Here is a 67,045-nt window from a genome sequence, read left to right on the forward strand (position 1 = left end):
ATCCCCCTGTCCACGCAACAGTAAATCAAAGATCCATCTCAATGCTTTTCACAATAAGTACCTCCCCAGTCCCTCACTAATAAATCAATGGTCCATTTAAACAAACTGGGAATTGCATTCCACAGTCTGCAGCAGCTTCCCAAAACCAATGACTAATGTTTTATCATCTGCAAATTTGATATCCGAACCAATTCCACATCAGTGATAGATACACCAGACAAAAGGTGTGACTAATACTGAAGCCTGGGGAAAAATCAAAGAATTGCGAAACTTCATCAAATGGGGACATACCAAACCCAAAATGGCAACACTGCTTTCTCCCCACTGAAGGTGCAACACTGCTCAGATTCTCCGGCAATTTCTGTTCAGTTTCTGACCTTGAGGAACTCAACTATTTCAAAACACATGCAGTATTCTTCTTATCATCAGGTTGGTCTACATCACAAACACTTCCTTCTTCTTTATCCTTTAAAGCAAATCAGTCAAGTTCATCCGACACTACCTTCCTTAACAATTCCATGATGACTATCTTGGATGATGACGTGGAGGAGCCGGTGTTGGACTGGAGTGGACAATGTTAAAAACCACATAACACCAGCGTATAGTCCACAGCTTTATTTGGAAGCAATAGCTGCTCCTTCATCAGGTAACAATGTGTGATTTCTTTTCAGCTTCATCTTGGATTGAACTTTCACTCACCGTGTGGTTATTTTATCATCTTCAGAGTTTTACCGAGTCATTTGCTCATTAATGGAAATATAAAAGCAGCTGGTCTCCACTCCTCCTATTTCTGACCTGCACCGTCCAACACAAGGGCAACAATTATTGTCCGTTTTCTTATTCTCTCTGATCTGGGAACTTCATTGTTGCACAAGTTAGTGACCGCTACTGACCACAAGTGGGAATTGCAACCAACCCGCAGAAATACTCAAGAGTCTGTCAGGGTGAATGAAGTCAGCAAACAGATTCTGTCTGTGCACGACACAATCAGATTGGTGTACATTTCGATTCAAAAATAAAATAACCGACCTGATATCATAAGTAATGCTGTGCCCATAAACAATGGACTGCCCAGACAGTTTTCACTTGATATTAGGCTGTATTTCACAAAAACACTGGGAGTAATGTTGAAAGGAGGAAATCTAGAAATAAAATGAAAAACTCAGGATTTCTGTCAAGACGCCAGTTTATTTGAAACGGGTATCGCCCTGACTCCTTAATCTTCTAGGGTCCCTCCTCAATTTCAAAGTGGTGGGAAACCGCCACTGCAGAGGTTTGGCGCCGTTCGTGTGGCTGACTCAAGCTTCTGTGCTTATCGAAGTGTTTCATTCCCACTGCGGAAAGTGGTCTTTTTGGTGTTGAGCGGTTTAAAAGCCGCCGCATGCGATGGCCGGGAATCGAACCGGGTCAACTGTTTGGAAAGGCAGCTATGCTCACCACTATACCACCATCGCAACTGGGACGTGTCCTCCACACATCAGCTAATGTGCAATTCGACCAATAGTTCTTCATTCGAAATTTCAGTCTTCTTGCAAATTTTACGCTGAAATATTGCAATTCACCACTAATAAAAGACTGACTTTTACTCGTTCCATACTTCTCATTATACCTTTTCATTCACACTTTCTCATGCACACAAACCAGCATTTATCATCATCTCAGATAAATCCACAGCTAAAATATCAACAAAATCTCACCGCAACCCGGGATCTGTCACACAATCAAAACTTGTCAACTTCTCACAAACGCTTTTGCCCCAAACATCCATTCTCCTGCTCCTCGGATGCTGTCTGACCTGCTCTGCTTTTCCACCACCACTCTCATCTCCACCAGTGGCAGTACCCACTTTCGCCTTTCTCTTCATACACTTTTCCCACCAACTTTGCTTTTTCTTTCTGATTTACCGCATCTGTACTACTTTCCGCTTTTAACATTTCTGAAGGGTTTTCCACAAACAAAAAGGCAAAAAGAAGGAACTGTTAGACTGAGTACATGCTGCAGTAATTCTGGAGAGGAGGAAACTCCTGGTAACAGTTCACGAAGCAGAAATCTCTCGAGAAATCTGTATTAATCCGCACTTCCATTCTCTTGATCGATTTGTAGTTTTCTCTGTTACATTGTAGAAGAGGGGGAGGGTGGAGTCGCAGCTGGGAGGGAGAGAAACCAGGCTGATTTTCAAAGTTTTAGAATCAGAGTGTCATACAGCATGGAAACAGATCCTTAGGTCCAGCCAGTTTATGCTGACCATTTCCCCAAACACAACTGTAACCACCTGCATGCAATTGAACATTTCCCATTTGCTAGCATTTGGTCATATCTCTCTAAACCTTTCCTATTCGTGAACTTATCCAAGCGTCTTTTCAACGTTGTAACTGTACCTGCGTCCACCACTTTCTCTGACAGTTCATTGCACGCACCAAGCACTCGATGTGTAAAAAAATTGTCCCTCATTTCCTTTTTAAATCCATAATCCCCCTGTCCACGCAACAGTAAATCAAAGATCCATCTCAATGCTTTCACAATAAGTACCTCCCCCAGTCCCTCACTAATAAATCAATGGTCCATTTAAACAAACTGGGAATTGCATTCCACAGTCTGCAGACAGCTTCCCCAAAACCAATGACTAATGTTTTATCATCTGCAAATTTGATATCCGACACCAATTCCACATCAGTGATAGATACACCAGACAAACAGGTGACTAATACTGAAGCCTGGGGAAAAATCAAAGAATTGCGAAACTTCATCAAATGGGGACATACCAAACCCAAAATGGCAACACTGCTTTCTCCCACTGAAGGTGCAACACTGCTCAGATTCTCCGGCAATTTCTGTTCAGTTTCTGAACCTTGAGGAACTCAACTATTTCAAAACACATGCAGTATTCTTCTTATCATCAGGTTGGTCTACATCACAAACACTTCCTTCTTCTTTATCCTTTAAAGCAAATCAGTCAAGTTCATCCGACACTACCTTCCCTTAACAATTCCATGATGACTATCTTGGATGATGACGTGGAGGAGCCGGTGTTGGACTGGAGTGGACAATGTTAAAAACCACATAACACCAGCTTATAGTCCAACAGCTTTATTTGGAAGCAATAGCTGCTCCTTCATCAGGTAACAATGTGTGATTCCTTTTCAGCTTCATCTTGGATTGAACTTTCACTCACCGTGTGGTTATTTCTATCATCTCTCAGAGTTTTACCGAGTCATTTGCTCATTAATGGAAATATAAAAGCAGCTGGTCTCCACTCCTCCTATTTCTGACCTGCACCGTCCAACACAAGGGCAACAATTATTGTCTGTTTTCTTATTCTCTCTGATCTGGAACTTCATTGTTGCACAAGTTAGTGACCGCTACTGACCACAAGTGGGAATTGCAACCAACCCGCAGAAATACTCAAGAGTCTGTCAGGGTGAATGAAGTCAGCAAACAGATTCTGTCTGTGCACGACACAATCAGATTGGTGTACATTTCGATTCAAAAATAAAATAACCGACCTGATATCATAAGTAATGCTGTGCCCATAAACAATGGACTGCCCAGACAGTTTTCACTTGATATTAGGCTGTATTTCACAAAAACACTGGGAGTAATGTTGAAAGGAGGGAAATCTAGAAATAAAATGAAAAACTCAGGATTTCTGTCAAGACGCCAGTTTATTTGAAACGGGTATCGCCCTGACTCCTTAATCTTCTAGGGTCCCTCCTCAATTTCAAAGTGGTGGGAAACCGCACTGCAGAGGTTTGGCGCCGTTCGTGTGGCTGACTCAAGCTTCTGTGCTTATCGAAGTGTTTCATTCCCACTGCGGAAAGTGGTCTTTTTGGTGTTGAGCGGTTTAAAAGCCACCGCATGCGATGGCCGGGAATCGAACCCGGGTCAACTGCTTGGAAGGCAGCTATGCTCACCACTATACCACCATCGCAACTGGGACACGTCCTCCACACATCAGCTAATGTGCAATTCGACCAATAGTTCTTCATTCGAAATTTCAGTCTTCTTGCAAATTTTACGCTGAAATATTGCAATTCACCACTAATAAAAGACTGACTTTTACTCGTTCCATACTTCTCATTATACCTTTTCATTCACACTTTCTCATGCACACAAACCAGCATTTATCATCATCTCAGATAAATCCACAGCTAAAATATCAACAAAATCTCACCGCAACCCGGGATCTGTCACACAATCAAAACTTGTCAACTTCTCACAAACGCTTTTGCCCCAAACATCCATTCTCCTGCTCCTCGGATGCTGTCTGACCTGCTCTGCTTTTCCACCACCACTCTCATCTCCACCAGTGGCAGTACCCACTTTCGCCTTTCTCTTCATACACTTTTCCCACCAACTTTGCTTTTTCTTTCTGATTTACCGCATCTGTACTACTTTCCGCTTTTAACATTTCTGAAGGGTTTTCCACAACAAAAAGGCAAAAAGAAGGAACTGTTAGACTGAGTACATGCTGCAGTAATTCTGGAGAAGAGGAAACTCCTGGTAACAGTTCACGAAGCAGAAATCTCTCGAGAAATCTGTATTAATCCGCACTTCCATTCTCTTGATCGATTTGTAGTTTTCTCTGTTACATTGTAGAAGAGGGGGAGGGTGGAGTCGCAGCTGGGAGGGAGAGAAACCAGGCTGATTTTCAAAGTTTTAGAATCAGAGTGTCATACAGCATGGAAACAGATCCTTAGGTCCAGCCAGTTTATGCTGACCATTTCCCCAAACACAACTGTAACCACCTGCATGCAATTGAACATTTCCCATTTGCTAGCATTTGGTCATATCTCTCTAAACCTTTCCTATTCGTGAACTTATCCAAGCGTCTTTTCAACGTTGTAACTGTACCTGCGTCCACCACTTTCTCTGACAGTTCATTGCACGCACCAAGCACTCGATGTGTAAAAAAATTGTCCCTCATTTCCTTTATAAATCCATAATCCCCCTGTCCACGCAACAGTAAATCAAAGATCCATCTCAATGCTTTTCACAATAAGTACCTCCCCCAGTCCCTCACTAATAAATCAATGGTCCATTTAAACAAACTGGGAATTGCATTCCACAGTCTGCAGACAGCTTCCCCAAAACCAATGACTAATGTTTTATCATCTGCAAATTTGATATCCGACACCAATTCCACATCAGTGATAGATACACCAGACAAACAGGTGACTAATACTGAAGCCTGGGGAAAATCAAAGAATTGCGAAACTTCATCAAATGGGGCATACCAAACCCAAAATGGCAACACTGCTTTCTCCCCACTGAAGGTGCAACACTGCTCAGATTCTCCGGCAATTTCTGTTCAGTTTCTGAACCTTGAGGAACTCAACTATTTCAAAACACATGCAGTATTCTTCTTATCATCAGGTTGGTCTACATCACAAACACTTCCTTCTTCTTTATCCTTTAAAGCAAATCAGTCAAGTTCATCCGACACTATCTTCCCTTAACAATTCCATGATGACTATCTTGGATGATGACGTGGAGGAGCCGGTGTTGGACTGGAGTGGACAATGTTAAAAACCACATAACACCAGCGTATAGTCCAACAGCTTTATTTGGAAGCAATAGCTGCTCCTTCATCAGGTAACAATGTGTGATTCCTTTTCAGCTTCATCTTGGATTGAACTTTCACTCACCGTGTGGTTATTTCTATCATCTCTCAGAGTTTTACCGAGTCATTTGCTCATTAATGGAAATATAAAAGCAGCTGGTCTCCACTCCTCCTATTTCTGACCTGCACCGTCCAACACAAGGGCAACAATTATTGTCTGTTTTCTTATTCTCTCTGATCTGGGAACTTCATTGTTGCACAAGTTAGTGACCGCTACTGACCACAAGTGGGAATTGCAACCAACCCGCAGAAATACTCAAGAGTCTGTCAGGGTGAATGAAGTCAGCAAACAGATTCTGTCTGTGCACGACACAATCAGATTGGTGTACATTTCGATTCAAAAATAAAATAACCGACCTGATATCATAAGTAATGCTGTGCCCATAAACAATGGACTGCCCAGACAGTTTTCACTTGATATTAGGCTGTATTTCACAAAAACACTGCGAGTAATGTTGAAAGGAGGGAAATCTAGAAATAAAATGAAAAACTCAGGATTTCTGTCAAGACGCCAGTTTATTTGAAACGGGTATCGCCCTGACTCCTTAATCTTCTAGGGTCCCTCCTCAATTTCAAAGTGGTGGGAAACCGCACTGCAGAGGTTTGGCGCCGTTCGTGTGGCTGACTCAAGCTTCTGTGCATATCGAAGTGTTTCATTCCCACTGCGGAAAGTGGTCTTTTTGGTGTTGAGCGGTTTAAAAGCCACCGCATGCGATGGCCGGGAATCGAACCCGGGTCAACTGCTTGGAAGGCAGCTATGCTCACCACTATACCACCATCGCAACTGGGACATGTCCTCCACACATCAGCTAATGTGCAATTCGACCAATAGTTCTTCATTCGAAATTTCAGTCTTCTTGCAAATTTTACGCTGAAATATTGCAATTCACCACTAATAAAAGACTGACTTTTACTCGTTCCATACTTCTCATTATACCTTTTCATTCACACTTTCTCATGCACACAAACCAGCATTTATCATCATCTCAGATAAATCCACAGCTAAAATATCAACAAAATCTCACCGCAACCCGGGATCTGTCACACAATCAAAACTTGTCAACTTCTCACAAACGCTTTTGCCCCAAACATCCATTCTCCTGCTCCTCGGATGCTGTCTGACCTGCTCTGCTTTTCCACCACCACTCTCATCTCCACCAGTGGCAGTACCCACTTTCGCCTTTCTCTTCATACACTTTTCCCACCAACTTTGCTTTTTCTTTCTGATTTACCGCATCTGTACTACTTTCCGCTTTTAACATTTCTGAAGGGTTTTCCACAAACAAAAAGGCAAAAAGAAGGAACTGTTAGACTGAGTACATGCTGCAGTAATTCTGGAGAAGAGGAAACTCCTGGTAACAGTTCACGAAGCAGAAATCTCTCGAGAAATCTGTATTAATCCGCACTTCCATTCTCTTGATCGATTTGTAGTTTTCTCTGTTACATTGTAGAAGAGGGGGAGGGTGGAGTCGCAGGCTGATTTTCAAAGTTTTAGAATCAGAGTGTCATACAGCATGGAAACAGATCCTTAGGTCCAGCCAGTTTATGCTGACCATGTCCCCAAACACAACTGTAACCACCTGCATGCAATTGAACATTTCCCATTTGCTAGCATTTGGTCATATCTCTCTAAACCTTTCCTATTCGTGAACTTATCCAAGCGTCTTTTCAACGTTGTAACTGTACCTGCGTCCACCACTTTCTCTGACAGTTCATTGCACGCACCAAGCACTCGATGTGTAAAAAAATTGTCCCTCATTTCCTTTTTAAATCCATAATCCCCCTGTCCACGCAACAGTAAATCAAAGATCCATCTCAATGCTTTTCACAATAAGTACCTCCCCCAGTCCCTCACTAATAAATCAATGGTCCATTTAAACAAACTGGGAATTGCATTCCACAGTCTGCAGACAGCTTCCCCAAAACCAATGACTAATGTTTTATCATCTGCAAATTTGATATCCGACACCAATTCCACATCAGTGATAGATACACCAGACAAACAGGTGACTAATACTGAAGCCTGGGGAAAAATCAAAGAATTGCGAAACTTCATCAAATGGGGACATACCAAACCCAAAATGGCAACACTGCTTTCTCCCCACTGAAGGTGCAACACTGCTCAGATTCTCCGGCAATTTCTGTTCAGTTTCTGAACCTTGAGGAACTCAACTATTTCAAAACACATGCAGTATTCTTCTTATCATCAGGTTGGTCTACATCACAAACACTTCCTTCTTCTTTATCCTTTAAAGCAAATCAGTCAAGTTCATCCGACACTACCTTCCCTTAACAATTCCATGATGACTATCTTGGATGATGACGTGGAGGAGCCGGTGTTGGACTGGAGTGGACAATGTTAAAAACCACATAACACCAGCGTATAGTCCAACAGCTTTATTTGGAAGCAATAGCTGCTCCTTCATCAGGTAACAATGTGTGATTTCTTTTCAGCTTCACCTTGGATTGAACTTTCACTCACCGTGTGGTTATTTCTATCATCTCTCAGAGTTTTACCGAGTCATTTGCTCATTAATGGAAATATAAAAGCAGCTGGTCTCCACTCCTCCTATTTCTGACCTGCACCGTCCAACACAAGGGCAACAATTATTGTCTGTTTTCTTATTCTCTCTGATCTGGGAACTTCATTGTTGCACAAGTTAGTGACCGCTACTGACCACAAGTGGGAATTGCAACCAACCCGCAGAAATACTCAAGAGTCTGTCAGGGTGAATGAAGTCAGCAAACAGATTCTGTCTGTGCACGACACAATCAGATTGGTGTACATTTCGATTCAAAAATAAAATAACCGACCTGATATCATAAGTAATGCTGTGCCCATAAACAATGGACTGCCCAGACAGTTTTCACTTGATATTAGGCTGTATTTCACAAAAACACTGCGAGTAATGTTGAAAGGAGGGAAATCTAGAAATAAAATGAAAAACTCAGGATTTCTGTCAAGACGCCAGTTTATTTGAAACGGGTATCGCCCTGACTCCTTAATCTTCTAGGGTCCCTCCTCAATTTCAAAGTGGTGGGAAACCGCACTGCAGAGGTTTGGCGCCGTTCGTGTGGCTGACTCAAGCTTCTGTGCATATCGAAGTGTTTCATTCCCACTGCGGAAAGTGGTCTTTTTGGTGTTGAGCGGTTTAAAAGCCGCCGCATGCGATGGCCGGGAAACGAACCCGGGTCAACTGCTTGGAAGGCAGCTATGCTCACCACTACACCCCCTTTGCTACACCTTGCAAGTGTTGGAGAAATCCGCTGATGTGCAATTCAAGCAATAGTTGTTGATTCTAAATTTCGTTCTTCTTTTATTAGAAATGTTGCAGTGAAATATTCGAATTGAGAAGTCACAACAGAAAGAGTGTTACTGTGTGGATCGATCTCATTATGCCCCGCCTCACTTTTTAATACACACAAAGCAGTATTTCGGATTTCTCATGATCTGAAATCAATCAATAACAAAAGTACCAAGGAAATCTCAGGGCAACAGTGAAACCATCACACGATTCAAACTTGTGAAGTTCTCAGAAAGGGTCACCCGACCGAAATGTGAACTCTTCATACAGCTTTCCCACCGACTTCGGTTTTGGTTTCTGATTTACAGCATCCGCAATTCTTTCGGGTTTTAAAACTTGGGAAGGCTTTTTGGAAACCAAAACGGCACCAAAAAAACAGGAACTGTTGGACAGACTGAGCAGATGCTGCAGTAATTTTGCAGAGTCGGAAAACCCTCTCGAGAAATGTGCACTAATGCACAGTTGGAATCCGTTGATCGATTTGCAGATTCTTCTTTTGCTTTGTAGAAGAGGGGGAGGGTGGAGTCGCCGCTGGGAGGGAGAGAAACCAGGCTCATTTCCAATATTTTAGAATCAGAGTGTTATACAGCATGGAAACAGATCCTTGGGTCTCACCAGATCACACTGACCATGTTCCCAAACTCAACTTGAACCACCCGCATGTGCTTGAACATTTCCCATTTGCCAGTATTTCGTCATATCCCTCTAGACCTTTCCAACTCATGATTCGAAGGTGCCGGTGTTGGACTGTGGTGGACAACGTTAAAAATCACACTACACCGGGGTATAGTCCAGCAGGTTTCTTTGGAAGTATAACCTTTCCAAACGCTGTCTCTTCATCAGGTGGTTGTGGAGATGAACTATTAGACACAGAATTTATAGCAACAGGATTGCAGGTATCATGGAATGTAATATTAAATATATTTAGATTAAGTCTCTCATCTTTTAGAATGACCATGTTAGTTTCAGTTCTTTCATATGTAAATCCCAGAACTTTTTTAGAAGTTATCTTCTCAAGATATCTTTAACAATAGGTGCCACCTCAGCTCAGATAATGCATTGAAGGTGTGAGGTTAAAGTTTGTCTGGGTCCCAGTGTACAGATTCTTGCATGGATTTATGCAGTTTTTGACCAAAATAAAATATAATTCTGTAAGTACAAATTCACCCCACAAACTTATAGGTGTGTGCGTGCTGGGGAGACCGAGTGTGTGTGTGCAGTGAGAGGTGTGAGTGTCTGTCAGTGAGTGTGTGTGGGTGTATGTGTCTGAGTGTATGGTGTATCAGACTGTGAGAGGGCGCATGCGTGAGTGTGACTGTGGGGAATGTGTGTTTGAGCTTATGAGAGAGAGCTTGCATATGAGAGAGGGCCTGCATGAGTATGGGGTGTGTGTGTGTGTGTGTGTGTGTGAGTGTGAGAGAGAGAGAGAGAGAGTGTAAAGTGCAGTGGGGTCACCTGTAGTGTGACATGAACTCAAGGTTCCTGTTGAGGCCAGCCCCATGGCTACCGAACTTAACCATCAGCTTCTGCTTGGTCACTTTGCGTTGTTGCCTGCGCCAAAGTCCGCCTTGAAGGATGGTCACCCAAATGACCAAGGCTGAATGTCCCAGACTGCTGAAGAGTACTCCGAATGGGAAGGAATCAGTGTGGCCATTCCCAATGTTTTAAATGATCAATAACCATCAGAGCCCTCATCAGAACATAAGTGCGGAACATCTTGGTGCATGGAATCATCAACCTTTCCCTTTCAGATAGATCGATCCAGCTCATAACAACCAGCTGTTCGAAAACAAAACACATCTCCTGTAACAATGTTTACTACTATCAAATATCGCAATTCCATTTTCTGATTTTTCTCATTCTTTCTTGGTAATGTAAACACTTTGTTTTTCATTATGCAAATGTATTTCAATGTGAACTCCTTTATCAATTAGAGGATCATAATTCTGTTTTTCGATATTTCCAGTATTTTTGTTTACCAGTGGAAGCACATTGTTCCTTATTACGGAAATTGATTTCACTTTCAACTCCTTTGTCCAATCACCATTTCATTGTTTAGGTGAACAAATCAACTTCTTATCACTGACTCTTCGCATCAGTGAAGTATTTTTTGTTGTTTGTGGGTTGTGGACAGACCATAACATATAGGAGCAGCTCACTGAGTCTGCTTTGCCATTCAATCATGGCTGATGTGAGACACAAAGCTCACTCACTGCAATAATTTCAGTCCGAGACAAGATCTGAATCAGTAGTGCCCTTTATTTCACACTTGCAAGTGGGTGTGATGTCCACAAGGCAGGGACAAAACACACTGAATTCAACAAATACTCGATATTTATATAATTTGGTTCCTACATATTTTTTCTTATTTCATTGCTTCCCCCCTGTTTACATCCTCCACTCCCTAAGACCGGTACCCATTACTCCTGTTTATCTCGTGTCTTATCCGGTCTTGTCTGTGAAAAAACATGCTCATTCCTGTTCTCAAGGCCATTTGACCTCTTCCTGCTGTGGGCACATCCTGGCCTTACCATTAATTACTCCCTCCATCTGTGCCGCCCCTCTCAGCATCTTATCATTAAGACTCGTTTAATTGGGGTTTGTTCCTGTGTTTCTGTAAAAGTGGGAAACAGATGTTTATACCTACTGTTTATACAGGCATATTGAGTTTAACTGTCTGTCTTCACAGCATCTTATCACGAAGCCCCTTTAATTGGGGTTACCATTGTTGTGTAGTCCCTTTTCTTTCTTGCATACATTTTTAGCTAACACAAAAAAAACAATTATGCATTTCCTCCACATAACTCCCATTCTTGTTGACTCAGCTCCTGGCTAAAACAATTACACACTGATGTGCGTTCAGTTATTTTTTATATAATGTATTAGAATTGCAGAAGCAACATTAATTTACCATATCCCACAGCTGATATGGTTTTTAACCCCATTCTCCTGCCTTCTCTCCATAATCCTCAATCCCCTTACCAATCAAGGTCTTACCTATCTGAGTATTACATACCCTTAATGATTTGGCCTCCATAGCCCTCTGCAGCAGTGAATTCCTCAGATTTACCACCCTCTGGTTGAAGAAATTCCTCATTGTTTCATTTCTAAAGAGTCGTTCCCTTCACTCTGAGGCTGGGCGCCCCAGATCCTAGTCAACAGTGGAAAGGTCTGCTTCACATCCACTCTGTCTAGGCCTCTCAGTATTCAGTAAGTTTCAATGAAATCTTCTCTCATCCTTCTAACCTCCAATCAGTATAGATTCAAAGTTCTCAATCACTTATTTTTATTTCACCTGCAAACTAGCAACAGTGCCCTCAATCCCTTCATCCAGATCATTAATGTATAACATGAACAGTTGTTGTCCCTAAACTGACACATGCGAAATTCAACTAGTAACCAACTGCCACCTGAAAAAGACCCCTATCCCACTCTCTGCCTTCTGCCTCAATGTTGCTGGCAGTATCAGCACTTTTTGCCCATTGTTAATTCTTTTTCAGAATGTGATGCTGAGTCACTAGCTGAGGTGCTGTCGTCCACCTTGTAATATGTCTTGTCTGTGGCATTGTTTTGGTAATTCGGCTCTGCATCTTTTCTAGTTCCTGAAGCGTGAGACCTACAATTAGATGCAGTGTGTTTGTCAGGTCTAAACCAATAATTTGAAAAGATTAACTATACTGTCCTCATTAAAGAATTGTCTCAACATATCCTGTTTTCTTTTAAAATCTGTGAATGCAATTCTTCAAGACTCTCTGTTCCTGAACCACTGCTCAAATTGTATCACAAACTGGCATTTTAAATGTGAAGGGTTCAGCTGCAAATCTGGAATCTATCATTAAATAAGCGTTTGTTAAAGCATATTTAGATGTGATAATGAGGTGGCATTTTAGACCATCCAGGTTCGTTCTGAAGATTCTTTGTCGATCTCCTGTGTGATGCATTCCCACCTGTGCCTTGAACAGAGTCTGTGAATTCTGACTATTCCTCAATGGATATCAAAGTGTTCTCATACAGGATGATAGAATCATGCTGTACTGAAGAGGCCCTTTGGCCCATCAAGTCTGTACTTTCCAAAAATACAGTATTACTTACACCAATCCTACATTACAGCACTAGGCCCACAGCTTTGAATATTATGATGTCTGAATGCTCATCAAAGTGCTTTAAAAAACATTTTGAGGTTTTCCATCTCAAAGACTCTCCCCCGACAGTGAGATCCAGAGTCCCAACTTCCTTTGGTTGAACATGTTTTCGGCAAATCCCCTCTTAAACCTCCTGCCTTTCACTTTAAAGTTATATCTCCTTGTTATTGACCCTTCATCTGAAGTGAACAGCTGCTATGCCCTTCAAAATATTTTATACCTCTTTGAATACGCCCCTCTCTGCTCCGAAGAAAACACGCTGAGCTTATCCAATCTCTCTTCATTGCTGAAATACTCCATCCCAGAACCATCCTGGCGAATCTCCTCTGCAGCCCCTCCAGTGCAATCACATCATCCTTATAATTGCAGTGATGATATAGAAGCAGGATAGAAGATGAAAGCCTGACTAACAGGAAGCAGAGACTCAGAATAAACAGTTCCATTTCAAACTGGTAACTAGTGGAATGCCACAGGGATCAATGCTGTGATCTCAAATATTTACAAATTGCATTAAACTACTGGATTCGGTTGAGCAAATGGGAAGAAAAAGTATAATGTGGCCACAGCATAGTGGTATCTTATTGACAGGAATAATAGAAAGCAGTGGAAGGAGACAGACTGCAGAATTCAGCAGGAGAGGGATCTGGCTGTTGTTGTACATGAATCACAGAAAAAGTAGCATACATGTGCATTAAGTAATTAAGTACTCAAATGTAATATTGACCTTTAATGTTAGGGGGTGAAGCCCTCCCACCGGCTGTGGCCCGATCAGTCAATGTTCTATCTTGGTAACTCAACGTGGAGATTCTGTGCCCTCCCCTTCACTGTTTGATCATGCTGCATTGCCCTTTGAGAAGGGCACTGCTTGTGACTGGCCACTCAGGTGTTTCCTTTCTTCCTGGTGGTGGAATTTAAATAAAGTACAGACTAGTTGTTTTCACTGTGACCAACACCTGCACACACATGACATGGGTGCTGGGGAAAAATAAGCACAATCGCTGTCAGGTGATAGTGTTGGGGAAAAAAACAGAATTGTCAGAGGTTGTGTTCACTCTGACAGTGGCAAAAAAAGGGGGTGATATATAAATGCAGGGTGGTCTTAAGACGGTAACCATCAAAACCATTTGAGAAACATTTAGAGATTAAATATAGAAAGCTATGGGTCAAGTACTGGAAAATGGGATTAGGAATAGACGGATATTAGGTAACTGGCACAAATGTGATTGGGCAATGGTCACTTTTCTGTGCTGTAAAAAGAAATTCCATGACTCCATCTCCCACTTTCTAACTATGAAGTCAATCTCTTTGTCCTTCTCTCTCTCTCTCTCTCTCTCTCTCTAGGTTCCGCCTCCATTCTCTGGATTACACTGAATTCTCAACTAAAGGAACTGTGGACCTTGGAAATCAGAAGAAAAGTAAGAAATTGCTGGAAAGTATCATCATGCCCATGCAGTGATCCTTCTTCTGAACGTTTTCCATGAACACACCCACTTCCCTTATTCCAACCTCAAACCAATCCCTGCCCCATTCCCACTCATCCCACACGGACTCCGGACCACCTTTAAACCAGCAGTGTTCAGACCCGAACAGGACAAACGGTACAGACTACAGATTCAAAAACACCAGCAACAGCTCTCCTTCAAGATCCTCCGCTCCACGCTCGCAGCAATGCGCCGGCACCTAACCTCTCTACAGTCAGCCCTGCCTCAGCTGAGGGCCACACTCTCTCAGAATTGCAAAGGACCCACTCTGTACTACATCCTCAGGAGAATTCATATTCTCAACAAACAGTATTTCAATTCCATTTCAAACATCAAAAACTGTAAGTACAACAAACTTATATCTACCCACCTCCATAACCAGTGCTCCTCAAACATTCCAGCAGATTCCCCGGCCTCAGAAATGACTCAGACGCCATTAACCATCCAGCTGATGCAGCTACCACCCGCACGCTGATTGATGATGTCACTTCCGCCCTCATCATGGCCACTCCCACAATCACTTCCGCCCCTCACAATTCCTCATGCATCACACGTGACACTACTTATGCCCCCACCAGCGCCACTCACCTGCATTCTGCTGACACGCCCCCCACGGATCCCACTGTCACTATCCCCACCCGCCAGAACCCTGAGGGGAACACTACCCCTGCTCATGACTCCACCCCCATTCCCCCACCATCACACCCACTCCAGTTACAGGTTCCGCCCCCACTCCCAGCTCCACACCCACACCAGATCCCAGCTCCCAGCCCTGCTGAGTTTTCACTATCCCCACAAACCTCCCCCTCACTGAGGATGAACGATCAGTCCTCAGCAAAGGACTCCCCTCCGTCCACGCATCAATGAATTTAATCCACGCCATGACGTCGAAAATTCTTCTGTCGCCTCTGCCTCCGAGCTTACTTTCACAAACAGGATTCCCGACCACCTTTCGAGGACCCCTTCGCCCACCTCCAACATACTGCATCCACCTGGACACCCCGCGCTGGCCTATTCCCTGTCCTCGACCTCCTCATTTCCAACTGCCGCCCGGACATTAACCGCCTCAACCTGTCTACCCCCCTCCCCTACTCCAACCTCTCACCCTCACAACGCGCAGCCCTCCAATCCCTCTGCTCCAATCCCAACCTCACTATCAAGCCAGTGGATAAAGGGGGCGCAGTGGTAGTCTGGGACACTGACCTCTACACCGCTGAAGCCAAACGCCAACTCGAGGACACCTCTTCCTACTGCCCCCTCGACAATGACCCAACCCCCCATCACCAAACCATCATCTCCCAGACCATACAGCACCTCATCAACTCAGGAGGTCTGCCACCCACAGCTTCCAAACTCATAGTCCAGGAACCCCGCACTGCCCGGTTCTAACTCCTTCCCAAGATCCACAAGCCTGACCACCCTGGCCGACCCATTGTCTCAGCATGCTCCTGCTCCACTGAACTCATCTCTACCTACCTCGACACTGTCCTATATTCCCTAGTCCAGGAACTCCCCACATACATTCGAGACACCAACCATGCCCTCCACCTCCTCTAAGACTTCCGTTTCCCCAGCCCCCAATGCCTCATCTTCACCATGGATATCCAATCCCTCTACACCTCCATCCGCCATGACCACAGCCTCCAAGCCCTCCGAATTTTCCTCTCCAGATGTCCCCAACAGTACCCTTCCACCACTCTCATTCGTTTGGCCGAACTGGTCCTCACCCTTAATTTCTCCTTCGAATCCTCCCACTTCCTCCAGACCAAAGGCGTAGCCCTGGGTACACGTATGGGCCCCAGTTATGCCTGTCTCTTTGTTGGCTACATAGAACAGTTGATCTTCCGTAATTACACCAGCACCACTCCCCACCTCTTCCTCCGCTACATTGATGACTGCATTAGCGCCACCTCGTGCTCCCGCAAGGAGGTTGAGCAATTCGTCAACTTCACCAACACATTCCACCCTGACCTTAAATTTACCTGGACCATCTCCGACACCTCCCTCCCCTTCCTGGACCTCTCCATCTGCATTAATGACGACCGACTTGACACTGACATTTTTTACAAACCCACCGACTGGAATGTGTTGGTTTTTCACCAACCGTAACAAGGACAGAACGCCCCGGTGCTCACCTTCCACCCTACAAACCTTCGCATAAACCAAATAATCTACCGACGTTTCTGCCACCTCCAAACAGACCCCACCACCAGGGATATATTTCCCTCCCCACCCCTTTCCGCCTTCCGCAAAGACCGGTCCCTCCGTGACTACCTGGTAAGGTCCACGCCTCCCTACAACCCACCCTCCCCTCCTGGCACTTTCCCCTGCCACCGCAGGAACCTTCTACCTCACCTCTATCCAAGGCCCTAAAGGAGCCTTCCACATCCATCAAAGTTCTTCCTGCACATCCACTAATATCATTTATTGTATCCGTTGTTCCCGATGCGGTCTCCGATACATTGGGGAGACTGGGCGTCTCCTACCAGAGCGCTTTAGGGAACATCTCCGAGACACCCGCACCAATCAACCACACCGGCCCGTGGCCCAACATTTCAACTCCTCCTGCCACTCTGCCGAGGACATGGAAGTCCTGGGCCTCCTTCACCGCCGCTCCCTCGCCACCAGATGCCTGGAGGAAGAATGCCTCATCTTCCGCCTCGAAACACTTCAAACTCAGGCATCAATGTGGACTTCAACAGTTTCCTCATTTCCCCTTCCCCCACCTCACCCTAGTTCGAAACTTCCAGCTCAGCACTGTCCCCATGATTGTCCAGGCTTGTCCAACCTGCCTACCTCCTTTTCCACCTATCCACTCCACCGTCTCCTCCCTGACCTATCACCTTCATTCCCCCCCCCCCGCCCATCCATTGTACTCTATGCTACTTTCTCCCCACCCCCACACGCCTCTGGCTTATCTCTCCACGCTTCAGGCTCTCTGCCTTTATTCCTGATGAAGGACTTTTGCCTGAAACGTCGATTTCGCTGCACTTTAGATACTGCCTGAACTGCTGTGCTCTTCCAGCACCACTAATCCATTCCAACAAAGCTGACCAATCGGATCATAAGAACTTCAGTAGACTGGTCCTCTCCAGCCTCCCATTGGCTAGAACCGGAAAAATGACAGCCTCGCGATCGAATCGGACAGACCAGGATCTAAGCCCCGCCCCATAACAATGTAGCCGTTTCATGCACCCGGAAGCTGGTGTTGGCTGCAGTCGGAGGGAAGTTGCTGGTTGGTTTGTGAAGACGGTGAGAAATGGGATTGGTGTTCTTTCTGCTAGTGGAAGATTATAGTGAGGATATGTAGTCATACTGTAGTGTTACTACAAGCACAGATTGTTCCGGGAAGTCCAACTGCAGTTTCCACATGGGGGGAAAAATATAGAAACTCCCGTCTTGAGGAGCATGGAGCTCCTATCACTGAGCAGGCAGTGTGTGACCCAGGGAGAATGGAGATAGAGAGATCAGAGAGTGTGCAGCTCCCAGCAAAGGGACAATTAAGCAGCTACTTTTAAATTGTAACCTCCCTATTTTGTTCTATAAATCTACAATAGTAAGTGGAGTTGGTTCATCTTGATTCCATGTTTTTATTGAGATCTGTAATGAGCTGCCAGAGGAAGTGGTGGAGGCTGGTACAATGAAAAACATTTAAAAGTAATCTGGATGGGTATATGAATAGAAAGGATTTAGAGGGATATAGGTCAAATGCTGGCAAATGGGACCAGATTAATCTGGTCAGCATGGACGAGTTTGATAGAAAGGGTCTGTTTCCGTGGCTATAAATCTCTATGACTCTACGACCTGGCGAAGGTGTGAGATCAGACGTTATGTGACCCTGTGCGGTGGGTGGGAAGTTGGAGCCAGTGAGACCAGACGCACTTAGATGGCAGCAGGGGGAGGTGGGGGGTTGGAGCCAGTGAGATTAGATACTGTGTGACCTGGGAAGCCAATCTCCATCAGATGCCTCATGTGCAGTTTAATGTCTGTCATTGCAGCTGCTAAAGTTGTGCTGATGCAGTATACTGGCATTGCCTCACACTATATAAAAAAAAGGAGAGGACTTACACGGCAAATGGTAGGGCCCTGGGGATTGCTGACAAGCAGAGACCTTGATGTGCATGTACTATACAAAACGCTGGTGCGGCGGTACTTGGAATATTGTGTACAGTTCTGGTCGCCCCATTACAGGAAGGATGTGGAAGCATTGGAAAGGGTGCAGAGGAGATTTACCAGGATGTTGCCTGGTTTGGAGGGATGCTCTTATGAGTAAAGGCTGAGAGACTTGGGTCAGTTCTCATTGGAAAGAAGAAAGCTAAGAGAGGATTTGGTAGAGGCATACAAGATGATCAGAAGATTTGATGGGGTAGATAGTGAAAGTCGTTTTCCTAGGATGATGACACCAGTTTGTACGAGGGGGCATAGCAACAAATTGAGGGGCTTAAGACTGATGTCAGAGACAGGTTCTTTACTCAGAGAGTGATAAGGGTGTGGAATGCCCTGCCTGCCAATGGCTTTTGCCCGAAATGTCGCTTTTACTACTCCACGGATGCCGCCTGAAGTGCTGTGCTTTTCCAGTCCCACTAATCCAGAATGTAGTTAGCTCAGCCACATTAGAGTGATTTAAACAATCCTTGGATAAGCGCATGGATAATGATGGAGTTGAAAATCACACAACACCAGGTCATAGTCCAACAGGTGTAACTGGAAGCACATTAGCTTTCCAATTAAACCTGTTGGATTATGACCTGGTGTTTTGTGATTGTTAACTTTGGACACTCCAGTCCAACACCAGCATCTCCAAATAATGGATAATGATGGGATAGTGTAGGAGGATGGGCTTAACTTAGTTCACAGATCAGCACAACATCGAGGGCTGAAGGGCCTGTTCTGCGTTGTATTGTTCTATGTTCTAAGTTCGTTGAAAATGGAAGACAGAGTGCTGAAGGAAGTGTTTGGAACACTTGCCTTAATTGGTCAGGACCAAAGCCATGTGTGGACTACTGCCTATAATTTAGGTCGCTCTGCTAGAGGAAGAATGTTATTAACTTGGAAGAGTGCAAAAAAGACTTACTGGGATGTTACAAAGATGAGAATATTTGAGTTATAACAACAGGCTGGTTAGGCTGTGATTTCTTTTCCTGGGGTGCAAGGGGTGACCTTATAGAGGTTTATCAAATCATGAAGGGGATGGCTAAGGTTAATAGCAAAGGTCTTTACCCCAGGTTGGTGGTTTCCAAACCTAGAGGGCATAGGTTTAAAAGGGACCTGAGAGGCAACTTTTTCACACAGGATACTGTATGTAGAGGTGGGTACAATTATAACATTTAAAAGACATTTGGACAAGGACATGGTTGGGAAAGGTTTACAAAGATATGGACCAAATGCTGGCAAATTGTAAATGTACAGTTCCCAAGCTAACAGCAATTGTATTGACACAGAGGAAGGTTTAATGGGCAATTTAATGTATTCAAAAACACTCCATTTTTTTTGTTCCAGAGTATTATTATTTGGGAAGGTGTAACACCACCATGGCTAAAGGTTTGAACAGGAGAGAAAATTTGGTAAATTCAAGAGTGGAAATGGATACAGGTACTTGCACAGAATTTTTGACCTGGAAAAAAGCTTCTGATCTCAAACAAGAACTTTACATCGGAAAAGGGAACAGGCTAAGGGCTGAGCAGAATGAGGAGAAAGTGATCACGTAGAATAGGCTTGTCCATTTGGGGACCCAGCAGCCAAAATGAGGCTTAGCAGGGTGTTTTATTCATGTTTTATCAACCTGCTTGAAAATCCTACAACACGCCTTCTGGGGTGACATTCAAACATGAGCCTTGTGACCCAGAAGCAGAGACACTGCCCCCTGTGCCACTAGAGCCCAGGACTAAATTATTTTGACTGCCTCCTGTTTCATTACATGCTGTGCTACTTTCAAATAATGTCTAACCAACTCACCCATGCTATTTAATCGCTCCCTAAAATTTTACACATAATCCAAATATCTGGTCTCTGAACTCAGACTCACCAATTTCTCCTTAATTAATTATCAACTCATGCCCGAAAAGTAATTCAAATAAACTGAATTTACTTGATTCATTAGGTGCATACTTAATTACACAGAGTACAAATGGAATTCCTTTATCCCAATCCTCTGGAGGACCTTGACTATAACCCCTGAACATGGTCTTTAAATTTTGATGCCACCATTCAATGCTTCCTGCAATTCTGGATGGTATGCAGTGGATTTGAATTGTTGTAGAACTACTATTGTTGAATATTTCCTTGAATATCTTTGATGTAAAATTTTACCTTAATCTGATTGTATCTCTGTGGGTAGTCTGTATTTGATTAAAAAAAATTGAGTAGCCCTTCTACAATCTTTTTAGCCATGATACTGTGGCCTCTGGAATTTTAGTAGATACGTCAATTATGGTTAACAAGTATTGATTTCCACTTTTTGTTTAAGGTAGGGGTCCTACACAATCAATTAAAACTCTTGTAAAAGGCTCTTCAAATGCTGCAATGGGTGTTAAAAGTGTTGATTTTATCACTGCCTGAGATTACCCAATTGCCTGAAATGTATGATGTGTCTGGCAAATGCAAGCACATCCTTGTGCAGTCCAGACCAAAATAAAAGTTTGCTTTTTGAACTGAGTTTTTCTTACTCCCAAATGACCTCCTGCTGGTAATTCATTGCTACCAGCAACATTTCCTTTCCATACGATCTGATGAACTTCTGCCCATTTTTCATCTGCTCTCACTTTCTGATAAATGACATCTTGGTGAGGAAATGAACAAGGAGCAGGAGAATCGACGTTTCAGGCATGAGCCCTGCTTCAGGAATAAAGTGGTTGGTTCGGGCTCACGCCCGAAATGTCGATTCTCCTGCTCCTTGGATGCTGCCTGACCTGCTGTGCTTTTCCAGCACCACATGTTCAGCTCTGATCTCCAGCAGCTGCAGTCCTCACTTTCTCCTCTGAGGAAATGAACAGTCTGGGATACACTCAGATTCTTCTTCTATATTGATTTTGGATACAGCTGCTTTAGTTTTTCATCTTTCCACTGGAACTCAGCTAATTTTTCTGACCTAAAAATATCCAATTCATTCGCCACCTGTTCTTGTTTTTCCCCTGCCATCCCCCCACCCCACCCCACCCCCAACTATTTGATCAAACATAGTTTCTGATAATTGAACTTATCTCTTTTCTTTGATTTCTCCTCCTGTGGCTTTGTGACCTTTTCCCAGAGAAACAAAAACCTGGACATACTTCCTGTAAAACCTAGTTGCCTGATTTTCCAATAGCTTTTCAACCACAGTAGGCATCACTCTCCCAGCCTGCCCCTTGATGCACCTATGTCATCACCAAAGATAAATTGTATTTCTGGAACTGAGAATCTCTCTATTACCCCTACCACTTCGACACCATTTTTCACCAGATCCTGCACCCCCACTTTATATCATGGAACACTGCTCTTCTCACCATGAATTCCACATACTGCCACCTTCTCTAGCAATACTCTTTCTGAAGTATATATCACATCTCTCATCAAAGATCAACTTGCTCCTGTATCTCTTAAAATCTTAATTTCTTTACATACTCCTCTGGCACATTGGAGTAAACTTTATCCATGCCAGTAAATTCTTTAGAGATCTGGCACATTCTTCTCAACCAACCCCTGACCAGGCTGTACATTCTTTTGCAGCATTTTAGCTTCCACTGTGCTTTCCTTTACCACTTCAACAAAACTCGCTGGCTTATTCTGTTTCCTCTCTGCATTCTCAGTGCTTTTTCTAAACTATCAACACTACAACTTCAATGAAAACACCTGAGATTTTTTACTTCAGTTTCCCCTCATGGTACGTTTTCACCCTGTGATAAAGTATCTTCAACGTGATCCCCCTTTACCTCACTACCTGAAAACTTCTCTTTTCCCCAATTTCTATCCCTCAAAGATTGAAATTGATATTAGAAACCAACTTTGATTTATGAACTAACTCATAGGCATTTCTGTTCCTAATCTTGAAGTCTGAATTCTTTGCTCTTCCACATTTGAACTCCTCCAAACTAATCATCAAAGAGCATCATACCTTGATCTATTTCAATGCCTTTATCGATCTATCGAAATTACTTTGCTTCACATTTTCAAACCCAATGTGTGTTTGACCAGGGTCCGTCCTTAGCACTGAAACATTGTCCCTTGGCAAAGTTTGTCCGAAGATTTGTAGCTCGGGTGCTTGTTGCAGTGGTTCTGTTTGCCGATCTGGAAGTTTATGTTGCAAACGTTTCGTCCCCTGGCTAGGAGACATCATCAGTGCTCTGGAGCCTCCTGCGAAGCGCTTCTTTGATGTTTCTTCCGGCATTTATAGTGGTCTGTCCTTGCCGCTTCCGGGTGTCAGTTTCAGCTGTCCGCTGTAGTGATTGGTATATTGGGTCCAGGTCGATGTGTCTGTTGATGGAGTTTGTGGATGAATGCCATGCCTCTAGGAATTCCCTGGCTGTTCTCTGTCTGGCTTGCCCTATGACAGTCGTGTTTTCCCAGTCGAATTCATGTTGCTTGTTGTCTGAGTGTGTGGCTGCTAGGGATAGCTGGTCGTGTCGTTTCATGGCTAGTTGGTGTTCATGTATGCGGATTGTTAGCTGTCTTCCTGTTTGTCCTATATAGTGTTTTGTGCAGTCCTTGCATGGACTTTTGGCGCGCAATTTCTTGTTGTATTTGTGCAGGGAAACAGCCAAGCAGAACGGACTCAGGATGATCCAGGTAATGATCACAGACGCTCACAACCGACTGCACAAATACAAACAAGAAATTGCGCGCCAAAAGTCGTTAATTTCAAAGACCGCTAATCATGAATGGACCCGGGCCATAGAACATGCTGTCACTATAGGACAGAACAGGACAACACATCGCAAAAAAAACGGCATTAAAAGAAAAACTGGCCAAACTAACACACAAAAAAGAGGACACTACAACACACACCTGGGTTAAAAACTTCGCCCACAAACAGCTCACAGACATGGAAAGAACTATACTGACCAAGGGACTCAACTACAACCACAGGGACGCCAAGACAGCAGACTTCCTAGCAGCACTCGAATGCACACTCAGGAACAATGGACTGACTGAAGAGACACAACAAACAGTGAGACAAACGGTCGTACCTATGATGATAAGAAAAAGACAAACACATAACCTCAACACCAAGGAGAGGGAAGCACTGAAAGCACTAAGAAATGATAAGAACATAATCATACTACCAGCAGATAAAGGCAGAATGACTGTCATCCTTCATAAATCAGACTACATCAAAAAAGCACAACACCGACTAGCAGACACCAACACCTACCAAATGAAGGATTCGGACCCCACGCCACAACTCACCAATAGAATAAATAACACTCTAAGGAATCTACAAAAAAAACGGACAGATAACCAAAGCGGACCTACGAAGAATGAAACCGGAAAGCAACAACACCCCCAGATTCTATGGACTACCCAAAGTACACAAACCAGACATCCCACTCAGACCCGTAGTATCACTACCAGGGACACCAGCATACAAACTGGCCAAAGAACTACAACAGAAACTGAAACACCTGGTCAGCGGATCCAAACACTCCATACAATCAACACAGGAATTCTTGGACGCCATCAGGAATACACACACAGACAAAGAAGAAACCATGATCTCATTCGACGTGACAGCACTGTTCACTTCGATTGACAAAACCCTAGCCAGAGAAACAATAGCCAACCTACTGGACATACATAACAGAAACCAGGAGGCGGAACCTATCAACAAAGACGGCATACTTAAACTACTGGACTTATGCCTCACTACACACTTTACATTCAACAATCAGATATACGAACAAATCAACGGAACACCCATGGGATCACCAATCTCGGGACTCATAGCAGAGGCAGTTATGCAAAGGTTAGAACAAACAGCCCTACCACAAATTCAACCCAAACTCTGGGTCAGATATGTCGATGACACTTTCGTAATCATCAAAAACACGGAAATAGAAAAAACACACCAGATCATCAACGCCACATTCACAGGAATCTGATTCACGAGAGAAGTAGAAAAGGATAGCCAACTCCCATTCCTAGACGTGATAGTACAGAGAACACCGAACGGAGAATTCACCACAAGGGTACACAGGAAAACAACACACACAGACCAAGTCCTAAACTATGAAAGTAACCACCCCAACACACACAAACGAAGCTGCATCAGGACACTGTTCAAAAGAGCTACAACACACTGCAGTACACCAGAACTGCGAAAAGAGGAAGAGGAACACCTATACAAGGTATTCGCCAAAAACGGATACCCGCGCAACTTTATCAACAGATGCCTAAGCGATAGACCACGGAACGAGGACATGCCACAACCAAAAGGACTAGCCACACTACCATACATCAGGAGCGTTTCAGAACTGACAGCCAGACTACTGCGACCCCTAGGACTCATATTGGCACACAAACCAACAGCCACGCTCAGACAACAACTTACTAGAACAAAGGAGCCAATACCCAACATAAGCAAAACTAATGCCGTTTATAAAATACCATGCAAGGACTGCACAAAACACTATATAGGACAAACAGGAAGACAGCTAACAATCCGCATACATGAACACCAACTAGCCACGAAACGACACGACCAGCTATCCCTAGCAGCCACACATTCAGACAACAAGCAACATGAATTCGACTGGGAAAACACTACTATCATAGGGCAAGCCAGACAGAGAACAGCCAGGGAATTCCTAGAGGCATGGCATTCATCCACAAACTCCATCAACAGACACATCGACCTGAACCCAATATACCAATCACTACAGCAGACAGCTGAAACTGACACCCGGAAGTGGCAAGGACAGACCACTATAAATGCCGGAAGAAACATCAAAGAAGCACTTCGCAGGAGGCTCCAGAGCACTGATGATGTCTCCTAGCCAGGGGACGAAACGTTTGCAACAAAAACTTCCAGCTCGGCGAACAGAACCAATACATTGTCCCTTGGCTTCTGGTACGAGCTCATATGCGCTTAAGATAGCACATTTCATCTCCTAATACTCCCAGATACCTCCTCTGACAGTGATGCAAATATCTCACTAACTTTGAATCAAAGAAAGATACTCTCATAATCACTGGCTATAATTTTTGTTTAGCCACTGTCTTAAATGAAATGAAAAAGGCTTCTACATTCTGTTGGTCAAACTTTGGCAATGCTTGGACCTATTTGAACAGTTCCCTACCAGGCCTTTGACTACAATGGGATTGCTGTCCATCACTGTCCTCATCGCTACTCCTACTTTCATCTCCACCTCTGCCATTTTGAGATGAATTTGAGTATTCAGTTCCAACCACCTTTTCTCTTTCTTTTTGTTTTGCCTCTAAATTGGAGCAAGTGAATGGCCTGAGTGTGAGGACATGTATTGGCTGAAATTGAGTACAGTAACAGAATTGTTGAAACTTACATTTACTTTCATATAAACAAGAGGGAGGTTGGAACTGTGAGGGAGCCGTGGTTTAATAAGGAATTGGAATCCCTTGTGAAAGGGAAGAGGGCGGCCTATGTAAAGATGAGGCGTGAAGGTTCAGTTGGGGTGATTGAGAGTTATAAGGTAGCCAGGAAGGATCTAAAGAGAGAGCCAAGAGCAGCGAGAAGGGGACATGAAAACTCCTTAGTTGGTAGGATTAGGGAAAACCCAAAGGCTTTCTATCGGTATGTCAGGAATAAAAGGATGACTAGGGTAGGTATCGGTCCAGTCAAGGATAGTAGTGGGAAGTTGTGCGTGGAGGCGGAGGAGATTGGAGAGACACTAAATCAATACTTTTCGTCAGTATTCACTTAGGAACAGGACACTATTGCCGATGTGAATATTGAGTCACAAGTGATTAGAATGGATGGCCTTGAGGTATGTAGGGAAGAGGTCTGGGGAACACTGGAAAGGATGAAAATAGATAAGTCCCCTGGTCCTGATGGCATTTATCCTAGGATCCTCTGGGAAGCTAGGGAGGAGATAGCAGAACCATTGGCCTTGATTTTTATGTCGTCATTATCTACGGGAATAGTGCCAGAAGACTGGAGGATAGCGAATGTGGTTCCCTTGTACAAGAAGAGGAGTAAGGATAGCCAGAGTAACTATAGGCCAGTGAGTCTTACCTCTGTTGTGGTCAAAGTCTTAGAGAGAATTGTAAGGGATAGGATTTATGAACATCTGGATAGGAATAATGTGATCAAGGATAGTCAGCATGGTTTTGTGAAGGGCAGGTCGTGCCTCACAAACTTTATTGAGTTCTTTGAGAAGGTGGCTAAGGAGGTGGACGAGGGTAAAGCAGTAGATGTGGTGTATATGGATTTTAGCAAGGCGTTCGATAAGATACCCCATGGTAGACTAATGCAAAAACTACGGAGGTATGGCATTGAGGGTGCATTAGAGGTTTAGATTAGGAACTGGCTGGCTGGAAGGAGACAGAGGGTAGTAGTTGATGGAATAAGTTCACCTTGGAGTGCAGTTACTAGCGGTGTACCACAAGGATCTGTTTTGGGACCATTGCTGTTTGTCATCTTTATAAATGATCTAGAGGAGGGGCTTGAAAGCTGGGTGAGCAAGTTTGCGGATGACACGAAAGTCGGTGGAGTTGTGGACAGCGAAGAAGGATGTGCCAGGTTACAGCGGGATATAGATAAGTTGCAGAGCTGGGCAGAAAGGTGGCAAATGGAGTTCAATGTAGCTAAGTGTGAAGTCATTCACTTTGGTAGGAGTAACAAGAAGATGGATTACTGGGCTAATGGTAGGCTACTTGGCAGTGTGGATGAGCAGAGGGGTCTTGGTGTCCATGTACACAGATCTCTTAAAGTTGCCACCCAGTTAAATAGTGCTGTGAAGAAGGCATATGGTGTACTGGGCTTTATTGGTAGAGGAATTGAGTTCCGGAGTCCTGAGGTCATATTGCAGTTGTATAAGACTCTGGTGCGGCCTTATCTGGAGTATTATGCGCAGTTTTGGTCGCCATACTATAGGAAGAATGTGGAGGCATTGGAACGAGCGCAGAAGAGGTTTACCAGGATGTTGCCTGGCATGGTAGGAAGATCATATGAGGAAAGGCTGAGGCACTTGGGGCTGTTCTCGTTGGAGAAAAGAAGGTTTAGGGGAGATTTGTTGGAGGTGTACAAGATGATTAGGGATATAGATAGGGTTGACACTGAGAACCTTTTTCCGCTAATGGAGTCAGCTGTTACTATGGGACACAGCTTTAAATTAAGGGGAGGTAGGTATAGGACAGATGTTAGGGGTAAATTCTTTACTCGGCGGGTTGTGAGTTCATGGAATGCCCTGCCAGTAGCAGTGGTGGACGCTCCCTCTTTATGGTCATTTAAGCGGGCATTGGATGAGCATATGGAGGTTATTGGGCTAGTGTAGTTTAGGTCGGCTTTGGTCGGCGCAACATCGAGGGCCGAAGGGACTGTACTGCGCTGTATTTTTCTATGTTCTATGTTCTATGTTCTAAGATTTCGGGGACAGTTAAGATCTCTGCCGGTTCATGTTGACCAGTCTGTAGAGAGGATGATAGATGTGGAACCAGTGATCGTTCACTGAATCCCAACCTTCTCCAGATCGAATCCTTTTTCACAGCTTTTCTGTGCAGCTCACCAGCTGACGGAAATCTCCCCACAGTCTGCAGACAGCTTCCCCAAAACCAATGACTAATGTTTTATCATCTGCAAATTTGATATCCGACACCAATTTCACATCAGTGTTAGATACACCAGACAAACAGGTGACTAATACTGAAGCCTGGGGAAAAATCAAAGAATTGCGAAACTTCATCAAATGGGGACATACCAAACCCAAAATGGCAACACTGCTTTCTCCCCACTGAAGGTGCAACACTGCTCAGATTCTCCGGCAATTTCTGTTCAGTTTCTGAACCTTGAGGAACTCAACTATTTCAAAACACATGCAGTATTCTTCTTATCATCAGGTTGGTCTACATCACAAACACTTCCTTCTTCTTTATCCTTTAAAGCAAATCAGTCAAGTTCATCCGACACTACCTTCCCTTAACAATTCCATGATGACTATCTTGGATGATGACGTGGAGGAGCTGGTGTTGGACTGGAGAGGACAATGTTAAAAACCACATAACACCAGCTTATAGTCCAACAGCTTTATTTGGAAGCAATAGCTGCTCCTTCATCAGGTAACAATGTGTGATTTCTTTTCAGCTTCATCTTGGATTGAACTTTCACTCACCGTGTGGTTATTTCTATCATCTCTCAGAGTTTTACCGAGTCATTTGCTCATTAATGGAAATATAAAAGCAGCTGGTCACTACTACTCCTATTTCTGACCTGCACCGTCCAACACAAGGGCAACAATTATTGTCTGTTTTCTTATTCTCTCTGATCTGGGAACTTCATTGTTGCACAAGTTAGTGACCGCTACTGACCACAAGTGGGAATTGCAACCAACCCGCAGAAATACTCAAGAGTCTGTCAGGGTGAATGAAGTCAGCAAACAGATTCTGTCTGTGCACGACACAATCAGATTGGTGTACATTTCGATTCAAAAATAAAATAACCGACCTAATATAATAAGTAAAGCTGTGCCCATAAACAATGGACTGCCCAGACAGTTTTCACTTGATATTAGGCTGTATTTCACAAAAACACTGCGAGTAATGTTGAAAGGAGGGAAATCTAGAAATAAAATGAAAAACTCAGGATTTCTGTTAAGACGCCAGTTTCTTTGAAACGGGTATCGCCCTGACTCCTTAATCTTCTAGGGTCCCTCCTCAATTTCAAAGTGGTGGGAAACCGCACTGCAGAGGTTTGGCGCTGCTCGTGTGGCTGACTCAAGCTTCTGTGCAGATCTAAGTGTTTCATTCCCATTGCTGCAAGTGGTCTTTTTGGTGTTGAGCGGTTTAAAAGCCGCTGCATGCGATGGCTGGGAATCGAACCCACGTCAACTGCTTGGAAGGCAGCTATGCTCACCACTATACCACCATCGCAACTGGGGCATGTCCTCCACACATCAGCTAATGTGCAATTCGACCAATAGTTCTTCATTCGAAATTTCAGTCTTCTTGCAAATTTTACGCTGAAATATTGCAATTCACCACTAATAAAAGACTGACTTTTACTCGTTCCATACTTCTCATTATACCTTTTCATTCACACTTTCTCATGCACACAAACCAGCATTTATCATCATCTCAGATAAATCCACAGCTAAAATATCAACAAAATCTCACCGCAACCCGGGATCTGTCACACAATCAAAACTTGTCAACTTCTCACAAACGCTTTTGCCCCAAACATCCATTCTCCTGCTCCTCGGATGCTGTCTGACCTGCTCTGCTTTTCCACCACCACTCTCATCTCCACCAGTGGCAGTACCCACTTTCGCCTTTCTCTTCATACACTTTTCCCACCAACTTTGCTTTTTCTTTCTGATTTACCGCATCTGTACTACTTTCCGCTTTTAACATTTCTGAAGGGTTTTCCACAAACAAAAAGGCAAAAAGAAGGAACTGTTAGACTGAGTACATGCTGCAGTAATTCTGGAGAAGAGGAAACTCCTGGTAACAGTTCACGAAGCAGAAATCTCTCGAGAAATCTGTATTAATCCGCACTTCCATTCTCTTGATCGATTTGTAGTTTTCTCTGTTACATTGTAGAAGAGGGGGAGGGTGGAGTCGCAGCTGGGAGGGAGAGAAACCAGGCTGATTTTCAAAGTTTTAGAATCAGAGTGTCATACAGTATGGAAACAGATCCTTAGGTCCAGCCAGTTTATGCTGACCATGTCCCCAAACACAACCGTAACCACCTGCATGCAATTGAACATTTCCCATTTGCTAGCATTTGGTCATATCTCTCTAAACCTTTCCTATTCGTGAACTTATCCAAGCGTCTTTTCAACGTTGTAACTGTACCTGCGTCCACCACTTTCTCTGACAGTTCATTGCACGCACCAAGCACTCGATGTGTAAAAAAATTGTCCCTCATTTCCTTTTTAAATCCATAATCCCCCTGTCCACGCAACAGTAAATCAAAAATCCATCTCAATGCTTTTCACAATAAGTACCTCCCCCAGTCCCTCACTAATAAATCAATGGTCCATTTAAACAAACTGGGAATTGCATTCCACAGTCTGCAGACAGCTTCCCCAAAACCAATGACTAATGTTTTATCATCTGCAAATTTGATATCCGACACCAATTCCACATCAGTGATAGATACACCAGACAAACAGGTGACTAATACTGAAGCCTGAGGAAAAATCAAAGAATTGCGAAACTTCATCAAATGGGGACATACCAAACCCAAAATGGCAACACTGCTTTCTCCCCACTGAAGGTGCAACACTGCTCAGATTCTCCGGCAATTTCTATTCACTTTCTGAACCTTAAGGAACTGAACTATTTCAAAACACATGCAGTATTCTTCTTATCATCAGGTTGGTCTACATCACAAACACTTCCTTCTTCTTTATCCTTTAAAGCAAATCAGTCAAGTTCATCCGACACTACCTTCCCTTAACAATTCCATGATGACTATCTTGGATGATGACTTGGAGGAGCCGGTGTTGGACTGGAGTGGACAATGTTAAAAACCACATAACACCAGCGTATAGTCCAACAGCTTTATTTGGAAGCAATAGCTGCTCCTTCATCAGGTAACAATGTGTGATTTCTTTTCAGCTTCATCTTGGATTGAACTTTCACTCACCGTGTGGTTATTTCTATCATCTCTCAGAGTTTTACCGAGTCATTTGCTCATTAATGGAAATATAAAAGCAGCTGGTCTCCACTCCTCCTATTTCTGACCTGCACCGTCCAACACAAGGGCAACAATTATTGTCTGTTTTCTTATTCTCTCTGATCTGGGAACTTCATTGTTGCACAAGTTAGTGACCGCTACTGACCACAAGTGGGAATTGCAACCAACCCGCAGAAATACTCAAGAGTCTGTCAGGCTGAATGAAGTCAGCAAACAGATTCTGTCTGTGCACGACACAATCAGATTGGTGTACATTTCGATTCAAAAATAAAATAACCGACCTGATATAATAAGTAATGCTGTGCCCATAAACAATGGACTGCCCAGACTGTTTTCACTTGATATTAGGCTGTATTTCACAAAAACACTGCGAGTAATGTTGAAAGGAGGGAAATCTAGAAATAAAATGAAAAACTCAGGATTTCTGTCAAGACGCCAGTTTATTTGAAACGGGTATCGCCCTGACTCCTTAATCTTCTAGGGTCCCTCCTCAATTTCAAAGTGGTGGGAAACCGCACTGCAGAGGTTTGGCGCCGTTCGTGTGGCTGATTCAAGCTTCTGTGCATAATCGAAGTGTTTCATTCTCACTGCGGAAAGTGGTCTTTTTGGTGTTGAGCGGTTTAAAAGCCGCCGCATGCGATGGCCGGGAATCGAACCCGGGTCAACTGCTTGGAAGGCAGCTATGCTCACGACTACACCCTCTTTGCTACACCTGGCAAGTGTTGGAGAAATCCGCTGATGTGCAATTCAAGCAATAGTTGTTGATTCTAAATTTCGTTCTTCTTTTATTAGAAATGTTGCAGTGAAATATTCGAATTGAGAAGTCACAACAGAAAGAGTGTTACTGTGTGGATAGATCTCATTATGCCCCGCCTCACTTTTTAATACACACAAAGCAGTATTTCGGATTTCTCATGATCTGAAATCAATCAATAACAAAAGTACCAAGGAAATCTCAGGGCAACAGTGAAACCATCACACAATTCAAACTTGTGAAGTTCTCAGAAAGGGTCACCCGACCGAAATGTGAACTCGGATTTCTCTTCTTACAGCTTTCCCACCGACTTCGGTTTTGGTTTCTGATTTACAGCATCCGCAATTCTTTCGGGTTTTAAAACTTGGGAAGGCTTTTTGGAAACCAAAACGGCACCAAAAAACAGGAACTGTTGGACAGACTGAGCAGATGCTGCAGTAATTTTGTAGAGTAGGAAAAACCTCTCGAGAAATGTGCACTAATGCACAGTTGGAATCCGTTGATCGATTTGCAGATTCTTCTTTTGCTTTGTAGAAGAGGGGGAGGGTGGAGTCGCCGCGGGGAGGGAGAGAAACCAGGCTCATTTCCAATATTTTAGAATCAGAGTGTTATACAGCATGGAAACAGATCCTTGGGTCTCACCAGATCACACTGACCATGTTCCCAAACTCAACTTGAACCACCCGCGTGTGCTTGAACATTTCCCATTTGCCAGTATTTCGTCATATCCCTCTAGACCTTTCCAACTCATGATTCGAAGGTGCCGGTGTTGGACTGTGGTGGACAACGTTAAAAATCACACTACACCGGGGTATAGTCCAGCAGGTTTCTTTGGAAGTATAACCTTTCCAAACGCTGTCTCTTCATCAGGTGGTTGTGGAGATGAACTATTAGACACAGAATTTATAGCAACAGGATTGCAGGTATCATGGAATGTAATATTAAATATATTTAGATTAAGTCTCTCATCTTTTAGAATGACCATGTTAGTTTCAGTTCTTTCATATGTAAATCCCAGAACTTTTTTAGAAGTTATCTTCTCAAGATATCTTTAACAATAGGTGCCACCTCAGCTCAGATAATGCATTGAAGGTGTGAGGTTAAAGTTTGTCTGGGTCCCAGTGTACAGATTCTTGCATGGATTTATGCAGTTTTTGACCAAAATAAAATATAATTCTGTAAGTACAAATTCACCCCACAAACTTATAGGTGTGTGCGTGCTGGGGAGACCGAGTGTGTGTGTGCAGTGAGAGGTGTGAGTGTCTGTCAGAGAGTGTGTGTGGGTGTATGTGTCTGAGTGTGTGGTGTATCAGACTGTGAGAGGGCGCATGCGTGAGTGTGACTGTGGGGAATGTGTGTTTGAGCTTATGAGAGAGAGCTTGCATATGAGAGAGGGCCTGCATGAGTATGGAGTGTGTGTGTGTGTGTGTGTGTGTGTGTGTGTTTGTGTGTGTGTGTGTGAGAGAGAGAGAGAGAGTGTAAAGTGCAGTGGGGTCACCTGTAGTGTGACATGAACTCAAGGTTCCTGTTGAGGTCAGCCCCATGGCTACCGAACTTAACCATCAGCTTCTGCTTGGTCACTTTGCGTTGTTGCCTGCGCCAAAGTCCGCCTTGAAGGATGGTCACCCAAATGACCAAGGCTGAATGTCCCAGACTGCTGAAGAGTACTCCGAATGGGAAGGAATCAGTGTGGCCATTCCCAATGTTTTAAATGATCAATAACCATCAGAGCCCTCATCAGAACATAAGTGCGGAACATCTTGGTGCATGGAATCATCAACCTTTCCCTTTCAGATAGATCGATCCAGCTCATAACAACCAGCTGTTCGAAAACAAAACACATCTCCTGTAACAATGTTTACTACTATCAAATATCGCAATTCCATTTTCTGATTTTTCTCATTCTTTCTTGGGAATGTAAACACTTTGTTTTTCATTATGCAAATGTATTTCACTGTGAATTCCTTTATCAATTAGAGGATCATAATTCTGTTTTTCGATATTTCCAGTATTTTTGTTTACCAGTGGAAGCACATTGTTCCTTATTACGGAAATTGATGTCACTTTCAACTCCTTTGTCCAATCAGCATTTCATTGTTTAGGTGAACAAATCAACTTCTTATCACTGACTCTTCGCATCAGTGAAGTATTTTTTGTTGTTTGTGGGTTGTGGACAGACCATAACATATAGGAGCAGCTCACTGAGTCTGCTTTGCCATTCAATCATGGCTGATGTGAGACACAAAGCTCACTCACTGCAATAATTTCAGTCCGAGACAAGATCTGAATCAGTAGTGCCCTTTATTTCACACTTGCAAGTGGGTGTGATGTCCACAAGGCAGGGACAAAACACACTGAATTCAACAAATACTCGATATTTATATAATTTGGTTCCTACATATTTTTTCTTATTTCATTGCTTCCCCCCTGTTTACATCCTCCACTCCCTAAGACCGGTACCCATTACTCCTGTTTATCTCGTGTCTTATCCGGTCTTGTCTGTGAAAAAAACATGCTCATTCCTGTTCTCAAGGCCATTTGACCTCTTCCTGCTGTGGGCACATCCTGGCCTTACCATTAATTACTCCCTCCATCTGTGCCGCCCCTCTCAGCATCTTATCATTAAGACTCGTTTAATTGGGGTTTGTTCCTGTGTTTCTGTAAAAGTGGGAAACAGATGTTTATACCTATTGTTTATACAGGCATATTGAGTTTAACTGTCTGTCTTCACAGCATCTTATCACGAAGCCCCTTTAATTGGGGTTACCATTGTTGTGTAGTCCCTTTTCTTTCTTGCATACATTTTTAGCTAACACAAAAAAAACAATTATGCATTTCCTCCACATAACTCCCATTCTTGTTGACTCAGCTCCTGGCTAAAACAATTACACACTGATGTGCGTTCAGTTATTTTTTATATAATGTATTAGAATTGCAGAAGCAACATTAATTTACCATATCCCACAGCTGATATGGTTTTTAACCCCATTCTCCTGCCTTCTCTCCATAATCCTCAATCCCCTTACCAATCAAGGTCTTACCTATCTGAGTATTACATACCCTTAATGATTTGGCCTCCATAGCCCTCTGCAGCAGTGAATTCCTCAGATTTACCACCCTCTGGTTGAAGAAATTCCTCATTGTTTCATTTCTAAAGAGTCGTTCCCTTCACTCTGAGGCTGGGCCCCCCAGGTCCTAGTCAACAGTGGAAAGGTCTGCTTCACATCCACTCTGTCTAGGCCTCTCAGTATTCAGTAAGTTTCAATGAAATCTTCTCTCATCCTTCTAACCTCCAATCAGTATAGATTCAAAGTTCTCAATCACTTATTTTTATTTCACCTGCAAACTAGCAACAGTGCCCTCAATCCCTTCATCCAGATCATTAATGTATAACATGAACAGTTGTTGTCCCTAAACTGACACATGCGAAATTCAACTAGTAACCAACTGCCACCTGAAAAAGACCCCTATCCTACTCTCTGCTTTCTGCCTCAATGTTGCTGGCAGTATCAGCACTTTTTGCCCATTGTTAATTCTTTTTCAGAATGTGATGCTGAGTCACTAGCTGAGGTGCTGTAGTCCACCTTGTAAAATGTCTTGTCTGTGGCATTGTTTTGGTAATTCGGCTCTGCATCTTTTCTAGTTCCTGAAGTGTGAGACCTACAATTAGATGCAGTGTGTTTGTCAGGTCTAAACCAATAATTTGAAAAGATTAACTGTACTGTCCTCATTAAAGAATTGTCTCAACATATCCTGTTTTCTTTTAAAATCTGTGAATGCAATTCTTCAAGACTCTCTGTTCCTGAACCAGTGCTCAAATTGTATCACAAACTGGCATTTTAAATGTGAAGGGTTCAGCTGCAAATCTGGAATCTATCATTAAATAAGCGTTGGTTAAAGCATATTTCGATGTGATAATGAGGTGGCATTTTAGACCATCCAGGTTCGTTGTGAAGTTTCTTTGTCGATCTCCTGTGTGATGCATTCCCACCTGTGCCTTGAACAGAGTCTGCGAATTCTGACTATTCCTCAATGGATATCAAAGTGTTCTCATACAGGATGATAGAATCATGCTGTACTGAAGAGGCCCTTTGGCCCATCAAGTCTGTACTTTCCAAATATACAGTATTACTTACACCAATCCTACATTACAGCACTAGGCCCACAGCTTTGAATATTATGATGTCTGAATGCTCATCAAAGTGCTTTAAAAAACATTTTGAGGTTTTCCATCTCAAAGACTCTCCCCTGACAGTGAGTTCTAGAGCCCCAACCTCCTTTGGTTGAACATGTTTTCGGCAAATCCCCTCTTAAACCTCCTACCTTTCACTTTAAAGTTACATCTCCTTGTTATCGACCCTTCATCAGAAGTGAACAGCTGCTATCTATGCCCTTCAAAATATTTTATACCTCTTTGAATACGCCCCTCTCTGCTCCGAAGAAAACAAGCTGAGCTTATCCAATCTCTCTTCATTGCTGAAATACTCCATCCCAGAACCATCCTGGCGAATCTCCTCTGCAGCCCCTCCAGTGCAATCACATCCTCCTTATAATGTCAGTGATGATATAGAAGCAGCATAGAAGATGAAAGCCTGACTAACAGGAAGCAGAGACTCAGAATAAACAGTTCCATTTCAAACTGGTAACTAGTGAAATGCCACAGGGATCAATGCTGTGATCTCAAATATTTACAAATTGCATTAAACTACTGGATTAGGTTGAGCAAATGGGAAGAAAAAATATAATGTGGCCACAGCATAGTGGTATCTTATTGACAGGAATAATAGAAAGCAGAACATTGTGTGGAAGGAGACAGACTGCAGAATTTAGCAGGAGAGGGATCTGGCTGTTGTTGTACATGAATCACAGAAAAAGTAGCATACATGTGCATTAAGTAACTAAGTACTCAAATGTAATATTGACCTTTAATGTTAGGGGGTGAAGCTCTCCCACCGGCTGTGGTCCGTTCAGTCCATGTTCTATCTTGGTAACTCAACGTGGAGATTCTGTGCCCTCCCCTTCACTGTTTGATCATGCTGCATTGCCCTTTGAGAAGGGCACTGCTTGTGACTGGCCACTCAGGTGTTTCCTTTCTTCCTGGTGGTGGAATTTAAATAAAGTACAGACTAGTTGTTTTCACTGTGACCAACACCTGCACACACACGACATGGGTGCTGGGGAAAAATAAGCACAATCGCTGTCAGGTGATAGTGTTGGGGAAAAAAACAGGATTGTCAGAGGTTGTGTTCACTCTGACAGTGGCAAAAAAAGGGGGTGATATATAAATGCAGGGTGGTCTTAAGACGGGAACCATCAAAACCATTTGAGAAACATTTAGAGATTAAATATAGAAAGCTATGGGTCAAGTACTGGAAAATGGGATTAGGAATAGACGGATATTAGGTAACTGGCACAAATGTGATTGGGCAATGGTCACTTTTCTGTGCTGTAAAAAGAAATTCCATGACTCCATCTCCCACTTTCTAACTACGAAGTCAATCTCTTTGTCCTCTCTCTCTCTCTCTCTCTCTCTCTCTCTCTCTCTCTAGGTTCCACCTCCATTCTCTGGATTACACTGAATTCTCAACTAAAGGAACTGTGGACCTTGAAATTCAGAAGAAAAGTAAGAAAATGCTGGAAAGTATCATCATGCCCATGCAGTGATCCTTCTTCTGAACTTTTTGCATGAACACACCCACTTCCCTTATTCCAACCTCAAACCAATCCCTGCCCCATTCCCACTCATCCCACACGGACTCCGGACCACCTTTAAACCAGCAGTGTTCAGACCCGAACAGGACAAACAATACAGACTACAGATTCAAAAACACCAGCAACAGCTCTCCTTCAAGATCCTCCGCTCCACGCTCGCAGCAATGCGCCGGCACCTAACCTCTCTACAGTCAACCCTGCCTCAGCTGAGGGCCACACTCTCTCAGAATTGCAAAGGACCCACTCTGTACTACATCCTCAGGAGAATTCATATTCTCAACAAACAGTATTTCAATTCCATCTCAAACATCAAAAACTGTAAGTACAACAAACTTATATCTACCCACCTCCATAACCAGTGCTCCTCAAACATTCCAGCAGATTCCCCTGGCCTCAGAAATGACTCAGACGCCATTAACCATGCAGCTGATGCAGCTACCACCCGCACGCTGATTGATGATGTCACTTCCGCCCTCATCATGGCCACTCCCACAATCACTTCCGCCCCTCACAATTCCTCATGCATCTCACGTGACACCACTTCTGCCCCCACCAGCGCCACTCACCTGCATTCTGCTGACACGCCCCCCACGGATCCCACTGTCACTATCCCCACCCGCCAGAACCCTGAGGGGAACACTACCCCTGCTCATGACTCCACCCCCATTCCCCCACCATCACACCCACTCCAGTTACAGGTTCCGCCCCCACTCCCAGCTCCACACCCACACCAGATCCCGGCTCCCAGCCCTGCTGAGTTTTCACTATCCCCACAAACCTCCCCCTCACTGAGGATGAACGATCAGTCCTCAGCAAAGGACTCCCCTCCGTCCACGCATCAATGAATTTAATCCACGCCATGACGTCGAAAATTCTTCTGTCGCCTCTGCCTCCGAGCTTACTTTCACAAACAGGATTCCCGACCACCTTTCGAGGACCCCTTCGCCCACCTCCAACATACTGCATCCACCTGGACACCCCGCGCTGGCCTATTCCCTGTCCTCGACCTCCTCATTTCCAACTGCCGCCCGGACATTAACCGCCTCAACCTGTCTACCCCCCTCCCCTACTCCAACCTCTCACCCTCACAACGCGCAGCCCTCCAATCCCTCTGCTCCAATCCCAACCTCACTATCAAGCCAGTGGATAAAGGGGGCGCAGTGGTAGTCTGGGACACTGACCTCTACACCGCTGAAGCCAAACGCCAACTCGAGGACACCTCTTCCTACTGCCCCCTCGACAATGACCCAACCCCCCCATCACCAAACCATCATCTCCCAGACCATACAGCACCTCATCAACTCAGGAGGTCTGCCACCCACAGCTTCCAACCTCATAGTCCAGGAACCCCGCACTGCCCGGTTCTAACTCCTTCACAAGATCCACAAGCCTGACCACCCTGGCCGACCCATTGTCTCAGCATGCTCCTGCTCCACTGAACTCATCTCTACCTACCTCGACACTGTCCTATATTCCCTAGTCCAGGAACTCCCACATACATTCGAGACACCAACCATGCCCTCCACCTCCTCTAAGACTTCCGTTTCCCCGGCCCCCAATGCCTCATCTTCACCATGGATATCCAATCCCTCTACACCTCCATCCGCCATGACCAGGGCCTCCAAGCCCTCCGAATTTTCCTCTCCAGATGTCCCCAACAGTACCCTTCCACCACTCTCATTCATTTGGCCGAACTGCTCCTCACCCTTAACAATTTCTCCTTCGAATCCTCCCACTTCCTCCAGACCAAAGGGGTAGCCCTGGGCACACGTATGGGCCCCAGTTATGCCTGTCTCTTTGTTGGCTACATAGAACAGTTGATCTTCCGTAATTACACCAGCACCACTCCCCACCTCGTCCTCCGCTACATTGATGACTGCATTGGCGCCACTTCGTGCTCCCGCAACGAGGTTGAGCAATTCATCAACTTCACCAACACATTCCACCCTGACCTTAAATTTACCTGGACCATCTCCGACACCTCCCTCCCCTTCATGGACCTCTCCATCTGCATTAATGACGACCGACTTGACACTGACATTTTTTACAAACCCACCGACTGGAATGTGTTGGTTTTTCACCAACCGTAACAAGGACAGAACGCCCCGGTGCTCACCTTCCACCCTACAAACCTTCGCATAAACCAAATAATCTGCCGACATTTCTGCCACCTCCAAACAGACCCCACCACCAGGGATATATTTCCCTTCCCACCCCTTTCCGCCTTCCGCAAAGACCGGTCCCTTCGTGACTACCTGGTAAGATCCACGCCTCCCTACAACCCACCCTCCCCTCCTGGCACTTGCCCCTGTCACTGCAGGAACTGTAAAGCCTGTGCCCACACCCTCTACCTCACCTCTATCCAAGGCTCTAAAGGAGCCTTCCACATCCATCAAAGTTCTACCTGCACATCCACTGATATCATTTATTGTATCCGTTGTTCCCGATGCGGTCTCCGATACATTGGGGAGACTGGGCGTCTCCTACCAGAGCGCTTTAGGGAACATCTCCGGGACACCCGCATCAATCAACCACACCGGCCCGTGGCCCAACATTTCAACTCCCCCTCCCACTCTGCCGAGGACATGGAAGTCCTGGGCCTCCTTCACTGCCGCTCCCTCTCCACCAGATGCCTGGAGGAAGAATGCGTCATCTTCCGCCTCGAAACACTTCAAACTCAGGCATCAATGTGGACTTCAACAGTTTCCTCATTTCCCCTTCCCCCACCTCACCCTAGTTCGAAACTTCCAGCTCAGCACTGTCCCCATGATTGTCCAGGCTTGTCCTACCTGCCTATCTCCTTTTCCACCTATCCACTCTACCGTCTCCTCCCTGACCTATCACCTTCATTCCCCCCCCACCCAAAACCCCCCCCCGCCATCCATTGTACTCTATGCTACTTTCTCCTCACCCGCACCCGCCTCTGGCTTATCTCTCCACGCTTCAGGCTCTCTGCCTTTATTCCTGATGAAGGACTTTTGCCTGAAACGTCGATTTCGCTGCACTTTAGATACTGCCTGAACTGCTGTGCTCTTCCAGCACCACTAATCCATTCCAACAAAGCTGACCAATCGGATCATAAGAACTCCAGTAGACTCGTCCTCTCCAGCCTCCCATTGGCTAGAACCGGAAAAATGACAGCCTCGCGATCGAATCGGACAGACCAGTATCTAAGCCCCGCCCCATAACAATGTAGCCGTTTCATGCACCCGGAAGCTGGTGTTGGCTGCAGTCGGAGGGAAGTTGCTGGTTGGTTTGTGAAGACGGTGAGAAATGGGATTGGTGTTCTTTCTGCTAGTGGAAGATTATAGTGAGGATATGTAGTCATACTGTAGTGTTACTACAAGCACAGATTGTTCCGGGAAGTCCAACTGCAGTTTCCACATGGGGGGAAAAATATAGAAACTCCCGTCTTGAGGAGCATGGAGCTCCTATCACTGAGCAGGCAGTGTGTGACCCAGGGAGAATGGAGACAGAGAGATCAGAGAGTGTGGAGCTCCCAGCAAAGGGACAATTAAGCAGCTACTTTTAAATTGTAACCTTCCTATTTTGTTCTATAAATCTACAATAGTAAGTGGAGTGGGTTCATCTTGATTCCATGTTTTTATTGAGATCTGTAATGAGCTGCCAGAGGAAGTGGTGGAGGCTGGTACAATGAAAAACATTTAAAAGTAATCTGGATGGGTATATGAATAGAAAGGATTTAGAGGGATATAGGTCAAATGGCTGGCAAATGGGACCAGATTAATCTGGTCAGCATGGACGAGTTTGATAGAAAGGGTCTGTTTCGGTGGCTATAAATCTCTATGACTCTACGACCTGGCGAAGGTGTGAGATCAGACGTTATGTGACCCTGTGCGGTGGGTGGGCAGTTGGAGCCAGTGAGACCAGACGCACTTAGATGGCAGCAGGGGGAGGTGGGGGGTTGGAGCCAGTGAGATTAGATACTGTGTGACCTGGGAAGCCAATCTCCATCAGATGCCTCATGTGCAGTTTAATGTCTGTCATTTCTTTGCAGCTGCTAAAGTTGTGCTGATGCAGTATACTGGCATTGCCTCACACTATATAAAAAAAAAGGAGAGGACTTACACGGCAAATGGTAGGGCCCTGGGGATTGCTGACAAGCAGAGACCTTGACGTGCACGTACTATACAAAATGCTGGTGCGGCCGTACTTGGAATATTGTGTACAGTTCTGGTCGCCCTATTACAGGAAGGATGTGGAAGCATTGGAAAAGGTGCAGAGGAGATTTACCAGGATGTTGCCTGGTTTGGAGGGATGCTCTTATGAGTAAAGGCTGAGAGACTTGGGTCAGTTCTCATTGGAAAGAAGAAAGCTAAGAGAGGATTTGGTAGAGGCATACAAGATGATCAGAAGATTTGATGGGTTAGATAGTGAAAGTCGTTTTCCTAGGATGATGACACCAGTTTGTACGAGGGGGCATAGCTACAAATTGAGGGACTTAAGACTGATGTCAGAGACAGGTTCTTTACTCAGAGAGTGATAAGGGTGTGGAATGCCCTGCCTGCCAATGGCTTTTGCCCGAAATGTCGCTTTTACTACTCCACGGATGCCGCCTGAAGTGCTGTGCTTTTCCAGTCCCACTAATCCAGAATGTAGTTAGCTCAGCCACATTAGAGTGATTTAAACAATCCTTGGATAAGCGCATGGATAATGATGGAGTTGAAAATCACACAACACCAGGTCATAGTCCAACAGGTGTAACTGGAAGCACATTAGCTTTCCAATTAAACCTGTTGGATTATGACCTGGTGTTGTGTGATTTTTAACTTTGGACACTCCAGTCCAACACCAGCATCTCCAAATAATGGATAATGATGGGATAGTGTAGGAGGATGGGTTTTAACTTAGTTCACAGATCAGCACAACATCGAGGGCTGAAGGGCCTGTTCTGCGTTGTATTGTTCTATGTTCTAAGTTCGTTGAAAATGGAAGACAGAGTGCTGAAGGAAGTGTTTGGAACACTTGCCTTTATTGGTCAGGAGCAAAGCCATGTGTGGACTACTGCCTATAATTTAGGTCGCCCTGCTAGAGGAAGTATGTTATTAACTTGGAAGAGTGCAAAAAAGACTTACTGGGATGTTACAAAGATGAGAATATTTGAGTTATAATAAAGGCTGGATATGCTGTGATTTCTTTTCCTGGGGTGCAAGGGGTGACCTTATAGAGGTTTATCAAATCATGAAGGGGATGGCTAAGGTTAATAGCAAAGGTCTTTACCCCAGGTTGGGGGTTTCCAAACCTAGTGGGCATAGGTTTAAAAGGGACCTGAGAGGCAACTTTTTCACACAGGATACTGTATGTAGAGGTGGGTACAATTATAACATTTAAAAGACATTTGGACAAGGACATGTTTGGGAAAGGTTTACAAAGATATGGACCAAATGCTGGCAAATTGTAAATGTACAGTTCCCAAGCTAACAGCAGTTGTATTGACACAGAGGAAGGTTTAATGGGCAATTTAATGTATTCAAAAACACTCCAATTTTTTTGTTCCAGGGTATTATTATTTGGGAAGGTGTAACACCACCATGGCTAAAGGTTTGAACAGGAGAGAAAATTTGGTATCTTCAAGAGTGGAAATGGATACAGGTACTTGCATAGAATTTTTGTCCTGGAAAAAAGCTTCTGATCTCAAACAAGAACTTTACATCGGAAATGGGAACAGGCTAAGGGCTGAGCAGAATGAGGAGAAAGTGATCACGTAGAATAGGCTTGTCCATTTGGGGACCCAGCAGCCAAAATGAGGCTTAGCAGGGTGTTTTATTCATGTTTTATCAACCTGCTTGAAACTCCTACAACACACCTTCTGGGGTGACATTCAAACATGGGCCTTGTGACCCAGAAGCAGAGACACTGCCCCCTGTGCCACTAGAGCCCAGGACTAAATTATTTTGACTGCCTCCTGTTTCATTACATGCTGTGCTACTTTCAAATAATGTCTAACCAACTCACCCATGCTATTTAATCGCTCCCTAAAATTTTACACATAATCCAAATATCTGGTCTCTGAACTCAGACTCACCAATTTCTCCTTAATTAATTATCAACTCATGCCCGAAAAGTAATTCAAATAGACTGAATTTACTTGATTCATTAGGTGCATACTTAATTACACAGAGTACAAATGGAATTCCTTTATCCCAATCCTCTGGAGGACCTTGACTAAAACCCCTGAACATGGTCTTTAAATTTTGATGCCACCATTCAATGCTTCCTGCAATTCTGGATGGTATGCAGTGGATTTGAATTGTTTTAGAACTACTATTGTTGAATATTTCCTTGAATATCTTTGATGTAAAATTTTACTCTTAATCTGATTGTATCTCTGTGGGTAGTCTGTATTTGATTAAAAAAAATTGAGTAGCCCTTCTACAACCTTTTTAGCCATGATACTGTGGCCTCTGGAATTTTAGTAGATATGTCAATTATGGTTAACAAGTATTGATTTCCACTTTTTGTTTAAGGTAGGGGTCCTACACAATCAATTAAAACTCTTGTAAAAGGCTCTTCAAATGCTGCAATGGGTGTTAAAAGTGTTGATTTTATCACTGCCTGAGATTACCCAATTGCCTGAAATGTATGATGTGTCTGGCAAATGCAAGCACATCCTTGTGCAGTCCAGACCAAAATAAAAGTTTGCATTTTGAACTGAGTTTTTCTTACTCCCAAATGACCTCCTGCTGGTAATTCATTGCTACCAGCAACATTTCCTTTCCATACGATCTGATGAACTTCTGCCCATTTTTCATCTGCTCTCACTCTCTTCAAAATGACATCTTGGTGAGGAAATGAACAAGGAGCAGGAGAATCGACGTTTCAGGCATGAGCCCTGCTTCAGGAATAAAGTGGTTGGTTCGGGCTCACGCCCGAAATGTCGATTCTCCTGCTCCTTGGATGCTGCCTGACCTGCTGTGCTTTTCCAGCACCACATTTTCAGCTCTGATCTCCAGCAGCTGCAGTCCTCACTTTCTCCTCTGAGGAAATGAACAGTCTGGGATACACTCAGATTCTTCTTCTATATTGATTTTGGATACAGCTGCTTTAGTTTTTCATCTTTCCACTGGAACTCAGCTAATTTTTCTGACCTAAAAATATCCAATTCATTCGCCACCTGTTCTTGTTTTTCCCCTGCCATCCCCCCACCCCACCCCACCCCCAACTATTTGATCAAACATAGTTTCTGATAATTGAACTTATCTCTTTTCTTTGATTTCTCCTCCTGTGGCTTTGTGACCTTTTCCCAGAGAAACAAAAACCTGGACATACTTCCTGTAAAACCTAGTTGCCTGATTTTCCAATAGCTTTTCAACCACAGTAGGCATCACTCTCCCAGCCTGCCCCTTGATGCACCTATGTCATCACCAAAGATAAATTGTATTTCTGGAACTGAGAATCTCTCTATTACCCCTACCACTTCGACACCATTTTTCACCAGATCCTGCACCCCCACTTTATATCATGGAACACTGCTCTTCTCACCATGAATTCCACATACTGCCACCTTCTCGAGCAATACTCTTTCTGAAGTATATATCACATCTCTCATCAAAGATCAACTTGCTCCTGTATCTCTTAAAATCTTAATTTCTTTACATACTCCTCTGGCACATTGGAGTAAACTTTATCCATGCCAGTAAATTCTTTAGAGATCTGGCACATTCTTCTCAACCAACCCCTGACCAGGCTGTACATTCTTTTGCAGCATTTTAGCTTCCACTGTGCTTTCCTTTACCACTTCAACAAAACTCGCTGGCTTATTCTGTTTCCTCTCTGCATTCTCAGTGCTTTTTCTAAACTATCAACACTACAACTTCAATGAAAACACCTGAGATTTTTTACTTCAGTTTCCCCTCATGGTACGTTTTCACCCTGTGATAAAGTATCTTCAACGTGATCCCCCTTTACCTCACTACCTGAAAACTTCTCTTTTCCCCAATTTCTATCCCTCAAAGATTGAAATTGATATTAGAAACCAACTTTGATTTATGAACTAACTCATAGGCATTTCTGTTCCTAATCTTGAAGTCTGAATTCTTTGCTCTTCCACATTTGAACTCCTCCAAACTAATCATCAAAGAGCATCATACCTTGATCTATTTCAATGCCTTTATCGATCTATCGAAATTACTTTGCTTCACATTTTCAAACCCAATGTGTGTTTGACCAGGGTCCGTCCTTAGCACTGAAACATTGTCCCTTGGCAAAGTTTGTGCGAAGATTTGTAGCTCGGGTGCTTGTTGCAGTGGTTCTGTTTGCCGATCTGGAAGTTTATGTTGCAAACGTTTCGTCCCCTGGCTAGGAGACATCATCAGTGCTCTGGAGCCTCCTGCGAAGCGCTTCTTTGATGTTTCTTCCGGCATTTATCGTGGTCTGTCCTTGCCGCTTCCGGGTGTCAGTTTCAGCTGTCCGCTGTAGTGATTGGTATATTGGGTCCAGGTCGATGTGTCTGTTGATGGAGTTTGTGGATGAATGCCATGCCTCTAGGAATTCCCTGGCTGTTCTCTGTCTGGCTTGCCCTATGACAGTAGTGTTTTCCCAGTCGAATTCATGTTGCTTGTTGTCTGAGTGTGTGGCTGCTAGGGATAGCTGGTCGTGTCGTTTCATGGCTAGTTGGTGTTCATGTATGCGGATTGTTAGCTGTCTTCCTGTTTGTCCTATATAGTGTTTTGTGCAGTCCTTGCATGGACTTTTGGCGCGCAATTTCTTGTTTGTATTTGTGCAGGGAAACAGCCAAGCAGAACGGACTCAGGATGATCCAGGTAATGATCACAGACGCTCACAACCGACTGCACAAATACAAACAAGAAATTGCGCGCCAAAAGTCGTTAATTTCAAAGACCGCTAATCATGAATGGAACCGGGCCATAGAACATGCTGTCACTATAGGACAGAACAGGACAACACATCGCAAAAAAACGGCATTAAAAGAAAAACTGGCCAAACTAACACACAAAAAAGAGGACACTACAACACACACCTAGGTTAAAAACTTCGCCCACAAACAGCTCACAGACATGGAAAGAACTATACTGACCAAGGGACTCAACTACAACCACAGGGACGCCAAGACAGCAGACTTCCTAGCAGCACTAGAATGCACACTCAGGAACAATGGACTGACTGAAGAGACACAACAAACAGTGAGACAAACGGTCGTACCTATGATGATAAGAAAAAGACAAACACATAACCTCAACACCAAGGAGAGGGAAGCACTGAAAGCACTAAGAAATGATAAGAACATAATCATACTACCAGCAGATAAAGGCAGAATGACTGTCATCCTTGATAAATCAGACTACATCAAAAAAGCACAACACCGACTAGCAGACACCAACACCTACCAAATGAAGGATTCGGACCCCACGCCACAACTCACCAATAGAATAAATAACACTCTAAGGAATCTACAAAAAAAACGGACAGATAACCAAAGCGGACCTACGAAGAATGAAACCGGAAAGCAACAACACCCCCAGATTCTATGGACTACCCAAAGTACACAAACCAGACATCCCACTCAGACCCGTAGTATCACTACCAGGGACACCAGCATACAAACTGGCCAAAGAACTACAACAGAAACTGAAACACCTGGTCAGCGGATCCAAACACTCCATACAATCAACACAGGAATTCTTGGACGCCATCAGGAATACACACATAGACAAAGAAGAAACCATGATCTCATTCGACGTGACAGCACTGTTCACTTCGATTGACAAAACCCTAGCCAGAGAAACAATAGCCAACCTACTGGACATACATAACAGAAACCAGGAGGCGGAACCTATCAACAAAGACGGCATACTTAAACTACTGGACTTATGCCTCACTACACACTTTACATTCAACAATCAGATATACGAACAAATCAACGGAACACCCATGGGATCACCAATCTCGGGACTCATAGCAGAGGCAGTTATGCAAAGGTTAGAACAAACAGCCCTACCACAAATTCAACCCAAACTCTGGGTCAGATATGTCGATGACACTTTCGTAATCATCAAAAACACGGAAATAGAAAAAACACACCAGATCATCAACGCCACATTCACAGGAATCTGATTCACGAGAGAAGTAGAAAAGGATAGCCAACTCCCATTCCTAGACGTGATAGTACAGAGAACACCGAACGGAGAATTCACCACAAGGGTACACAGGAAAACAACACACACAGACCAAGTCCTAAACTATGAAAGTAACCACCCCAACACACACAAACGAAGCTGCATCAGGACACTGTTCAAAAGAGCTACAACACACTGCAGTACACCAGAACTGCGAAAAGAGGAAGAGGAACACCTATACAAGGTATTCGCCAAAAACGGATACCCGCGCAACTTTATCAACAGATGCCTAAGCGATAGACCACGGAACGAGGACATGCCACAACCAAAAGGACTAGCCACACTACCATACTTCAGGAGCGTTTCAGAACTGACAGCCAGACTACTGCGACCCCTAGGACTCATAATGGCACACAAACCAACAGCCACGCTCAGACAACAACTTACTAGAACAAAGGAGCCAATACCCAACATAAGCAAAACTAATGTAGCTTATAAAATACCATGCAAGGACTGCACAAAACACTATATAGGACAAACAGGAAGACAGCTAACAATCCGCATACATGAACACCAACTAGCCATGAAACGACACGACCAGCTATCCCTAGCAGCCACACATTCAGACAACAAGCAACATGAATTCGACTGGGAAAACACTACTATCATAGGGCAAGCCAGACAGAGAACAGCCAGGGAATTCCTAGAGGCATGGCATTCATCCACAAACTCCATCAACAGACACATCGACCTGAACCCAATATACCAATCACTACAGCAGACAGCTGAAACTGACACCCGGAAGTGGCAAGGACAGACCACTATAAATGCCGGAAGAAACATCAAAGACGCACTTCGCAGGAGGCTCCAGAGCACTGATGATGTCTCCTAGCCAGGGGACGAAACGTTTGCAACAAAAACTTCCAGCTCGGCGAACAGAACCACTACATTGTCCCTTGGCTTCTGGTACGAGCTCATATGCGCTTAAGATAGCACATTTCATCTCCTAATACTCCCAGATACCTCCTCTGACAGTGATGCAAATATCTCACTAACTTTGAATCAAAGAAAGATACTCTCATAATCACTGGCTATAATTTTTGTTTAGCTACTGTCTTAAATGAAATGAAAAAGGCTTCTACATTCTGTTGGTCAAACTTTGGCAATGCTTGGACCTATTTGAACAGTTCCCTACCAGGCCTTTGACTACAATGGGATTGCTGTCCATCACTGTCCTCATCGCTACTCCTACTTTCATCTCCACCTCTGCCATTTTGAGATGAATTTGAGTATTCAGTTCCAACCACCTTTTCTCTTTCTTTTTGTTTTGCCTCTAAATTGGAGCAAGTGAATGGCCTGAGTGTGAGGACATGTATTGGCTGAAATTGAGTACAGTAACAGAATTGTTGAAACTTACATTTACTTTCATATAAACAAGAGGGAGGTTGGAACTGTGAGGGAGCCGTGGTTTAATAAGGAATTGGAATCCCTTGCAAAAGGGAAGAGGGCGGCCTATGGAAAGATGAGGCGTGAAGGTTCAGTTGGGGTGATTGAGAGTTATAACGTAGCCAGGAAGGATCTAAAGAGAGAGCCAAGAGCAGTGAGAAGGGGACATGAAAACTCCTTAGTTGGTAGGATTAGGGAAAACCCAAAGGCTTTCTATCGGTATGTCAGGAATAAAAGGATGACTAGGGTAGGTATCGGTCCAGTCAAGGATAGTAGTGGGAAGTTGTGCGTGGAGGCGGAGGAGATTGGAGAGACACTAAATCAATACTTTTCGTCAGTATTCACTTAGGAACAGGACACTATTGCCGATGTGAATATTGAGTCACAAGTGATTAGAATGGATGGCCTTGAGGTATGTAGGGAAGAGGTCTGGGGAACACTAGAAAGGATGAAAATAGATAAGTCCCCTGTTCCTGATGGCATTTATCCTAGGATCCTCTGGGAAGCTAGGGAGGAGATAGCAGAACCATTGGCCTTGATTTTTATGTCGTCATTATCTACGGGAATAGTGCCAGAAGACTGGAGGATAGCGAATGTGGTTCCCTTGTACAAGAAGGGGAGTAAGGATAGCCCGAGTAACTATAGGCCAGTGAGTCTTACCTCTGTTGTGGTCAAAGTCTTAGAGAGAATTGTAAGGGATAGGATTTATGAACATCTGGATAGGAATAATGTGATCAAGGATAGTCAGCATGGTTTTGTGAAGGGCAGGTCGTGCCTCACAAACCTTATTGAGTTCTTTGAGAAGGTGGCTAAGGAGGTGGACGAGGGTAAAGCAGTAGATGTGGTGTATATGGATTTTAGCAAGGCGTTCGATAAGATACCCCATGGGAGACTAATGCAAAAACTACGGAGGTATGGCATTGAGGGTGCATTAGAGGTTTAGATTAGGAACTGGCTGGCTGGAAGGAGACAGAGGGTAGTAGTTGATGGAATAAGTTCACCTTGGAGTGCAGTTACTAGCGGTGTACCACAAGGATCTGTTTTGGGACCATTGCTGTTTGTCATCTTTATAAATGATCTAGAGGAGGGGCTTGAAAGCTGGGTGAGCAAGTTTGCGGATGACACGAAAGTCGGTGGAGTTGTGGACAGCGAAGAAGGATGTGCCAGGTTACAGCGGGATATAGATAAGTTGCAGAGCTGGGCAGAAAGGTGGCAAATGGAGTTCAATGTAGCTAAGTGTGAAGTCATTCACTTTGGTAGGAGTAACAAGAAGATGGATTACTGGGCTAATGGTAGGCTACTTGGCAGTGTGGATGAGCAGAGGGGTCTTGGTGTCCATGTACACAGATCTCTTAAAGTTGCCACCCAGGTAAATAGTGCTGTGAAGAAGGCATATGGTGTACTGGGCTTTATTGGTAGAGGAATTGAGTTCCGGAGTCCTGAGGTCATATTGCAGTTGTATAAGACTCTGGTGCGGCCTCATCTGGAGTATTATGCGCAGTTTTGGTCGCCATACTATAGGAAGAATGTGGAGGCATTGGAACGAGTGCAGAAGAGGTTTACCAGGATGTTGCCTGGCATGGTAGGAAGATCATATGAGGAAAGGCTGAGGCACTTGGGGCTGTTCTCGTTGGAGAAAAGAAGGTTTAGGGGAGATTTGTTGGAGGTGTACAAGATGATTAGGGATATAGATAGGGTTGACACTGAGAACCTTTTTCCGCTAATGGAGTCAGCTGTTACTATGGGACACAGCTTTAAATTAAGGGGAGGTAGGTATAGGACAGATGTTAGGGGTAAATTCTTTACTCAGCGGGTTGTGAGTTCATGGAATGCCCTGCCAGTAGCAGTGGTGGACTCTCCCTCTTTATGGTCATTTAAGCGGGCATTGGATGAGCATATGGAGGTTATTGGGCTAGTGTAGTTTAGGTCGGCTTTGGTCGGCGCAACATCGAGGGCCGAAGGGACTGTACTGCGCTGTATTTTTCTATGTTCTATGTTCTATGTTCTAAGATTTCGGGGACAGTTAAGATCTCTGCCGGTTCATGTTGACCAGTCTGTAGAGAGGATGATAGATGTGGAACCAGTGATCGTTCACTGAATCCCAACCTTCACCAGATCGAATCCTTTTTCACAGCTTTTCTGTGCAGCTCACCAGCTGACGGAAATCTCCCCACAGTCTGCAGACAGCTTCCCCAAAACCAATGACTAATGTTTTATCATCTGCAAATTTGATATCCGACACCAATTCCACATCAGTGATAGATACACCAGACAAACAGGTGACTAATACTGAAGCCTGAGGAAAAATCAAAGAATTGCGAAACTTCATCAAATGGGGACATACCAAACCCAAAATGGCAACACTGCTTTCTCCCCACTGAAGGTGCAACACTGCTCAGATTCTCCGTCAATTTCTGTTCAGTTTCTGAACCTTGAGGAACTGAACTATTTCAAAACACATGCAGTATTCTTTACAGGAGCCGGTGTTGGACTGGAGTGGACAATGTTAAAAACCACATAACACCAGCTTATAGTCCAACAGCTTTATTTGGAAGCAATAGCTGCTCCTTCATCAGGTAACAATGTGTGATTCCTTTTCAGCTTCATCTTGGATTGAACTTTCACTCACCGTGTGGTTATTTCTATCATCTCTCAGAGTTTTACCGAGTCATTTGCTCATTAATGGAAATATAAAAGCAGCTGGTCTCCACTCCTCCTATTTCTGACCTGCACCGTCCAACACAAGGGCAACAATTATTGTCTGTTTTCTTATTCTCTCTGATCTGGGAACTTCATTGTTGCACAAGTTAGTGACCGCTACTGACCACAAGTGGGAATTGCAACCAACCCGCAGAAATACTCAAGAGTCTGTCAGGGTGAATGAAGTCAGCAAACAGATTCTGTCTGTGCACGACACAATCAGATTGGTGTACATTTCGATTCAAAAATAAAATATCCGACCTGATATCATAAGTAATGCTGTGCCCATAAACAATGGACTGCCCAGACAGTTTTCACTTGATATTAGGCTGTATTTCACAAAAACACTGCGAGTAATGTTGAAAGGAGGGAAATCTAGAAATAAAATGAAAAACTCAGGATTTCTGTCAAGACGCCAGTTTATTTGAAACGGGTGTCACCCTGACTCCTTAATCTTCTAGGGTCCCTCCTCACTTTCAAAGTGGTGGGAAACCGCACTGCAGAGGTTTGGCGCCGTTCGTGTGGCTAACTCAAGCTTCTGCGCTTATCGAAGTATTTCATTCCCACTGCGGAAAGTGGTCTTTTTGGTGTTGAGCGGTTCAAAAGCCGCCGCATGCGATGGCCGGGAATCGAACCCTGGTCAACTGCTTGGAAGGCAGCTATGCTCACCACTGCACCCCCTTTGCTCCACAATGCAAGCGTTGGAGAAATCCGCGGATGTGCAATTCAAGCAATAGTTGTTGATTCTAAATTTCGTTCTTCTTTTATTAGAAATGTTGCAGTGAAATTTTCGAATTGAGAAGTCACAACAGAAAGACTGTTATTGTGTGGATCGATCTCATTATGCCCCGCCTCACTTTTTAATACACACAAAGCAGTATTTCGGATTTCTCGTGATCTGAAATCAATCAATAACAAAAGTACCAAGGAAATCTCAGGGCAACAGTGAAACCATCACACAATTCAAACTTGTGAAGTTCTCAGAAAGGGTCACCCGACCGAAATGCGAACTCTTCATACAGCTTTCCCACCGACTTCGGTTTTGGTTTCTGATTTACAGCATCCGCAATTCTTTCGGGTTTTAAAACTTGGGAAGGCTTTTTGGAAACCAAAACGGCACCAACAAACAGGAACTGTTGGACAGACTGAGCAGATGCTGCAGTAATTGTGCAGAGTCGGAAAACCCTCTCGAGAAATGTGCACTAATGCACAGTTGGAATCCGTTGATCGATTTGCAGATTCTTCTTTTGCTTTGTAGAAGAGGGGGAGGGTGGAGTCGCCGCGGGGAGAGAGAGAAACCAGGCTCATTTCCATTATTTTAGAATCAGAGTGTTATACAGCATGGAAACAGATCCTTGGGTCTCACCAGATCACACTGACCATGTTCCCAAACTCAACTTGAACCACCCGCGTGTGCTTGAACATTTCCCATTTGCCAGTATTTCGTCATATCCCTCTAGACCTTTCCAACTCATGATTCGAAGGTGCCGGTGTTGGACTGTGGTGGACAACGTTAAAAATCACACTACAACGGGGTATAGTCCAGCAGGTTTCTTTGGAAGTATAACCTTTCCAAACGCTGTCTCTTCATCAGGTGGTTGTGGAGATGAACTATTAGACACAGAATTTATAGCAACAGGATTGCAGGTATCATGGAATGTAATATTAAATATATTTAGATTAAGTCTCTCATCTTTTAGAATGACCATGTTAGTTTCAGTTCTTTCATATGTAAATCCCAGAACTTTTTTAGAAGTTATCTTCTCAAGATATCTTTAACAATAGGTGCCACCTCAGCTCAGATAATGCATTGAAGGTGTGAGGTTAAAGTTTGTCTGGGTCCCAGTGTACAGATTCTTGCATGGATTTATGCAGTTTTTGACCAAAATAAAATATAATTCTGTAAGTACAAATTCACCCCACAAACTTATAGGTGTGTGCGTGCTGGGGAGACCGAGTGTGTGTGTGCAGTGAGAGGTGTGAGTGTCTGTCAGAGAGTGTGTGTGGGTGTATGTGTCTGAGTGTATGGTGTATCAGACTGTGAGAGGGCGCATGCGTGAGTGTGACTGTAGGGAATGTGTGTTTGAGCTTATGAGAGAGAGCTTGCATATGAGAGAGGGCCTGCATGAGTACGTGTGTGCGTGTGTGTGTGTGTGTGTGTGTGTGGGTGTTTGTGTGTGTGTGTGAGAGAGAGAGTGTGAGAGAGAGAGAGAGAGTGTAAAGTGCAGTGTGGTCACCTGTAGTGTGACATGAACTCAAGGTTCCTGTTGAGGCCAGCCCCATGGCTACCGAACTTAACCATCAGCTTCTGCTTGGTCACTTTGCGTTGTTGCCTGCGCCAAAGTCCGCCTTGAAGGATGGTCACCCAAATGACCAAGGCTGAATGTCCCAGACTGCTGAAGAGTACTCCGAATGGGAAGGAATCAGTGTGGCCATTCCCAATGTTTTAAATGATCAATAACCATCAGAGCCCTCATCAGAACATAAGTGCGGAACATCTTGGTGCATGGAATCATCAACCTTTCCCTTTCAGATAGATCGATCCAGCTCATAACAACCAGCTGTTCGAAAACAAAACACATCTCCTGTAACAATGTTTACTACTATCAAATATCGCAATTCCATTTTCTGATTTTTCTCATTCTTTCTTGGTAATGTAAACACTTTGTTTTTCATTATGCAAATGTATTTCACTGTGAACTCCTTTATCAATTAGAGGATCATAATTCTGTTTTTCGATATTTCCAGTATTTTTGTTTACCAGTGGAAGCACATTGTTCTTATTACGGAAATTGATTTCACTTTCAACTCCTTTGTCCAATCACCATTTCATTGTTTAGGTGAACAAATCAACTTCTTATCACTGACTCTTCGCATCAGTGAAGTATTTTTTGTTGTTTGTGGGTTGTGGACAGACCATAACATATAGGAGCAGCTCACTGAGTCTGCTTTGCCATTCAATCATGGCTGATGTGAGACACAAAGCTCACTCACTGCAATAATTTCAGTCCGAGACAAGATCTGAATCAGTAGTGCCCTTTATTTCACACTTGCAAGTGGGTGTGATGTCCACAAGGCAGGGACAAAACACACTGAATTCAACAAATACTCGATATTTATATAATTTGGTTCCTACATATTTTTTCTTATTTCATTGCTTCCCCCCTGTTTACATCCTCCACTCCCTAAGACCGGTACCCATTACTCCTGTTTATCTCGTGTCTTATCCGGTCTTGTCTGTGAAAAAACATGCTCATTCCTGTTCTCAAGGCCATTTGACCTCTTCCTGCTGTGGGCACATCCTGGCCTTACCATTAATTACTCCCTCCATCTGTGCCGCCCCTCTCAGCATCTTATCATTAAGACTCGTTTAATTGGGGTTTGTTCCTGTGTTTCTGTAAAAGTGGGAAACAGATGTTTATACCTACTGTTTATACAGGCATATTGAGTTTAACTGTCTGTCTTCACAGCATCTTATCACGAAGCCCCTTTAATTGGGGTTACCATTGTTGTGTAGTCCCTTTTCTTTCTTGCATACATTTTTAGCTAACACAAAAAAAACAATTATGCATTTCCTCCACATAACTCCCATTCTTGTTGACTCAGCTCCTGGCTAAAACAATTACACACTGATGTGCGTTCAGTTATTTTTTATATAATGTATTAGAATTGCAGAAGCAACATTAATTTACCATATCCCACAGCTGATATGGTTTTTAACCCCATTCTCCTGCCTTCTCTCCATAATCCTCAATCCCCTTACCAATCAAGGTCTTACCTATCTGAGTATTACATACCCTTAATGATTTGGCCTCCATAGCCCTCTGCAGCAGTGAATTCCTCAGATTTACCACCCTCTGGTTGAAGAAATTCCTCATTGTTTCATTTCTAAAGAGTCGTTCCCTTCACTCTGAGGCTGGGTGCCCCAGATCCTAGTCAACAGTGGAAAGGTCTGCTTCACATCCACTCTGTCTAGGCCTCTCAGTATTCAGTAAGTTTCAATGAAATCTTCTCTCATCCTTCTAACCTCCAATCAGTATAGATTCAAAGTTCTCAATCACTTATTTTTATTTCACCTGCAAACTAGCAACAGTGCCCTCAATCCCTTCATCCAGATCATTAATGTATAACATGAACAGTTGTTGTCCCTAAACTGACACATGCGAAATTCAACTAGTAACCAACTGCCACCTGAAAAAGACCCCTATCCCACTCTCTGCCTTCTGCCTCAATGTTGCTGGCAGTATCAGCACTTTTTGCCCATTGTTAATTCTTTTTCAGAATGTGATGCTGAGTCACTAGCTGAGGTGCTGTCGTCCACCTTGTAATATGTCTTGTCTGTGGCATTGTTTTGGTAATTCGGCTCTGCATCTTTTCTAGTTCCTGAAGTGTGAGACCTACAATTAGATGCAGTGTGTTTGTCAGGTCTAAACCAATAATTTGAAAAGATTAACTATACTGTCCTCATTAAAGAATTGTCTCAACATATCCTGTTTTCTTTTAAAATCTGTGAATGCAATTCTTCAAGACTCTCTGTTCCTGAACCACTGCTCAAATTGTATCACAAACTGGCATTTTAAATGTGAAGGGTTCAGCTGCAAATCTGGAATCTATCATTAAATAAGCGTTGGTTAAAGCATATTTAGATGTGATAATGAGGTGGCATTTTAGACCATCCAGGTTCGTTCTGAAGTTTCTTTGTCGATCTCCTGTGTGATGCATTCCCACCTGTGCCTTGAACAGAGTCTGTGAATTCTGACTATTCCTCAATGGATATCAAAGTGTTCTCATACAGGATGATAGAATCATGCTGTACTGAAGAGGCCCTTTGGCCCATCAAGTCTGTACTTTCCAAAAATACAGTATTACTTACACCAATCCTACATTACAGCACTAGGCCCACAGCTTTGAATATTATGATGTCTGAATGCTCATCAAAGTGCTTTAAAAAACATTTTGAGGTTTTCCATCTCAAAGACTCTCCCCCGACAGTGAGATCCAGAGCCCCAACTTCCTTTGGTTGAACATGTTTTCGGCAAATCCCCTCTTAAACCTCCTGCCTTTCACTTTAAAGTTATATCTCCTTGTTATTGACCCTTCATCTGAAGTGAACAGCTGCTATCTATGCCCTTCAAAATATTTTATACCTCTTTGAATACGCCCCTCTCTGCTCCGAAGAAAACAAGCTGAGCTTATCCAATCTCTCTTCATTGCTGAAATACTCCATCCCAGAACCATCCTGGCGAATCTCCTCTGCAGCCCCTCCAGTGCAATCACATCATCCTTATAATTGCAGTGATGATATAGAAGCAGGATAGAAGATGAAAGCCTGACTAACAGGAAGCAGAGACTCAGAATAAACAGTTCCATTTCAAACTGGTAACTAGTGGAATGCCACAGGGATCAATGCTGTGATCTCAAATATTTACAAATTGCATTAAACTACTGGATTCGGTTGAGCAAATGGGAAGAAAAAGTATAATGTGGCCACAGCATAGTGGTATCTTATTGACAGGAATAATAGAAAGCAGTGGAAGGAGACAGACTGCAGAATTCAGCAGGAGAGGGATCTGGCTGTTGTTGTACATGAATCACAGAAAAAGTAGCATACATGTGCATTAAGTAATTAAGTACTCAAATGTAATATTGACCTTTAATGTTAGGGGGTGAAGCCCTCCCACCGGCTGTGGCCCGATCAGTCAATGTTCTATCTTGGTAACTCAACGTGGAGATTCTGTGCCCTCCCCTTCACTGTTTGATCATGCTGCATTGCCCTTTGAGAAGGGCACTGCTTGTGACTGGCCACTCAGGTGTTTCCTTTCTTCCTGGTGGTGGAATTTAAATAAAGTACAGACTAGTTGTTTTCACTGTGACCAACACCTGCACACACACGACATGGGTGCTGGGGAAAAATAAGCACAATCGCTGTCAGGTGATAGTGTTGGGGAAAAAAACAGAATTGTCAGAGGTTGTGTTCACTCTGACAGTGGCAAAAAAAAGGGGGTGATATATAAATGCAGGGTGGTCTTAAGACGGGAACCATCAAAACCATTTGAGAAACATTTAGAGATTAAATATAGAAAGCTATGGGTCAAGTACTGGAAAATGGGATTAGGAATAGACGGATATTAGGTAACTGGCACAAATGTGATTGGGCAATGGTCACTTTTCTGTGCTGTAAAAAGAAATTCCATGACTCCATCTCCCACTTTCTAACTATGAAGTCAATCTCTTTGTCCTCCTCTCTCTCTATCTCTCTCTCTCTAGGTTCCGCCTCCATTCTCTGGATTACACTGAATTCTCAACTAAAGGAACTGTGGACCTTGGAAATCAGAAGAAAAGTAAGAAATTGCTGGAAAGTATCATCATGCCCATGCAGTGATCCTTCTTCTGAACTTTTTCCATGAACACACCCACTTCCCTTATTCCAACCTCAAACCAATCCCTGCCCCATTCCCACTCATCCCACACTGACTCCGGACCACCTTTAAACCAGCAGTGTTCAGACCCGAACAGGACAAACGGTACAGACTACAGATTCAAAAACACCAGCAACAGCTCTCCTTCAAGATCCTCCGCTCCACGCTCGCAGCAATGCGCCGGCACCTAACCTCTCTACAGTCAGCCCTGCCTCAGCTGAGGGCCACACTCTCTCAGAATTGCAAAGGACCCACTCTGTACTACATCCTCAGGAGAATTCATATTCTCAACAAACAGTATTTCAATTCCATTTCAAACATCAAAAACTGTAAGTACAACAAACTTATATCTACCCACCTCCATAACCAGTGCTCCTCAAACATTCCAGCAGATTCCCCGGCCTCAGAAATGACTCAGACGCCATTAACCATCCAGCTGATGCAGCTACCACCCGCACGCTGATTGATGATGTCACTTCCGCCCTCATCATGGCCACTCCCACAATCACTTCCGCCCCTCACAATTCCTCATGCATCACACGTGACACTACTTATGCCCCCACCAGCGCCACTCACCTGCATTCTGCTGACACGCCCCCCACGGATCCCACTGTCACTATCCCCACCCGCCAGAACCCTGAGGGGAACACTACCCCCGCTCATGACTCCACCCCCATTCCCCCACAATCACACCCACTCCAGTTACAGGTTCCGCCCCCACTCCCAGCTCCACACCCACACCAGATCCCAGCTCCCAGCCCTGCTGAGTTTTCACTATCCCCACAAACCTCCCCCTCACTGAGGATGAACGATCAGTCCTCAGCAAAGGACTCCCCTCCGTCCACGCATCAATGAATTTAATCCACGCCATGACGTCGAAAATTCTTCTGTCGCCTTTGCCTCCGAGCTTACTTTCACAAACAGGATTCCCGACCACCTTTCGAGGACCCCTTCGCCCACCTCCAACATACTGCATCCACCTGGACACCCCGCGCTGGCCTATTCCCTGTCCTCGACCTCCTCATTTCCAACTGCCGCCCGGACATTAACCGCCTCAACCTGTCTACCCCCCTCCCCTACTCCAACCTCTCACCCTCACAACGCGCAGCCCTCCAATCCCTCTGCTCCAATCCCAACCTCACTATCAAGCCAGTGGATAAAGGGGGCGCAGTGGTAGTCTGGGACACTGACCTCTACACCGCTGAAGCCAAACGCCAACTCGAGGACACCTCTTCCTACTGCCCCCTCGACAATGACCCAACCCCCCCATCACCAAACCATCATCTCCCAGACCATAGAGCACCTCATCAACTCAGGAGGTCTGCCACCCACAGCTTCCAAACTCATAGTCCAGGAACCCCGCACTGCCCGGTTCTAACTCCTTCCCAAGATCCACAAGCCTGACCACCCTGGCCGACCATTGTCTCAGCATGCTCCCTGCTCCACTGAACTCATCTCTACCTCCAGCCCCCAATGCCTCATCTTCACCATGGATATCCAATCCCTCTACACCTCCATCCGCCATGACCAGAGCCTCCAAGCCCTCCGAATTTTCCTCTCCAGATGTCCCCAACAGTACCCTTCCACCACTCTCATTCGTTTGGCCGAACTGGTCCTCACCCTTAACAATTTCTCCTTCGAATCCTCCCACTTCCTCCAGACCAAAGGCGTAGCCCTGGGTACACGTATGGGCCCCAGTTATGCCTGTCTCTTTGTTGGCTACATAGAACAGTTGATCTTCCGTAATTACACCAGCACCACTCCCCACCTCTTCCTCCGCTACATTGATGACTGCATTAGCGCCACCTCGTGCTCCCGCAAGGAGGTTGAGCAATTCGTCAACTTCACCAACACATTCCACCCTGACCTTAAATTTACCTGGACCATCTCCGACACCTCCCTCCCCTTCCTGGACCTCTCCATCTGCATTAATGACGACCGACTTGACACTGACATTTTTTACAAACCCACCGACTGGAATGTGTTGGTTTTTCACCAACCGTAACAAGGACAGAACGCCCCGGTGCTCACCTTCCACCCTACAAACCTTCGCATAAACCAAATAATCTGCTGACGTTTCTGCCACCTCCAAACAGACCCCCACCACCAGGGATATATTTCCCTCCCCACCCCTTTCCGCCTTCCGCAAAGACCGGTCCCTCCGTGACTACCTGGTAAGGTCCACGCCTCCCTACAACCCACCCTCCCCTCCTGGCACTTTCCCCTGCCACCGCAGGAACCTTCTACCTCACCTCTATCCAAGGCCCTAAAGGAGCCTTCCACATCCATCAAAGTTCTACCTGCACATCCACTAATATCATTTATTGTATCCGTTGTTCCCGATGCGGTCTCCGATACATTGGGGAGACTGGGCGTCTCCTACCAGAGCGCTTTAGGGAACATCTCCGGGACACCCGCACCAATCAACCACACCGGCCCGTGGCCCAACATTTCAACTCCTCCTGCCACTCTGCCGAGGACATGGAAGTCCTGGGCCTCCTTCACCGCCGCTCCCTCGCCACCAGATGCCTGGAGGAAGAATGCCTCATCTTCCGCCTCGAAACACTTCAAACTCAGGCATCAATGTGGACTTCAACAGTTTCCTCATTTCCCCTTCCCCCACCTCACCCTAGTTCGAAACTTCCAGCTCAGCACTGTCCCCATGATTGTCCAGGCTTGTCCAACCTGCCTACCTCCTTTTCCACCTATCCACTCCACCGTCTCCTCCCTGACCTATCACCTTCATTCCCCCCCCCCCCCGCCCATCCATTGTACTCTATGCTACTTTCTCCCCACCCCCACACGCCTCTGGCTTATCTCTCCACGCTTCAGGCTCTCTGCCTTTATTCCTGATGAAGGACTTTTGCCTGAAACGTCGATTTCGCTGCACTTTAGATACTGCCTGAACTGCTGTGCTCTTCCAGCACCACTAATCCATTCCAACAAAGCTGACCAATCGGATCATAAGAACGTCAGTAGACTGGTCCTCGCCAGCCTCCCATTGGCTAGAACCGGAAAAATGACAGCCTCGCGATCGAATCGGACAGACCAGGATCTACGCCCCGCCCCATAACAATGTAGCCGTTTCATGCACCCGGAAGCTGGTGTTGGCTGCAGTCGGAGGGAAGTTGCTGGTTGGTTTGTGAAGACGGTGAGAAATGGGATTGGTGTTCTTTCTGCTAGTGGAAGATTATAGTGAGGATATGTAGTCATACTGTAGTGTTACTACAAGCACAGATTGTTCCGGGAAGTCCAACTGCAGTTTCCACATGGGGGGGAAAAATATAGAAACTCCCGTCTTGAGGAGCATGGAGCTCCTATCACTGAGCAGGCAGTGTGTGACCCAGGGAGAATGGAGATAGAGAGATCAGAGAGTGTGGAGCTCCCAGCAAAGGGACAATTAAGCAGCTACTTTTAAATTGTAACCTCCCTATTTTGTTCTATAAATCTACAATAGTAAGTGGAGTTGGTTCATCTTGATTCCATGTTTTTATTGAGATCTGTAATGAGCTGCCAGAGGAAGTGGTGGAGGCTGGTACAATGAAAAACATTTAAAAGTAATCTGGATGGGTATATGAATAGAAAGGATTTAGAGGGATATAGGTCAAATGCTGGCAAATGGGACCAGATTAATCTGGTCAGCATGGACGAGTTTGATAGAAAGGGTCTGTTTCCGTGGCTATAAATCTCTATGACTCTACGACCTGGCGAAGGTGTGAGATCAGACGTTATGTGACCCTGTGCGGTGGGTGGGAAGTTGGAGCCAGTGAGACCAGACGCACTTAGATGGCAGCAGGGGGAGGTGGGGGGTTGGAGCCAGTGAGATTAGATACTGTGTGACCTGGGAAGCCAATCTCCATCAGATGCCTCATGTGCAGTTTAATGTCTGTCATTGCAGCTGCTAAAGTTGTGCTGATGCAGTATACTGGCATTGCCTCACACTATATAAAAAAAAGGAGAGGACTTACACGGCAAATGGTAGGGCCCTGGGGATTGCTGACAAGCAGAGACCTTGAGGTGCACGTACTATACAAAACGCTGGTGCGGCGGTACTTGGAATATTGTGTACAGTTCTGGTCGCCCCATTACAGGAAGGATGTGGAAGCATTGGAAAGGGTGCAGAGGAGATTTACCAGGATGTTGCCTGGTTTGGAGGGATGCTCTTATGAGTAAAGGCTGAGAGACTTGGGTCAGTTCTCATTGGAAAGAAGAAAGCTAAGAGAGGATTTGGTAGAGGCATACAAGATGATCAGAAGATTTGATGGGGTAGATAGTGAAAGTCGTTTTCCTAGGATGATGACACCAGTTTGTACGAGGGGGCATAGCAACAAATTGAGGGGCTTAAGACTGATGTCAGAGACAGGTTCTTTACTCAGAGAGTGATAAGGGTGTGGAATGCCCTGCCTGCCAATGGCTTTTGCCCGAAATGTCGCTTTTACTACTCCACGGATGCCGCCTGAAGTGCTGTGCTTTTCCAGTCCCACTAATCCAGAATGTAGTTAGCTCAGCCACATTAGAGTGATTTAAACAATCCTTGGATAAGCGCATGGATAATGATGGAGTTGAAAATCACACAACACCAGGTCATAGTCCAACAGGTGTAACTGGAAGCACATTAGCTTTCCAATTAAACCTGTTGGATTATGACCTGGTGTTTTGTGATTGTTAACTTTGGACACTCCAGTCCAACACCAGCATCTCCAAATAATGGATAATGATGGGATAGTGTAGGAGGATGGGCTTAACTTAGTTCACAGATCAGCACAACATCGAGGGCTGAAGGGCCTGTTCTGCGTTGTATTGTTCTATGTTCTAAGTTCGTTGAAAATGGAAGACAGAGTGCTGAAGGAAGTGTTTGGAACACTTGCCTTAATTGGTCAGGACCAAAGCCATGTGTGGACTACTGCCTATAATTTAGGTCGCTCTGCTAGAGGAAGAATGTTATTAACTTGGAAGAGTGCAAAAAAGACTTACTGGGATGTTACAAAGATGAGAATATTTGAGTTATAACAACAGGCTGGTTAGGCTGTGATTTCTTTTCCTGGGGTGCAAGGGGTGACCTTATAGAGGTTTATCAAATCATGAAGGGGATGGCTAAGGTTAATAGCAAAGGTCTTTACCCCAGGTTGGTGGTTTCCAAACCTAGAGGGCATAGGTTTAAAAGGGACCTGAGAGGCAACTTTTTCACACAGGATACTGTATGTAGAGGTGGGTACAATTATAACATTTAAAAGACATTTGGACAAGGACATGGTTGGGAAAGGTTTACAAAGATATGGACCAAATGCTGGCAAATTGTAAATGTACAGTTCCCAAGCTAACAGCAATTGTATTGACACAGAGGAAGGTTTAATGGGCAATTTAATGTATTCAAAAACACTCCATTTTTTTTGTTCCAGAGTATTATTATTTGGGAAGGTGTAACACCACCATGGCTAAAGGTTTGAACAGGAGAGAAAATTTGGTATCTTCAAGAGTGGAAATGGATACAGGTACTTGCATAGAATTTTTGACCTGGAAAAAAGCTTCTGATCTCAAACAAGAACTTTACATCGGAAATGGGAACAGGCTAAGGGCTGAGCAGAATGAGGAGAAAGTGATCACGTAGAATAGGCTTGTCCATTTGGGGACCCAGCAGCCAAAATGAGGCTTAGCAGGGTGTTTTATTCATGTTTTATCAACCTGCTTGAAAATCCTACAACACACCTTCTGGGGTGACATTCAAACATGAGCCTTGTGACCCAGAAGCAGAGACACTGCCCCCTGTGCCACTAGAGCCCAGGACTAAATTATTTTGACTGCCTCCTGTTTCATTACATGCTGTGCTACTTTCAAATAATGTCTAACCAACTCACCCATGCTATTTAATCGCTCCCTAAAATTTTACACATAATCCAAATATCTGGTCTCTGAACTCAGACTCACCAATTTCTCCTTAATTAATTATCAACTCATGCCCGAAAAGTAATTCAAATAAACTGAATTTACTTGATTCATTAGGTGCATACTTAATTACACAGAGTACAAATGGATTTCCTTTATCCCAATCCTCTGGAGGACCTTGACTATAACCCCTGAACATGGTCTTTAAATTTTGATGCCACCATTCAATGCTTCCTGCAATTCTGGATGGTATGCAGTGGATTTGAATTGTCTTAGAACTACTATCGTTGAATATTTCCTTGAATATCTTTGATGTAAAATTTTACCTTAATCTGATTGTATCTCTGTGGGTAGTCTGTATTTGATTAAAAAAATTTGAGTAGCCCTTCTACAATCTTTTTAGCCATGATACTGTGGCCTCTGGAATTTTAGTAGATACGTCAATTATGGTAACAAGTATTGATTCCCACTTTTTGTTTAAGGTAGGGGTCCTACACAATCAATTAAAACTCTTGTAAAAGGCTCTTCAAATGCTGCAATGGGTGTTAAAAGTGTTGATTTTATCACTGCCTGAGATTACCCAATTGCCTGAAATGTATGATGTGTCTGGCAAATGCAAGCACATCCTTGTGCAGTCCAGACCAAAATAAAAGTTTGCTTTTTGAACTGATTTTTCTTACTCCCAAATGACCTCCTGCTGGTAATTCATTGCTACCTGCAACATTTCCTTTCCATACGATCTGATGAACTTCTGCCCATTTTTCATCTGCTCTCACTTTCTGATAAATGACATCTTGGTGAGGAAATGAACAAGGAGCAGGAGAATCGACGTTTCAGGCATGAGCCCTGCTTCAGGAATAAAGTGGTTGGTTCGGGCTCACGCCCGAAATGTCGATTCTCCTGCTCCTTGGATGCTGCCTGACCTGCTGTGCTTTTCCAGCACCACATTTTCAGCTCTGATCTCCAGCAGCTGCAGTCCTCACTTTCTCCTCTGAGGAAATGAACAGTCTGGGATACACTCAGATTCTTCTTCTATATTGATTTTGGATACAGCTGCTTTAGTTTTTCATCTTTCCACTGGAACTCAGCTAATTTTTCTGATCTAAAAATATCCAATTCATTCGCCACCTGTTCTTGTTTTTCCCCTGCCATCCCCCCACCCCACCCCCCCCAACTATTTGATCAAACATAGTTTCTGATAATTGAACTTATCTCTTTTCTTTGATTTCTCCTCCTGTGGCTTTGTGACCTTTTCCAGAGAAAAAAAAACCTGGACATACTTCCTGTAAAACCTAGTTGCCTGATTTTCCAATAGCTTTTCAACCACAGTAGGCATCACTCTCCCAGCCTGCCCCTTGATGCACCTATGTCATCACCAAAGATAAATTGTATTTCTGGAACTGAGAATCTCTCTATTACCCCTACCACTTCGACACCATTTTTCACCAGATCTGCACCCCACTTTATATCATGGAACACTGCTCTTCTCACCATGAATTCCACATACTGCCACCTTCTCTAGCAATACTCTTTCTGAAGTATATATCACATCTCTCATCAAGATCAACTTGCTCCTGTATCTCTTAAAATCTTAATTTCTTTACATACTCCTCTGGCACATTGGAGTAAACTTTATCCATGCCAGTAAATTCTTTAGAGATCTGGCACATTCTTCTCAACCAACCCCTGACCAGGCTGTACATTCTTTTGCAGCATTTTAGCTTCCACTGCGCTTTCCTTTACCACTTCAACAAACTCGCTGGCTTATTCTGTTTCCTCTCCGCCTTCTCAGTGCTTTTTCTAAACTATCAACACTACAACTTCAATGAAAACACCTGAGATTTTTTACTTCAGTTTCCCCTCATGGTCCGTTTTCACCCTGTGATAAACTATCTTCAATGTGATCCCCCTTTACCTCACTATGTGAAAACTTCTCTTTTCCCCAATTTCTATCCCTCAAAGATTGAAATTGATATTAGAAACCAACTTTGATTTATGAACTAACTCATAGGCATTTCTGTTCCTAATCTTGAAGTCTGAATTCTTTGCTCTTCACATTTGAACTCCTCCAAAACTAATCATCAAAGAGCATCATACCTTGATCTATTTCAATGCCTTTATCGATCTATCGAATTACTTTGCTTCACATTTTCAAAACCAATGTGTGTTTGACCAGGGTCCGTCCTTAGCACTGAAACATTGTCCCTTGGCAAAGTTTGTCCGAAGATTTGTAGCTCGGGTGCTTGTTGCAGTGGTTCTGTTTGCCGATCTGGAAGTTTATGTTGCAAACGTTTCGTCCCCTGGCTAGGAGACATCATCAGTGCTTGGAGCCTCCTGCGAAGCGCTTCTTTGATGTTTCTTCCGGCATTTATAGTGGTCTGTCCTTGCTCATCCGGGTGTCAGTTTCACTGTCCGCTTGTAGTGATTGGTATATTGGGTCCAGGTCGATGTGTCTGTTGATGGAGTTTGTGGATGAATGCCATGCCTCTAGGAATTCCCTGGCTGTTCTCTGTCTGGCTTGCCCTATGACAGTAGTGTTTTCCCAGTCGAATTCATGTTGCTTGTTGTCTGAGTGTGTGGCTGCTAGGGATAGCTGGTCGTGTCGTTTCATGGTAGTTGGTGTTCATGTATGCGGATTGTTAGCTGTCTTCCTGTTTGTCCTATATAGTGTTTTGTGCAGTC

At 44.2% G+C, this 67,045-nt stretch overlaps 3 non-coding genes across 3 annotated transcripts; all 3 read right to left on the reverse strand.

Moving 5' to 3' along the window:
- Window positions 1-3,856: 3,856 nt before the first annotated feature.
- trnag-ucc (transfer RNA glycine (anticodon UCC)) lies at window positions 3,857-3,928 on the reverse strand. The gene has a single exon. It is a non-coding gene; the product is annotated as a tRNA-Gly (tRNA).
- Window positions 3,929-6,330: 2,402 nt separating this feature from the next.
- Window positions 6,331-6,402, reverse strand: trnag-ucc (transfer RNA glycine (anticodon UCC)). The gene has a single exon. It is a non-coding gene; the product is annotated as a tRNA-Gly (tRNA).
- Window positions 6,403-29,509: 23,107 nt separating this feature from the next.
- On the reverse strand, window positions 29,510-29,581 carry trnag-ucc (transfer RNA glycine (anticodon UCC)). Its single transcript has one exon. It is a non-coding gene; the product is annotated as a tRNA-Gly (tRNA).
- Window positions 29,582-67,045: the final 37,464 nt, after the last annotated feature.

This window comes from Hemiscyllium ocellatum, unplaced genomic scaffold, assembly GCF_020745735.1.
Source record: "Hemiscyllium ocellatum isolate sHemOce1 unplaced genomic scaffold, sHemOce1.pat.X.cur. scaffold_2748_pat_ctg1, whole genome shotgun sequence".
In the NCBI taxonomy this organism is placed as follows: domain Eukaryota; kingdom Metazoa; phylum Chordata; class Chondrichthyes; order Orectolobiformes; family Hemiscylliidae; genus Hemiscyllium; species Hemiscyllium ocellatum.